We start from the raw sequence: 53867 nt of genomic DNA, 5'->3' as shown, positions 1-53867 counted from the left end.
AAAGAAAGAAGGAGGGGCAATAGCCCTTAGACTTATATTCCACTTCATAGTGCTTTTACAGCCCTCTCTAAGCAGTTTATAGAGTCAGCCTATTGCCCCCCCAACAATCTGGGTCCTCATTTTACCCATCATGGAAGGACGGAAGGCTGAGTCAACCTTCAGCTTGGTGAGATTTGAACTGCCAAATTGCAGGCAGCCTGCAGAAGTAGCAGAAGTAGCCTGCAGGACTGCATTCTAACCATTGCACCATGGAAGGAAGGAAGGAAGGAAGGAGGGAAGGAAGGAAAAAAAATTGGACAGAGGGAGGGAAGGCAATTCCAGTTGAAGTCCACCCATCTTAAGGTTGCGTAACCATGTTTTACACACAAACTTTTCACCCTGCGGCATTTTCAGCCCCAGCTCAAGAGCGACCGATTGAAAAGACCAGAGAAACCAAGAACGTTTAATTCATTTATTATCTCTTTTTTTTTTCTCAATGTGCAATTTTATCAAGATCTGGCAAAACACTTGGGGCCGGGGGGGGGGGGGGTATCTGAGTCCACTTCAGCTCAGGGTTAAAACAGGCCCCCGCTAGGAAAAGTGGACATTTAAATGGGCTACAGCTAAGAGGAAGACCAGGTCCCAGCCGGTCCCCATTGAGAAGGAAGCCTCTACAGAGTTGGGGTGCTTCCTACAGACACCCCGAAAGGGACATCCTACGAGTAGTTTTGAGCCCTTATGGCATATGGACTAGTTACGCTTAGCCGTAGTGTACGAAGCTTGTATCTTATAACTATGTTCAGGGATGAAATGTGGGTTTTCTCGCAGACGTTTCATGACCCAACTATATAACATCATCAGCGCTAGAAGGAAGGAAGGTTTGCAGAGAAGAGGACGACGACTGTAGGGTCTTTGGTGTTCTCTGAACTTGGGGAATTTCTTGCAGACGTTTCAAAACAATCCCCCTCTTCCTCCTCTCCACATATCCCTCCCTTCCAGCACTGATGATGTTACCTAGTTTGTTCATGAAATGTCTTAGAACAATACAACCAAGTTGAGAGAGCACCAAGGATTCCAGTCGTCCTCCTCCCCTCCTTTCTTCTCATGCAATTCCTTCTAGCCCTGATGATGTTACCTAGTTGGGTCGTGAAATGTCTGCAAGAAAACCACCCGAGCTCAGAGGACACCATGGGATCATTCCTAAAATGTACACTAAATTTTGTGCTGTCCTTTTTTTTTTTTAAAGGAAGGGACACCCTTCCTCCGAGCAACTGTTGTGGGTTAACACATGGAGATTTAGTCTGTTTGTTTGAAGGGCCGCCTCCTCCGATCTCCAAGTGGTCCTCTTTCCTTTCCCCACACTCATTAGCTTGAGCAGTCTCCATGTTCGCCCATCACATCTGATCAAGGAGGAAGAGAGAAGGTCGGGTCTCGGAGAAAAGTCCTTTGTTGCTCCAGATCAAGGCTTTTGTTCCTGGGGGTTGGACTAGAAGACCTCCAAGGTCCCTTGTTCTTTGTCCTCCTCGTCTCTTGAATTCACCAGGGGTGGTTCTGCTCCAGGCCTGGAGGCTGCTGAGGAAGATTTCAGGAAATCTCGGTTTAAGAAATTGAAGAAGGAAAAAAACCCCCCGACGACCCTGGCTGATTTCGAAAACGTCTCGAACTCAAAAGCAGAAAGGCAAGGCGAGAAGCAGCCCTTGAAGCTGAGAAAGCGAATATGGCTTAGTAAGAAAAAGTGGACGCTCTTCTCCATCCGTCCAGCTTGAGACAGCTAAGACACGCCACAACCTTCGTCCGATCCCTGAAAAGTTGATAATGCGACGCCTGAGCTGAAAATTCCTAATTGCTTTCTCGCGTTCACGCCACGCCAACCGAGGAGAAAAAAAAAAAAATGGCTTCAAGCAACAAATATGTGACTTTTTTTTTTTTTGCCCTTTCTTTTCTTCTCTGCGTGCTCCCACCTTAAGGCTCTTTTCCGCCGGCCCAAAGAATCAAACGAAGCAAAGGTGCTGGGAATATAAGCTTCTATAGATAGATATATATAGATTTATTCAGAATTAAGCTCGATTCGGCCAGATTTAAAATCAATAAGTAGCGGTAACTCAAGAGGTGCTGTAGTCCTGTTCTGCAGGAAGAGAGTTTTCGGGGAGCAAATGGATTATAACTCCCCCCCACCCTCGAATTTGACTCTTTGCTTTTCAGAGTCTTTGCTTAAGGGGGCTTTCCTACCCTCTCCCCCTTAAATTCTTTAGTTCACCTCCTAAATTCATCTACAACTAGCAGAGTACAGATAGTCCCTTGACTTACAATGGTTTATTTAGTGACCGTCCAAGTGGCTTATGACCGTTTTTCCACATATACGGCTGTTGCAGCATCATGATCAAAATTCAGACGCCTGGCAACTGACCCGTATTTATGACAGTCACAGTTTCCCAGGGTCACTTAATTCCCCTTTTGCGACCTTCGGATGAGCAAAATCAACGGGGAAGCCAGATTCGCTTAACGACCTGATTACTAACTACGAACAGCAGCAGCGAGAAAGGTCGTAAAATGGGCCAAAACTCACTTAACAAGCGTCTGTGGAAATGTTGGGCTCGGCTATGGTCGTAAGCCGAGGACTACCTGTAAAACTTACAAGGGACTCCTTTACTTTTTAGATTATCTAAAAGTCTACCTCTGCGTTGCCCGTTGATCTCCTCAAAATAATAATAATAATTTTTGTGCTGGCAACTTTTAGAAGGGGTGAAAAAAAGAAGAAGAAGATAATATTCACATGCAGCCATCTTGCAAAGGAAAGGCCGTTTGCAAATCAAAAAATGCTCGCCAGGGAGGCTTTCAGAGGAGGGCGGTGTCGATCGCGGCTTTCAGACGGTGCAGGAGAGCCTGCGGGGGAGGCGAGAGGGCCTCGGGTTTCAGCTTCTTGAATTCTTCGTTGGCATTCAAGGAGGCCAAGACTTTTGCGGTCCTTTTCAGGTCGAACACCGCGTGAAGCATCCCCAGGCTGGAGAGGGCGGCCCTGGACGAGCGCTTGGAGGCGTCGTCTTCGGAATGGTGGTGTTCCAGCACGAAAATGCGGTTTTCCGCAATGATCTTCAGAAAGTTGTAGAATTCTTTGTAGTCGATGCCGGTGTAGGACTTCATCAGCACCTGGGGAAGAAGAAGAGAGGCTGAGGCCCAACGCATCGTCCAGAAGGAAAAAAGGACGGTTGAGACATTAACTGTGTCGGATATAAGAAAATTCTCTCACCGGTCGGTACGCTCCCATAGAGAGGGGCTCCTCCGGGTGCCGTCGGCCAAACAATGTCGGCTGGCGGCCCCCAGGGGGAGAGTCTTCTCTGTAGGGGCACCTACGATCTGGAACGAGCTCCCCCCGGAGATACGGAGGATCCTGGATCTACGCACCTTCCGCCGTGCCCTCAAGACCTATTTATTTCAACAGGCTGGTCTGGCCTAACCACTCCCATTCTCTTTTTAATGTAAATTTTAATTTGTTCTTAACCTGGGGTTTTAAATTTGTCTTGGGCTAAATTGATTTAATTCGATTTTACTTCTGCTCTTAAATTTTTATATTCTATGTGTTTTATCTTGTGCCTGTTCACCGCCCTGAGTCCTTCGGGAGTAGGGCGGTATATAAATCAAATCAAATGAAAATGAAAATTCAAAAATAAAATAATAAGTAGGTATATAGGTTAGATATGCATGTAAGTGACGATTCAATTTTGCTCAGGCAGTGGATTGGACTGGATGACCTGCAGGGTCCCTTCCACTCTGTTACTCTGTTAAATTTGTTAAAACATTTTTCTGCTTTTAGTGGGAGAAAAGACATGCTGAAAGTATACCAATATGTAACAATGTTGTGTTAGAATAGATCTTCTTTTGTTTTGAGGCCCATTAGAAAGAGGCCCAGCTATGGGGACATTCCTTAATGCCAAGGCAATAGAGAGAAGAGCCATGCTTACAAAATACTGTATGGGTAGTTATGGGGAGGTATTGATAAAACATGTAATTAGAGAAAGAGATGATGCTGTCTCTGAAGCAGGGTGGATAAAAATCAATGATTTTTTTTTTAAATAAAAAAAAATCAGATTTTTTTTATTTAAATTGGATTTTTTTGATTTTTATTGAATTTATTTTAATAAAAAACTTTTGGGGTAAAAATCTATCGTAAGATAGTTTTCTATTTAAGATACATAAATAATTTAGTTTATTCAGCATGAAACGGAGCTTAGTTCTGTAGCAGGAGGCTGTATATTCTGCAACACTGGGACTATTGGTGAGTCAACAGTGGGTCAAAGGAGTAGCAGAGATGACAGTTGCTCTTTAAAAATTATGATTTAAATCGAGCTGATTTAAATCAAGCCTCTTTACTAGTGATTTAAATCATGATTTAAATCGACTCGATTTAAATCAAATCCACCCTGCTCTGAAGGCTTCCGGGATTAGCCGTGATCGGTCACTGGACGCGATGTAGGAGGGGTGGGGCGGGGTGGGGGGCATCGGGGTAGGGAACTATAAAACGTAATGCTTTTGAAACTTCTGGCTCAAACTCCTTGTTGCGGTCTCTGCTGGGATTGTCACTGCGTTTTTGTATTTACCAGATGAGCTCTTATTTTTGAACTTTCAGACTTACCGTAGCTTGCCAAGTTCTTATCAGTAGCTAACTGCGCATGTCCACATTCCTTCACTTTCTTCTTCTATCTTTTTTTGTTCTCCGGCCAAGAGAGGTGGCCGGGAAAGCTTTGCCAAGATGTAACTAATTAGATTAGTAAGATGTTTTTATTTTCTTTATAACAAATAAATGAGCTTTTCTTAGAAAATATATCTTCGGGTTTATTTTCTTAAGTATACTTCAAGGGAAAAGCCTCGATCCACTTCTCTAAATCAAAGTGCAATTACCCAAAAGCAGAATGGGATTAATTAGCACCCTGATAGGGATACCACCCTATTTTGCAAAATTGATTTTATTATTTTCTTTTGATAAAATCTGTTTTCATCGACCCAAGTGTTTTGTTGGCTGAATTCATTTCCAACAATGGGATGGTTTACAGACTCCGTCGTGTCTTTGCTCAGGCTAAAGCTGAGAGGTGTTCTATACTCATGTTTCACTCAGAAATATCTACCTGTATTTCAGGGACCAGATTCCTGGAGAAATGCGGAAGCTTCCCAGGTGTGGTTTTGTTTTTTGGTTTTTTTTTTATTGAAAAAGTTTTACAAATACATTTTCTCCCCAATTACCCCCCTAACCCTCCCTATCTCCCCCTACCCCTCCCTAACCCTATCAGTAATCTCGCTGCTGTAATCATATACAATATCAACTTTACTTCACCCAATGTGAAACCCTTAACTATGCCCAATAAAAACAATTGTGGAGAAAACTGAATTTTTTTCTTTAAAACATTCTGCATTGTTTTTTTTTTACCTGGCATTGCAGGTGCCAGTCTTCCATGCTCTCTTTCCATTCTTTGATCTCCCGCTGGACGGCGGCGAGTTCGTCCTGTAGGAAGCTCCACATAATGGCCACGTTGCACCCGTTCACCCAGTTGTGGTTGATGGAGATGGTGTCTTCCTGGGAGGAGGCAGGAACAGGAAACGTTTATCCCTCCGACCTCTGGGGGACGAGGGGGAGGGGTGGTGGTGTGGTACTGTTGGGTCTCCTCCTACCCTAAGGGACTGAATTCCTTGAGGGATTAAAATAGGCTCCAGGACGTCTATGGAGATTCTAAGTCATTCAGGTCATTGTTGTCCCAAAGGTGTTTTTTCCAAGAGGCAACTGGACATTCTGGTTTTTTCTTTTGAAGATGTTTCGCTTCTTGTCTAAGAAGCTTCTTCAGCTCTGACTGGATGGTGGGGAATGGAAGGATTTGTACTCCTTGCAGACAGCTGGTCATTTGCGTCCTTGATGGTTGTTGAGGCCACTTGGAGGTTTGTCTGTGTCCTCAGGGTCACCTGAGTGGTGCCTGGTGGTGCAGTGGACTAAACTACTGTTAAAGTAGCATTTAGCTGCCAGTTGCCTGCAATTAGTGCGAGTTCAAATCTCACCAGGCTCAAGGTTGACTCAGCCTTCCATCCTTCCGAGGTAGGTAAAATGAGGACCCGGATTGTGGGGGCAATAAGCTGACTTTGTATAAAAAAAAGAACACTGCTTGGGGGAGGGCGAAAGCCCTACTAAGCAGGTATATACAAAAGTATGAAGGCTATTGCTTAACGCATTGTAAGCCGCCCTGAGTCTCCGGAGAAGGGCGGCATATAAATTGAATTAATAAATAAATAATAAATGGGCATGGAGCCTTCTTGGAACTGCTGAAAGGACTTACGTTGTGGAGTTGTGCTTTCTGCAGGATGTTCAGCAGTTCCAAGAAGGTTCCACACCCATTTGTACCACTCAGGTGACCCTGAGGACACAGACAAACCCCCCAAGTGGCCTCAACAACCATCAAGGATGCAAATGACCAATTATACTCTGCGAGGAGTATAATTCCTTCCATTCCCCCACCATCCAGTCAGAGCTGAAGAAGCTTCTTAGACAAGAAGCGAAACATCCTGCAGAAAGCACAACTCCACAACGCAAGTCCTTTCAGCAGTTCCAAGGAGGCTCCATGCCCATTTGCACCACTCAGGTGAGCCAGAGGACACAGATAAATCTACAAGTGGTCTCAATGACTCTTTAAAAGAATGCAAATGTCCAACTGTCTGCAAGGAGTAGAAATCCTTCCATTCCTCACCATCCAGTCAGAAGCTTCTTGGATGAGAAGCGAAACATCTTCAAGGAAAAACCAGAAAGTCCAGTTGCCTCTTGGAAAAAAGCACCTCTGGGCTCCAGGATGAAAATTCTGTTCAACGGCCCATCAAAAGTCAAATATTTCATCACAGAAAAGGATTAGATAGTTGGTTTAAAAGAGAATTCAACTCACAGACTGTGGATCGGGTCTCTTAAGAAAATAGGGAGTTGGTGGTGGTGGGGGGAAATCAAGCTGGAAATTTAGAACTGAAACTTTGGCATCTAAGGGTGACTTTGGGCCAAATAACAGGAGACAATGAGTTCCAGTCCTGCCTTGGGAATCAGAAGTTGGCTGGATGACGTTGGACCAAGTCTCTCAGACAGTTTCTTGGTGACTCGCCATCTCCTGGTGATTGGAACAAAGTCACCCAGCCAGCTTTCATGCCCAAGGTAGAACTAGAACCAGGGTGGATAAAAATCAATGATTTTTTTAAAAAAATAAAAAAAATCAGATTTTTTTGATTTAAATTGGATTTTTTTTATTTTTATCGAATTTATTTTAATAAAAAACTTTTGGGGTAAAAATCTATCGTAAGATAGTTTTCTATTTAAGATACATAAATAATTTAGTTTATTGAGCATGAAATGGAGCTGAGTTATGTAGCACGAGGCTGTATATTCTGCAACACTGGGACTATCGGTGAGTCAACAGTGGGTCAAAGGAGTAGCAGAGATGTCAGCTGCTCTTTAAAAACTATGATTTAAATCGAGTTGATTTAAATCAAGCCTTTTTACTAGTGATTTAAATCATGATTTAAGTTGTGATTTAAATCAACTCGATTTAAATCAAATCCACTCTGAAACCAAGCCTTGTGAGCTCGGTGCTGACATCTTCCTCTCGGTGGCCCTAGAAGGAAAACGCACGCTACAAAATGTTGGCAGCAGCAGCAGAATCTACTGGGTGTGTGTGTGTGTGTGTGTGTGTTTTTTCCCAAAGCTTGTGGTTTTCGGAAGATTCTCACCAGATTGTAAACCTGATGATGCCAACCGCTCGGGATGAAGACTATCTCGCCGGCTTCCTGTATGATTTCGACCGGAGGGCTGCTCTGAGCGTAGCGGGGATACAGGGAGCCATTCTTCAAGTCGGGAGCGGTGATGTCGAATGGCAGGTGGCCATGGCGGTCTTTCAGAAACTCTTCTTGGCCTGGCGGGAAAACCAGCCATTTCTTTTTGCCGCAGATGTTGGCTGACCAGCTGTAAGAGCGGAAGACGTCGGCGTGGAAGGGCGTCCTGGCAGAAAAGGGAAGAGACAGGCAGGTGAGGAAGAAGGAGGACGACGGACTGAATAAGAGGGAGACTTAACTGTGGTGTCTCAGAAGGTGGACATTGAATTCCACCTTCTAAAGGCAGAGTTGTAGATCCTGCAAAGTAGAAATATCCTGGGCTACTTCGGGACCGCCAGGGCCTCAAGAGACCGGACACTCTTTGTTTTCTAGATGTTTCGGGACTAGTACAGTAGATAGTGTAGCTCAAGCTTGGCCACCTGAATATGAGTGGACTTCAACTCATCAAAATTCCCCAGCCAGCATACTGGGAATTGTTGAGGTTGGGAAATAGCGATCTAGTGCAATTTTCTGAGATCTGAATGGCGGGGCGGGGGGACAGGAGGAGGAGGGAGGGAGGAGAAGATAGAAAATGAGAAAGAGAAGAAAATGAAAAAGGTAATGAGAACATGAAGGAGGAGGAGAAGATGAAGGAAAAGATGGCGAAAGAGAAGACAGACAAAGAGAAGATGGAAAATGAGAAGATAGATAATGAGGACAAAAAGATGGGACAATGAGGAGGAGAAGATGGAGCTGGAGAAGACAGACAATGAGGAGAAGGTGGTGATGGAACAGGAGAAGATAGACAATGAGAAGGAGAACATGAAGGAGGAGAAGCAGTGAGAAGGAGAAGATAGACAACGAGGAAGAGAAGACAGAGATGGAGATAGAGGAGGAGGAGGAGGAGGGAAAGCTACTTCTATGGTAGGCAGGCTGGTTAATGAATTCTGGGATTTGAAGTCAAGTGGCCAAAGTTGAGAAACCTTGAACCAGTGTTTATCTTCAGGTAGATCAGTGACCTCTGATTCCTTTGAGTGGCCGCACACTTTTCACTCAGAGATGCTGTTGCTGAGTGGATGCAAGTCCTTTGGGGAGTTGTAAACTAGATCTACGTGATGATCAGTGGCGTGAATGAATGAGGATCTCCATGGACACTCAGTTACAGGGTTGATGGGGGCACCATTGGAAGAGGCCTTGAAGGACCAGGCTGGGTGAGAACATCCTGCAGAAAACCTATCTAGGTTCTCGCCAAGAGTCAACCACAACTTGATGGGACATCTCACAGCTATTACAAACAAACATTTCCTCCCCCGAAAAAACTGATTAGGAGTTGGTTCTACCATGAGCCTTTAGGTCCCATGTAGACAAACCGGTAGTCGTCCACAGCGATGGCTTCCCAATATTCATTCAACCAATCAGAGGAGAAATAGATGGGCATGGTGTAGACCTCCTGATCCGGAAATGTCCTTAAAGAGACAAGGATTATGACAGCATTTGAAATCTGCGACGAACCGGAGCGTAACGAAGGGCAGATGGTGGTTTAATAACTTAGGAGGACTATCCAGCCAAACAGATACAGGGAGTCCTCGACTTACGACCACAGTTGAGCCCAATATTTCTGTTGCTAAGCAAGGCAATCATTAAATGAGTTTCGCCACATTTTACAGCCTTTCCAACAACTGATACAGCTGTTAGGGGAAATCACTGCGGTTGTTAAGTTAGTAACACGGTTTTTAATTAAGAATCTGGCTTCCCCATTGACTTTGCTGGCCAGAAGGTCGCAAAAAGGGATCGTGCAACCCCAGGGATGCTGCAACCGTCATAAATACGAGTTGGTTGCCAAGGGTCCGAATTTTGATCACGTGACCTTGGGGATGTTGCCGGAAGCCGACTGGGAAGGACGTAAATGGCGATCATGCAATCCTGGGAGGCTGCAACTGCCTTAAATACCATGCCGTGCACCAAGCTGACGACCTGATGTTGAGAGGATGCTGCACGGGCCGTAAGTGCGAGGACAGGCTGTAAGTCTTTTTTTTTTTTTTTCCCCACGTAGCTTTGAACAGTCACTAAACGAATGGTTGCAAGTCGAGAACTGCCCATACAAGGGTGATACGACACGGAAGAAGGAAGCACGCCTGTGGCAGCACAACACGTGGTGGAACTCAAGAGGAGTGCAAATCGCAGGAGAAAACCAGAAAAATAATAATAATAATAATAATAATAATAAAAACAACGCATTCGACACACTCAGGAGGAGGAAAAACAACAGCACGTGAGTGAGTTCATGACGAGAGGTGCAAATTAAACCCGATTCCTGCAACTTCAGGAGGAAATTCATGCTGTGGGTTCCTGGAGAGAGAGGCGAATGAATTAAAGAGCGTTTCTTCCAGGCAGGTGGCGTCAGGAGCAGGACCACCCAAAAAAAACCCCCATCAACTGAGGGGACGTAGCGGCATGCCGGCAATCTCCGGGCGAGAGCTGTGGCTTACCTTTGCAGATGCCAATCCTTGAGGTAAAGGCAGCCGCGGGAGGAGTGATAGCTTTTTTTAATGTGTTCCTTCCAATAGCTTATGTACTCCTTGAGCTTAAGCTGTTCCTTTGGGTTACAATTGTATTCCTTGACATCGCAGTTGGCCACGGGGACTACAGCCTCGCCTGCAACATAAACTCTTTCAGCCCACTGGGGTCGGATTCTCTCTTTTTTTTTCCTGGCCTCACTCCGGGGATAGGGGGAATGGGGGGGGGGGGAAGGGTCACACTGTGGAGGGATTTGGTCTAGGGGGACCCCAGTGGGGCACGCCTGCGTGACTGCCACCTGGAAAGGCGTTCTCTCCTTTTATGAGTGCTGGGGAGGGGAGGGAGGGAAGGAAAGAGGGAGGGAGGGAAGGAGGAAGGGACAGGAGAGGTGAGAGTAAAGGAGAGAAGGAGAGGAAAGAATAGGGAGAGACAAGGAAATGAGAGGAGGAGAAAGGGAGAAAGGGGAGAGGGAGAAGGAGAGGAAGTCAGGAAAAGGGGAGGTGAGAAGAGAAGGAGAGGGAGAGGAGAAGAAAAGGAGAGGGGAGAGGGAGGAGTGGAGGATGAGAGAGGAAGGAGATAAGAGAGGGAGAATGAGAAGAGTAGAGACAGAGGAGAGGGGGAAGGAGAAAGGGAGGAAGAGAGGAGAGGGACGGAGAGAAGGAAGTGAGAGGGAGAATGAGAAGAGGAGAGACAGAGGAGAGGGGAAAGGAGGAAGAGAGGAGAGGGACGGAGAGAAGGAAGAGAGGAGGATAAGAGAGGAAGGAGATAGAGAGAGAATGAGAAGAAGAGAGACAGAGGAGAGGGGAAGGGAGGAAGAGAGGGATGGAGAGAAGGAAGTGAGAGGGAGAATGAGAAGAGGAGAGACAGAGGAGAGGGGAAAGGAGAAAGGGAGGAGAAAGAGAGGAGAGGGACGGAGAGAAGGAAGAGAGGAGGATGAGAGAGGAAGGAGAGAAGAGAGGGGGAATGAGAACAGTAAGAGACAGAGGAGAGGGGAAAGGAGAGAGGGAAGAGAGAGGGAGGAATAGGAGAGGGAGAGGGACTACCTCCCAGTATTCTCCTGCCAGGGATTCTGGGAGTTGAAGTCCCCACCCCCATCTTAAGGTGTCTAAGGCTTGTTGCTATATATACACTAACTATATCTTAGCTATTCACTCTCCTGGACAGAAGGAGGAGGCCTACTTCTAATTTTATCACTGCCCCTGAAATTGCTGGAGCATCTTCCAGTCGGCCCCAGATTTTCAACCAGGTGGGCAGGGCCTGCGGCCTGTGGCCAAATCAAGAACCGCACACCGCCGCAGCCACTTCCACCACCTCTCAACAAAAAAAAAATAAAAAAATAAAAACAAACCAAGGTTATGGCCGGTTTCAGTTTCAATGAAAAGTCGGCTTACCGAACGTTCGCAGGAGATAATCCAAGTTGGGTTTCCCGTCCGGCGTGACCCATTTCCTCCGGCTGGCCCAGCCCTCCGTGAACTTCGCGGAGAAGACGCAAGGATCGTTGGGGATCAAGTAATCCTTGAAAAAATCCGCGTAAGTGAACGTCTCCGGCTTTTCGATGTAGTCCACATGGTTGTGAGGCTGGCAGGCGGCGCCCCGAGTCAGGCCGCTGTAGTCCCGGAAAAACTTCGTGGCGCACGCAAAAGTCTCCCTGTCCATTCAGGCGGAGGACAGATGGAAGGAGACTAGTCCCTATGAAGTAACTGGACTGGGTTGGCCAGAAGTGTTTTTTTTTTCTTTAGAAAAAAAAAGGGTGTGTGTGTGTCAGGGAGGAGCGCAAATAAATAAATAAAATAAAATCAGGAACGGCGAAAAGGGTAGAAAACAGAGGTCCAATTCCAGACCTTGCTGGAAAATCGTCCCATTGGGCTCGTGCGAGGAAGGGCTCAAATGTTAGTTGCCGTTTGGGCTTTTTGAGGACTAGAACGCTTGAGAGGCGGATCGACAGCACACCAGCTATTTCCAGCTAAGGGGTTTCTTTTCAAAGCCGGAGCAAGGAGCGGGATAATTTGGTTGTCTTTCCTCTCTGGCATTTCATGGAGAGCGGCGGTTAAGGAGAGGGTCTTCCTAGGACCAAGCAACAAAACAGTCATTTTAACACCACCCTGTCAAAGGGTTGGCTTAGGCACACGGAGAGTTTCACAGTCTGGCGGCATGGGGAAGAAAAGGGAATTAAAATTTCTAGGCCAGCTAAATGAACCAACGTCATCCTAGAAATATAGGTAGCCCTCGACCACAATTGAGCCCCATATTTCTGTTGCTAGAGTGGGACATTTGTTAAGGGAATCTTGACCCATTTTTACGACCTTTCTGTCATTGCAGTTGTTAAATTAGTCACACAATTGTTAACTGAATCTGGCTTCCCCATGGATTTTGTTTGTCAGGAGGCCACAAAAGGGGATCAGGTGACCCCGGGACACTGCAACCGTCATAAATGCGAGTCAGCTGCCAAGTGTCAGAATTTTGATCATGTGACTCTGGAGATGTCGCAACAGTCAAGTGTCCTAAGCCACTTTTTTCAGTGCTGTGGTAACTTTGAACTGTTATTAAATGAACTGTTGTAAGTTGAATATATATATATATATTCAAGCACGAAGGAAGAGAACACCAGCCTGAAGATGAACACCAGCCTGGAAGCACGAAGCCGAGAACACCAGCCTGAAGATGACGAATGAGACTTCGTCGAAACGTCGCCAAGACACTTCCAATTTTACGTGGGAGAAGACCCGAATAACCAAAGACATATATATATATAATGTATATATGTATATATGTATGTATATGTGTTGTGTGTATATATATATGTGTGTGTATATATATGTGTGTGTATATGTGTACATGTGTGTATATGTGCACATATATATATATGTGTGTGTGTGTGTGTGTGTGTGTGTTTTTCCTCTAGCCAGGTTTTCCCTACGTAACCAAGGTTTTTCTGCAGCCCCAGCTCAGTAGAATCACATCCACTCGATTCTGGGCTTTTTCCCTTTCTAGCAGCCAGCAAGCTCTTCCTGCTAGGTGGGAGACCTATATAGATCTATTTCCAGCTCGTTTGCTTTCATCAGTAGGCCACACCCACATCTTATGTATCCTCCCTGTAAAGATAGATGTGGGTGTGGCCTACTGATGAAAGCAAATGAGCTGGAAACAGATTTATATAGGTCTCCCACCTAGCAGGAAGAGCTTGCTGGCTGCTAGAAAGGAAAAAAGTCCAGAATCATGTGTGTGTGTGTGTGCGCGTGTGTGTGCGCGTGTGTGTACAGTTAATATCTCGGGTTTCTTCCCATGTAATGGCAAACATATCCCTAGAAGGGTAGCAGCGACATTTCGACAAAATCACATTTGTTATCTTCTGGCTGAAGTTCTTGGTTTGGTTCTTATGGGCAAACTCTTATGGGCAAACACAGTTTGCCCATAAGAACCAAACCAAGAACTTCAGTCAGAAGATGACAAATGTGATTTTGTTGAAACGTCGCTGCTACCCTTCTAGGGATATGTTTGCCATTACACGGGAAGAAACCCGATATATTAACTGTACACACATATATACCCGTGAAAACTTACATAAACATAAACATATATATATATATATATTGTTCTTTTTATTCGTAGGTTTATATGTATAATACTTTTCTAGTCAGGGTTTTTTCCTACGTAGCTCAAGATGTTTGTATAGCCATAGTTGGGTGATTTGAGATATCACCCAACTATGGCTATACAAACATCTTGAGCTACGTAGGAAAAAACCCTGACTAGAAAAGTATTATATATATATATATATATATATATATATATATATATATATATATATATATATATATATATATATATAATGTTTTCTGAGGTTTTCGCGGGGGTTTATATGTAGGTCTTTGGTTATTCGGGTTTTTCCCACGTAAAATTGGAAGTGTCTTGGCGACGTTTCGACGAAGTCTCATTCGTCATCTTCAGGCTGGTGTTTTTGGCTTCATGCTTCTAGGAGCAATGTGTGATCACAGCTGTTTCTTCCTTTTAACTGCTAGTGGGGGTGTGAACTGATTGGGTGGGAGCTTGGCTGTGTTCTGATTGGGTGGAGGTGTGCTCTAATTGGATGGGGGGTTGGCTGTGCTCTGATTGGCTGGGGGTGTGTTCTGTTGGGGTGGGGGCTTGGTTGTGCTCAGGTTGCAGGGGGATTTGAGCTGGTGAGCTGCGTTGCTGTTGTTTGGCTTCGCGTTTGTGGTCGTGCCACATCTTCATGGTGGGTGTCAGTCTGCTTCATGTATGGATTGGAGGGGTTTAAAGTGGCTAATGATGCAGCTGCTGTCTGGCTTCTGGTCCGCGGTTGTGCCTCATCATCGGTGTAGGTTTGAGTCTGCTTTCCACGTGGATGTGTGGTGGTGACATCCTGTGTGGCCCTCTTGAGTGTGGGTCTGGTGTCATTCCTCGTGTTAGGGACTTGTTTGTTAATAAGGGTGGGTTTCCAAATGGCTGGTAGGCGGGAGTATCATCTCGTTTATTCATGCTGTGTGGGCGTTTTTCTATCTCGATGGCTTCTCCGATTATTCTGTCATTAAAGTGTTCAGTTTTGGCAATAGTTCTGGTCTTTTTAAAGTCAATTTCATGTCCTGTGGCTTTAAGGTGTTGGACCAGGGAAGAAGTTGGTTCCTCTTTTCTGACTGAGTTCTTGTGTTCTTCAATGTGTGCATTTATTCTTCTGTTGGTTTGTCCGATGTATGTGGTGGGGCAGGCGGTGCATGGGATTTCATATACTCCTTGATTTTCTAACTCAATTTTGTCTTTGGAGTTTCTTAGGATGGTGGATATTTTTCGGTTTGTGCAGAATGCTGTCTTGATGTTGTGTTTGTGGAGGATCTTGCTGATTCTGTCTGTAGTGCCTTTTATGTATGTGAGGAGGGATTTGCCGTTTTCTTATTCTATCTTGGATTTTAGTGGGGGTTTCTTTTTGGATTAGGTTGGTGATCTTATTTCTTTGGAATCCATTGGATGTTAGTGCGTTAGTGAGAGTGTGCAGTTCGGTTTTTAGGTGTTGTTCGTCAGCTAAGCGTTTTGTTCTGGAGATGAGTGTCTTGGCTACGGAGTTGATCTGTGCTGGGTGGTGGTGTGAGAGTGCGTGCAGATAGCGGTTTGTGTGTGTTTTCTTCTGGTAGATGGTGTGTCCTAGGGAGCCATTGGATTTCCTGTAGACTAAGACATCCAGGAAGGGAAGTTGGTTGTTAGCTTCTGTTTCCATGGTGAACTGCACTTTGGGGTGTAAGCTGTTGAGGTCTGTGAGGAAGTTGTCCAGTTTTTCTTTCCCGTGTGACCAGATTATGAAGGTGTCGTCTACGTATCTGAGCCAGAGTTTTGGTTTGTGATCAGATTTTTCTAGAGCTTGGGTGTCAAAGTGTTCCATGTAGAGGTTTGCAATGACAGGTGAGAGGGGTAATCCCATGGGTGCTCCTTCTATTTGTTTGTATTTTTGTCCGTTATAGATGAAGTATGTGTTGGATATGCAGTGGTTGGTCAGATCTAGGATGTGCTTGGGGGGGTTATAGGCTTCTTTGATTGGCACTTGGGTGAAGAGGGATATGACATCGAAGTTTACGAGTAGGTCGCTGGGCTGTAAGTTTTATTTCTTTATCATCTCTATGAACTGGAATGAGTTTTTTACGTGTGAGGTAATGGATTCTGCGTAGGGCTGTAGTTGTTTGGCGAGAAATTTGGCTAGGTTTTGTAGAGGTGAGCCTAATGGAGCTGACTATGGGTCTAAGTGGGGTTCCTTCTTTGTGTATCTTGGGGAGACCATAGAGCTTGGGGCATCTGGATGATTTCTCTTTGGGAATGATCCTTTGCTGGATCTCTTCGCTGATGGGGGAGGCTTTTATTTTGGATCTAGTGGTTTTTTCCAGGTAGGTGGTGGGGTCTGTGTTTAGGGGTTTGTATGTGGCCAAACAACAGCAACACAGTTCACCAGCTCAAATCCCCCTGCAACTCAGACTAACCCGAGCACAACCAAGCCCCCACCCCGACAGAACACACCCCTATCCAATCAGAGCACAGCCAACCCCCCATCCAATCAGAGCACAGACAAGCCCCCAACCAATCAGAACACACCTCCGCCCAATCAGAACACAGCCAAGCTCCCACCCAATCAGTTCACACCTCCACTAGCAGTTAAAAGGAAGAAACAGCTGTGATCACACATTGCTCCTAGAAGCATGAAGCCGAAAACACCAGCCTGAAGATGACGAATGAGACTTCGTCGAAATGTCGCCAAGACACTTCCAATTTTACGCGGGAGAAAACCCGAATAACCAAAGACTTACACATAAATATTATATATATACACATACACACATAGTATTGATTATTAGATGTAATTTTAAATTTTATTAATTATAAAATTTAGCTATTTATTAAATTATTTCCTGAATTTATTTATCACCCTGAATGTATTTACACCCTGAATTAAGGGTTTACAGGGTTGTAAAAACAGTATATTAAATGTGTATAATGCCCACCAGTGGTGGGATTCAAAATTTTTTACTAATGGTTCTGTGGGTGTGGTGTGGTGGGCATGGCTTGGTGGATGTGGCAGGGGAAGGATACTGCAAAATCCCCATTTCCTCACGATCAGCTGGGACTTGGGAGGCAGAGAATAGATGGGGGCGGGGCCAGCCAGAGATGATATTTACCGGTTCTCCAAACTACTCAAAATTTCCGCTACCGGTTCTCCAGAACTGGTCAGAACCTGTTGAAACCCACCTCTGATGCCCATCTTTCTACTAACTGACTCCATAAAAACTTTTATTATAAATAATTTTATTTTAAACATGATCCTTTTAATTAGATTTATCTGCCGTCCATCTCACCCCGATTAAAAATAAGAAGCAATTAATATGAGAAAAGGAAATGAAAAAAATAAGGGCAAAGACAAAAATGCAGAGGGGGGAAAAAAGGAAAATAATCTGTAAACTGTCCAGTCGCCTCACATGTAATCTTCATTTTATGACCATAATTTCAATGGTAAATCATGACAGTTATAAAGTGGGTCACTGTGTCACCACACCTCATTTTATGACCATAAAGCAAACACAGCAGTCATTAAGGAAAGCTGTTGTTTGCTATGGGGCATTTTTTCCAGGAAATTTCAAGTATAGGTAATCCTCGATTTATGACTACAACTGAGCCCAAAATTTATCTTGATAAGCGAGATATTTGTTCAGTGAGTTTTGTCCATTTTATGACCTTTCTTGCCATGGCTGAATCACTGCCGCTGTTAAGTTAGTAAAATGGTTGTTAAGTGAATCCAGCTTCACCATTGACTTTGTCAGAAGGTCACAAAAGGGGATTGTGTGACCCTGGGACACTGCGACTGTCATAGGTATGAGTCAGTTGCCAACTGTCTGAATTCTGATGAGGTGACCAGGGAGATGCTGCAATGGTCATAAGTGTGAAAAAGTATCCTAAGTCATTTTTTTCAGTGCCATTGTAACAAAAGTTACTAAATGGTCACTAAATGAACTGTTGTAAGTGGAGGATTACCTAAATGTCAGTTTCCGGCAAAAATGTCATAAATTACCATTACATAACTGCGGGATGCTGCAAATGGCTGCAATGAGTGCCAAATGCCCAAAATGTGATCATGTGACCAGGGAGTTTTCATGGGTCAACATGGGTCGTAAGTAGATTTTTTGGAGTCTGTCGTAACTTCAAATGGCTTCTAAGCACCTGGTCGTAAGTTGAGGACTACCTAAATAGGTCAAGATTGTACAGATCCCTCATTATATTTAGATGAAACAGATGGAAATGGGACGCCTGCAGGGATGAAGGCTTATCCTGAGCAAAGTGCCTGTCATTTTTTTCTTAAAAGCAACTCTTGAGAATCTCAAAAAGGAGAATTCAGATGTGTCACTCAATGCAAGATGCTTTCCTCAAAGGAGTAGAGAAAAATCATTCTGTTCCCTTACGTGCGGAAGAATTGCTGCAAACTGCAAATGCAGCAAAAGTAAGGTTTTACATTTAGGGAAGAAAAAACAAATGCATATACAGAACAGGTGGTACCTGGCTCAATAGCAGTAACTGCGAGAGGAATCCTGGAGTGCTAGTAGACAATCACTTAAAGATGAGCCAGAAGCGTGCGGCTTCAGCCACAAAGACCAACGCAATCCTAGGCTGCATTAACAGAGGGATAGAATCAAGATCACGTGAAGTGTTAGCACCACTTTATAAGGCCACACTTGGAATCCTGCATTCAGTTTTGGTTGCCACGATGGAGGAAAAAATGTTGAAGACATTGTGCAGAGTACAGAGAACTCTGCACCAGGGTGGATTTGATTTAAATCGAGTTGATTTAAATCACTAGTAAAAAAGCTTGATTTAAATCAACTCGATTTAAATCATAATTTTTAAAGAGCAACTGTCATCTCTGCTACTCCTTTGACCCACTGTTGACTCACCGATAGTCCCAGTGTTGCAGAATATACAGCCTCATGCTACATAACTAAGCTCCATTTCACGCTGAATAAACTAAATTATTTATGTATCTTAAATAGAAAACTATCTTACGATAGATTTTTACCCCAAAAGTTTTTATTAAAATAAACTCGATAAAAATAAAAAAAATCCAATTTAAATAAAAAAAATCTGATTTTTTTGATTTTTTTTTAAAAAAAATCATTTTTATCCACCCTGCTCTGCACTCAGAAAGAGTGCAGTGAACAGCAACAAAGATGATTAGGGGACTGGAGGTGGTTGCTGGAATTGGGTGTGTCTGGTTTAGTGAAGAGAAGGACTAGGTGTGATATGATAACAGTCTTCCAATATTTGAGGGGCTCCTACAAAGAAGAGAAACCTATTCTCCAATGCACCTGAGGGCAGGACAAGAAGCAAAGAATGGAAACTAATCAAGGAGAGAAGCAACCTGGAACTATGGAGAAATTTCCTAACATTGAGAACAATTAATCACTGGAAGAACTTGACTCCAGAAATTGTAAATACTCCAACACTGGAAGTTTTTAAGCAGAGATCGGAGAGCCGTTTGTCTAAAATGGTACATGGTCTCCTGCTTGAGCAGATCTTTAAATTTTTATTTCTGATGTACCATGTTCCTGGTTTGAGTGCTTCTCATTCCACAATGTGTAGATGTTTTGAAAAAAAAGAAGATAATAACTTGTCCCAGAGCCAAACAATGCCCGGTTTGTCTGCAAGATTAATTGAACTAACTATTGCTGGCACATTTGCTTTGCAAGCAGTGACCTCAAACTGTCAATCATAGGAACGCAAGTTCCATAAATCCAAAGTAGAGCGGATTTGTCCTGAAATGAACAGCCAACCTTACGCCTGAAAATGAACAGTGGGAATACACAAAAAATGACACACACACACACACACACACACACACAGCCACTGCCAATTTGCTGGCCTCATTGTAAGTGTCATTCCAGCAGGGTGGCATAACCATGAAAAATTAGAATTAATCACAGTAATTGCAAAATGACCCCAAGTCATCCCTTCTTCGGACAGATGCTGAGACTTTTAAATTCTTTTATAATGGCAGAATTATAATACGTCCATTTCCATCTGTTTCATCTAAATAAAATAAGGGATCTGTACAATCTTGAGGTCTTCATCAGCCTTCCCATTCAGATAGTCCTCAACTTACAACGGGGTTTTTGAAGTTACGACCCTGAAAAAAAAGTACTTATGACCCACATTTAAAGTTACAATGAACTCCCCCCAGTCACATGATCCCATTTTGGGCATCTGGCACTCATTACAGCCATTTGCAGCACCCATCAGTCACGTGATGCTAATTTATGACATTTTTGCCAGAAACTGACATTTACAACAGTTCATTTAGTGACCATTCAAAGTTACAATGGCACTGAAAAAAAGAGACTTACGACCATTGCAGCAGCCTCCATGGTCACATGATCAAAATTCGGACGGTTGGCAACTGGTTCATAGTTGTGACGGTCGGTGTCCCAGGATCAGTTGACCCCCTTTTGCGACTTTCTGACAAGCAAAGTCAATGGGGAAGCCAAATTCACTTAATCATTGTGTGATAACAACTTAACATTCATTTAACAACTGTGGCAAGAAAGGTTGTAAAATGGGGCAAAACTCATTTAACAAACGTTTCATTTAGCAACATAAATCTGGGGCTCAATTGTGATCGTAAGTGGAGAACTATCTGTATTGCATTAGAAAACCTATATACATATTTTTTAATCCTCCTTTTTTAATATACAACTCCAGGTGTGCAAACTTTATTAATACAGTACAGCTATTTCCTATTTTCCCCATCACAACAACCCTGTGAGGTGGATTGGGTTGAGAGAGAAAGGGAGTGGCCCAAATCCACCCATTTGAAACGTGAGCAATTATAATTACCTTCCCAATGTTTCAAATTTTTTTTGTATTTTAATTTTTAACTAAAGGCAAAACCTTTAAGAAGATTATATCAGGAAATAATTATTATTAAATCTTATGCAGAGTTTTTAAAATTTTTACCAGAAACAAGGAAACATCAATCTATAATACTACAGGGTGCAAATCTATAGGTATCTTGCAGGCAAAGGACTTTTGTAGCCTAATTGGCCACAGGGGGTGGAAGATGGGAACTGTAGTCAATTGCTTTCCAGATTTAAGACAGGAGAATTGGAAATCTACTGGCTGAGGGGAGATGGGAATTGTAGTCAATTACTTTCTGGAAGGAGAATTGGAAATCTAATGGCTGAGGGGAGATGGGAATTGTAGTCGATTACTTTCTGGACAGGAGAATTGGAAATCTACTGGCTGAGGGGAGATGGGAATTGTAGTCAATTACTTTCTGGACAGGAGAATTGGAAATCTACTGGCTGAGGGGAGATGGGAATTGTAGTCGATTACTTTCTGGACAGGAGAACTGGAAATCTACTGGCTGAGGGGAGATGGGAATTGTAGTCGATTACTTTCTGGACAGGAGAATTGGAAATCTACTGGCTGAGGGGAGATGGGAATTGTAGTCGATTACTTTCTGGACAGGAGAACTGGAAATCTACTGGCTGAGGGGAGATGGGAATTGTAGTCGATTACTTTCTGGACAGGAGAATTGGAAATCTAATGGCTGAGGGGAGATGGGAATTGTAGTCGATTACTTTCTGGACAGGAGAATTGGAAATCTACTGGCTGAGGGGAGATGGGAATTGTAGTCAATTACTTTCTGGACAGGAGAATTGGAAATCTACTGGCTGAGGGGAGATGGGAATTGTAGTCGATTACTTTCTGGACAGGAGAACTGGAAATCTACTGGCTGAGGGGAGATGGGAATTGTAGTCAATTACTTTCTGGACAGGAGAATTGGAAATCTACTGGCTGAGGGGAGATGGGAATTGTAGTCGATTACTTTCTGGACTGAGGCCATGGGGATTGCAATCTAATGGTTACCAGGAGTGGGAGATGGGAATTGTAGTCCAGTGGTTAGCTTGGGGATAGAGGTTAGCTAAGACGATGGTAGTTGGGAATGGCGGGATCTCTGATGCGAGGTGGGGATGATGGGATCTGTAGTCCAATCCTCCACCTCCAAACGCAGAACGCCTGAAAAGAGGCCCCGCAGCCCCCCCTCATGCCCTTCCTCAGTTTCCCTCCTCCCCATTTCCCCCCTCTTCGTTTTCCTTTCATCCCCCCCCCACCGCCGCCGACCCCTCAACACCCCACCCCAGCACGCGCATGCGCAAACTTCCCCCCCCCACGACTAACCCGGCCGCCGCTGCCGCCTCTTCTTCTTCGGACCCCTCAGAGGACGCGCCCAAACGGCTGCGCATGCGCCGTGAGCCGTCTCGCGGGCGTCCTCCCACCACCCTCCACCGCTCCTCAGGCAGCTCCGTCCCCCGCCCGCGCCTGTGTCTCGCGGCCCCAGCGCCGCGCCTGCGCACGACTTCGCTTGCCGGGGAGGTCGTGGTGGTGTGGGGTGTGGGGGAAGAGGACCCAATCAAACGGCGCGCCGGGCTTGCGCAGGCGCGTGGCGAGCGTCGTGAGGGAGTGAGAGAGAAAAAAGAAAGCGACTCGCGCAATGGCGGATTGACTGCGGCTCTTTCCCGCCGCCTTTCGCGAGCGACCGGTGAGGAGCCTCGATGGGCACGACGGCACTTTCCCGGGGATGTGGGGCGGGTCGGCGTTGCCCTACGGAAGCCCCCTCCCCAATATCTGGCCGTGAGGGCCTCGTCAGGCTCGCGCAAGGGCTGCCGGGAGTTGTAGTCTAAGGGCGGGGGAAGCCGAAGGAGGGAGGGGAGAGGACCAGGCCTTCCTCCCCTTCTCTGTGGGGGAGGGACGGGGGGAGGGGGCGGCAGCTGAGGGTCCTTGGTGGGAGGGGGAGCCCCTGGGAAGCCCAAGGGTTAAGGGGGGGCAGTGAGGTCCCCACCAGGCCCCCTCCCCCTTCCTCACCTGTCCCTTCCCCCTCCTGCCCTCACCCCTCTTGCCCCTCCTCACCTGTCCCCTCCCCAGTCCTGCCTTCTTCCCTCCCTCTTCCTGTCCCCTCCTGCCCCCTCCCCCTCTCCTGCCCCTTCCCTCCTGCCCTCTCCCCCCTCCAGACCCCTCCCCCTCCTGCCCCTCCCCTCTTGCCCCCTCCTCACCTGTCCCCCTCCCCCCCTCCCCCCTCCCCCCTCCTGTCTCCTTCCCTCCCCCCTCCTCTTTCTCTTTCTCTTTATTGAATTTATATACCGCACCTTCTCCCGAGGGACTCAGGGCGGTGTACAGCCAGATAAAAACATACAATACAAACATTAAAAACAATTAAAAGGATATATATTAATTTGGCCCCAATTTAAGATAACAAACCAATTAAAAATTAAAAATATGTTAAAAAATATGTTAAGCCAGCCCAACTTCCTGTCCCCTCCCCTCCTGCCCCCTCCCCCTCTCCTGCCCCTTCCCTCCTGCCCTCTCCCCCCCTCCAGACCCCTCCCCCTCCTGCCCCTCCTCACATTTCCCCTCCCCCTCCCCCCTCCTGCCCCTCCTCACATGTCCCCTCCCCTCCTCCTGCCTTCTCTCCTCCTGCCACCTCCCCCCCTCCAGGCCCCATTGCATAGGGAAGCCCCCCTCCCCCCCTTTACAGGAGCAGTTGATCCCAGATTAATTAGATAATCTTGAACGTCTATCTTGGACAATGGCAAACACCCATCTCGCTTTCTCCCCCATGGACATGTATTCACCCGAACTGGAGAGTCTGTTGCTTCTCTGTGTCTTGTAACATATGTGGGTATCTGCATAATTTTGTACTTACTTACTTACTTATTTATTCTGTCATGTTTATGTAGCATCTTGGAGGTGGTGACCTTTTGAGAGCTGCATGCAACGGAATTTCATTTTAATGCCTGCCAATTAGCGTACGTTCAAACTGACAAAGTTATTATATTATTCTGTTCTGTTCTGTTCTGTTCTGTTCTGTTCTGTTCTTCTATATTCTATGTTCTATTCTATACTATTGTAAGGTCCAATAATAATATGTTTAAGCTCATAAATGCCGAACAAGAAACTTAAACAGAGGCTTGAATAACATTAGCATTTAATCTTGATCAAGCTTAAATGGTTAGCTGTACAAAACACATATAAGATACATGCAGGGAAGAACTACAAACAAGAGAGGAAATGCGAATCCCTTTTATATTGTTCAGGAAGGTCATAAACCTCCCAATTCTGGCATCTTTGGTTTGTGTCCCCCCTGGAATTTAGTTTGTGTATCCCCTGGAACAGGGTAGAGCCTCTTAATGGGCATCATTAGCGTTATCTCTTCCTGATTATCTTCTTTGTGTTCACACTTGGCTATTTAGGCCCCCCTCCCTCCCGCACCCCCTCCCCGCCAGTGGAGGGAACTCAAAGATCAAAGATGAGATATTTTCTTAGGCAGGAGGGGGAAAGATAAGGCTCTGATAGTTTGACAAATGCCAGATACTTCACAACAGACCCCAATAACAGTCCAGGAAGTTAGTTAATGTGGCATGTTTGTGTTATAACTACAAAGAGCATAATATATATGTCTGTGTCACAGGAAACAAATATTTAAGAATCTTGAGGGGGGGGTCAATGATCCCCCTTTTGCAATCTTGTTACAAGCAAAGTCAACGGGGAAGCCAGATTCTCTTAACCATGTTGCTAATTTAACAGCTGCAGGGATTCGCTTAACAATGGTGGCAAGAAAATGGAGCAAAACTCACTTAACTCACTTAGCAACATAATAATAAATTTATTTACGGTCACAGACCAAAATGCAAGCATAGCTACAGAAAAACATAGGAAAAAGAACATCATGAACAGCCGGCCATTGGAAGCCCCCACACTTAGCAACATAAATTCTGGGCTCAGTTGTCATAAGTCAAGGACTACCTGTATTTGTGAGCTGCCTGGGATTGACTGTGATTGAAGCAATTTTTAAATTTGGTTAAATGAATATTTATAAAAATATCTGTGATATTTTTCTGTGTATGTGTGTATCTGTGTATATATCCATATATATCTGAATCAGAACTAGATTCTCTAATATTTTTTACAGATAGTCCTCAACTTAAGTTACTACTTAAGGTCGCCAAAGGGGATCACATGACCCTAGGACATTGCAACCGCCATAAATACAGGGAGTCTTTTTCTTACGACCACAACTGAACCCAAAATTTCTGTTGTTAACTGAAAAATTTGTGAAGTGAATTTTGCCCCATTTTATGACCTTTCTTGCCTCAGTTGTTAAATGAATCGAATCTGGCTTCCCCAATGACTTCTTGTAAAACGGTTGCAAAACGTGGTCACATGAACCCCAGGACACTGCGACCGTCATCAATATGAGTCAGCTGCCAAGCCTCTTGTATCATGTAAATCACATGATCATGGGGATGCTGCAATGGTCATAAGTGTGAAAATGGTCATAAGTCCCTTTCTTCAGTGATGTTGTAACTTTGAGCGAATGGCTGTACCTCGAGGACTGTCTGTAATTAATTTCCCACAGAGTGTGAAAAGGTAAATACTCTTGTCCAGTGGATTCAAAATACGAAATGATTAGGCATCTTTGCAAAAAATAATTTGTAGCTATTAGTGTAGTTGTGGTCAGGTTTTGTATTTTGTATGCAATTAACACCTCCATAGACATTTTACTCTCGTATCTATCTGTTTTATCAATCTTGTATGCCGCCCATCTTGCAGAGTACAGAATAAAAGAATTGAAAGGGACCTTGGAGGAATAGAATAGAATAGAATAGAATAGAATAGAATAGAATAGAATAGAATAGAATAGAATAGAATAGAATAGAATAGAATTCTTTATTGGCCAAGTGTGATTGGACACACAAGGAATTTGTCTTTGGTGCATAGGCTCTCGGCACATAAAAAGACAAGATACATTCGTCAAGAATCATAAGGTACAACACTTCATGATAGTCATAGGGTACAAATAAGCAATCAAATCATATTAGGAAACAGTCAATATAAATCTTAAGGATACCAGCAATAGGCATTGAATAAATAGCAATGTAAAATATTAAAACAATAAAAAAAAAATTTAATTGAAAAAAATCATTTAAAATAAAACTTTAATAAGATGAAGAGATAGGGAGCAAAATGCACAGAGAGAGGAGGTGGGGTGTTCTCTGTCCCATTGGCCACCATTTTCTCTATGGCTAGTCCTTGCCCTAACTCCACAACCATTCGTTTAATGACTGAAGTTACCCCAGCTCTGAAGGAAGGGACTTACGACCACTTTTCACACTTAGGACTATTGCAACGGTCACGTAATCTAAATTCAGACGCTTGGCAATTGACTCATACTTAACGACGGTCACAACATCCCGAGGTCACGTAATCCCCTTTTGTGAGCCTCCGACAATCGGAATCAACGGGGGAAGCCAGACTCTCTACTAATTTAACAAGTGCAATGATTCACTTAACCACTGCGGCAAGGAAGGTCGTAAAATGGGGCAAGGCTCACTTAACTTTCTCACTTAGCGACGGAAACATCGAGGACTACCTACCTGGTTAATGAGTGAAACGTTTTGCCCTTTTAACGGTCTTGTTTTGTCTGCACGGCATTTGAACACGTCTGCCGGTACAGCTTGTACTTAGGTTGCATTTCCTTGGCTGTCTTGCCATGAATAATTCAAAATTATGTTTTTTAAAAAAAATAAAACCCAACAACAACCAAGTGCTCTGCTTCGGAATAAACAAGGAAATACTACGATATTTTAATATTTTATTTCATGGACAGGCTTCCGGAAAAAGGACTCATAAAATGTGTTTGTTGGTCCAAAGAGTAATTTATTGATTTTGCTGGAAAGGTTGCATCATCTTTACAGCAAAGAAAACAGCTTTTTATAATTCCATAAAGGCCGGCGTTGTCCCAAGGGGAAATACTGGACTAGAATTGCAGAGATGAGTTCAAGTCCTGCTTTAGCCATGAAAGCCAGCTGGGTGACTTCAGGTCAGTCGCTCTCTGTCTCTCTCAGCCCAACCTATCTCGCAGGGTTGTTGTTTTGGGGAAAATAGGATGAGGAAGCTGTGTCAGATACGTTCGCTGCCTTGAGGCCTCACATATGAGGCAGGAGGCATCTAAATTAATTTTTTAAAAATAACCAGAAGGACAGGTAGTCCTGGATTTACAACAGTTCATTTAGTTACAATGGTGATTTCTGAGCATTGCGGGCATTCTCATGGTCAAAATTCAGACGCTTGGCAACTGGCTCGTATTTATGACGGTCGCAGTGTCCCGGGATCACGTGATCCCTTTTTGCGACCTTCTGACAAGCAAAGTCAGCGAGGAAGCCCAGATTCACTTAATAACCGTGTGACTCACTTGTAACAACTGCAGTGATTCACTTGTGGCAAGAAAGGTAGCAAAACTCACTTAACGAATGTCTCACTTAGCAACATAAATTTTGGGCTCAGTTGTGGTCGTAAGCCGAGGACTACCTGTGTCAATATAAGACCAGGTTTCCTGATGTGATGTTGACTGTCGTCAGCATGTGATACCTGAGCAATAGTAATTTCCTCCATTTCGTCATGTGAGAACATGTCTAGCCAGAAGGTAAACAGGTGACTTGGACAGTGAATCATGAGATCAAAACAATATGTATATATATACATATAATATCTAGCATCCTCCTTTAATGTTCGTTTTCTTGTGCTGTGGGCAGTCAAATGCCTGCTTTGGATTATAATTTTCCCCCCACCCCAAATATCTATTTTTTAAGTTTTAGATGTGTAGCGAATTTTATGTAGTGTGATAGGGGTTTTTTTCCCTCTTTTTTTGTGTGTGTGTGTTCGTTTTTGATCTGTACAATTTTGGGCAATTTTTGTTGGACTCCGAAACCAAGAAGCCTCAAAATTGATAAGAATTTTTAAGCTATCGAAAACTTCTGAATCCACCAACAGCCCAGGTAAATGGGGGAAATGCTGTGTTTAATTAAGACAAAGGTATTTAGTGGGTTGTGTAGAGGAGATGGAAAAGGGCAAACGAAGAGGGGGACCCCAAATGTCTTTAATTGCTTTTATTCCGATAGATGATCATGTCTAGAATGCTTAAATATTATTCCAACGTCTGTTATTGCTGATGAAGGGTTGAGTGTGTGTGAACTGGCTTTATTTAAAAAAAACAACAACCTGTCTTTTAGATGAGTTGTACAGGCAGTCCTCAGTCCTTGCGTTGATGACTTTCACAGGTCTGTATAGCAAAGCAGGATACATAAGAGGAGTTTTCCAGTTTCACTTAGCAACCACTGTTTCACTTAGCGACTGCTTCACTTAATGACCAGTTGCCTGTGCCAACTGGCAACTGCCCGTAGAGGCTTAGAATTTGTTTCTTCTGTGCGACCAGCTGATTTGCAGTTGTCAAGTAACGAATATACATATATGAATCCATCTCTTTTTTGCATATGTTGATATATCTGAAGTTATAGTTAGTCCTCAACTAATGATCATAGTCGAGACCAGATTTCTGTCACAAAGCGATGCGGTCATTGAGTGAGTCATGTGTCTCGACTTGATTTTATGACTATTTTACTGCAGACATTAAGTGAACCACATGGCCGTTGAATGAATCACACAGTGATTAAGTGAACGTGCTTCTTTAATTGACTTTTTTTGTCAAAAGCTGGCTGGCTGGGGAATTCTGGGAGTTGAAGTCCGCACAACTTAAAATGAGCAAGGCTGAAGAATCTGTGTTCGTTTTTGTTGCTTTTAAGTTGACATGGTGTATCTTTCGTGCGTGGCAGTGACAAAGTAGAACTGGTGTATTTTAAACGAAATTGCATGTTCTTTTTAAAAAATTTTTTGAAGGGTGGCAATTGAGGAGGGGAATAATTGATTGTGCCTGGGGTTTAGTTTCATTTAACTAACAGAATTTGCGTTTGCTTGCCAGAAGCTGCTGAGGAAGGTTGCAGATGACAATTGCCCAACCCCAGGATGCTTTGTCAAGCATCCGAAGTTTGACCACCTGAGTGTGTGGATGTTGCAACAGTCATAGGTGCGAGAACTGGACACAAGCCACTTAAAAAAAAAAAAATTGGAACAATTGTTAAACAAATGGTTGTAAGTTGAGGACTACAAGTTGAGGACTAGTAAACCCAACAATTAATTCAGAAGAACGCAGCTCCAGATATTCAAAAGTCAAGATTTGGGGTCCAGAACGAGTGAGTTCACATTTCAATATTTTAAAGCAGTAGCGTCCGTTCCTTGGCCAATTTCAGAGCTGTGGGCTTCAGTTCCCAGATTTCCTCAGCCAGCCATGCATGGAGATTCTGAGAATTGAAGTCCACAGATCTGAAAGCTGCCAAGGATGGGCAGCCCCGAGTTAGATTCTCGCCATGCCTTCTTCAGTGTTTTGAACACAAGTATTTGTCATAAGGCTCGTGAAAGGTGAATTAAACCGTGCGTTTGTCACTAATTAACTGATTGCACAATGTATTTGATCTTTGGAAGGTGTGAATTGTTTGTTGGAGGAAGCGGAGCTAAGAAATAAGATCATGGAGGACAACATTCACATCCATGCTTGGTCCTGCTCCTATTATCTCAACTCAGAGAAACAATGGATTCCCGGCAAACTCCTGCTGACCCCAGTTTCGGTCAAATTTACGGCGGACAAATCCGGAGAAATCTTGGCCAGTTTCCCTCTTTCCTCCATCAGCGAGATCAAGAAAGAATCGTCCACTTTAATCTTCAGTTCCCTCACCCTTTTGGAGAGCAACACCAAGCATTGGTTCAGCTCCCTTCAACCCAACCGTAACGTGATCTTCAACGTGCTGGAACATTTTTGGAGAGAGCAACTCCTCTCGCCCGGCGGAGCCAGGCTGCAGACGGCGTGCGCCCAGACGTCCAAGGGCAAGGAATTGACCGGCTTGATGATGGGATCTGAGAAGCGCCTGGAAGATACCGCGAAGGTCCTGGAGCACCAGGGTGAACAGTTCGATAACATCATGAAAGGCCTGGACAAGATCGAGTCGGAGATGGATGTGGCAGACAGGTATGAAGACACGCCACGGGTTCTCATCGAGGTGGGTGTGGGATCCGGTCATCCCCAAGATGGGGCATAGAGTTGGCGGGGCATAGGAGAACATCTGGAGGTCTGCTTTGCATGGAGTCTCTGAGCAGGGGTCTCTAACCTTGGCCACTTTAAAACTTGTGGACTTCAACTCCCAGAGTTCCTCAGCCAGCTTTGCTTTGCCAAACTATTTAATTTGATTTTATCTCTGCTTTTTAAATTTTGTATGTAGGTATTTTATTGCTGGCTGTTCACCGCCCTGAGTCCTTCGGGAGTAGGGCAGTATATAAATCAAATAAAAGTAAAAGTAAAGTAACTGGGAGTTGAAGTCCACAAGTCTTAAAGTGGCCAAGATTGAAGATTCCTGTCTTACAGGACCCTCATTGGCAGAGAGAACTTGTCCTCAAGAACAAGTGGAGAGCTGCATCTTAAAAGAGAGATAGAGAATGACTTAAATTCAAGAATACTTTCTCCTGAAATAACAACAAACAGCTGCATCGGGAAAGGATCCTACACTGGCTTAATGTAGGAAGGCCTAATGAGTGCAATTGGGTTGGACCGGAAGAGAGCCAGTTTGGGGTAGGAGTTGAGGAGCTGGCTTAGAAACTGAGTTTCATGCCTGAGGCATGAAAGCTGGCTGGGTGACTTTGGGACAATCACGAGGAGATGGTGAGTTCCAGTTCCATCCTAGGAATCACCGGCTGGGTGATTTTTGGCCAATCATCAGGTGACAGTGAGTTCTAGTCCTGCCTTAGGCATGACAGCCGGTTGGTTGACTTTGAGCCAATCAGATGGTGAGTTCTAGTCCCGCTTTAAGCGTGAAAACTGGCTGAGTGACCTTGAGCCAATCACCAGGAGACCGTGAGTTCTAGTCCCACCTTAGGCACGTAAATCTGTCCGTGTGACGTCAGGCCAGTCCCTCCCTCTCAGCCCAACCCACCTCACAGGGTTGTTGTGGGTAAAACGGAGGATGAAGGACTATTTGGACACTTCCCTGCCTTGAACAACTTACGAAATGAATGACAGTGTGATAAAAATCTTAATTAAGAATCCAGTTGTTAAAGCGTAGCGCTCCTGTGACCGGAAACAATTTCATTACCTTTTTTTTTTTTTGGTGGTGTTCGTTAAGAGAACGCCCCGGTCGTAAGTGCGGATCCATTCATTCGAATGGCTATTTTTATTTTTGCCAGAAAGGGACACACACACACACACACACACAAATAAAATATCATGAATAGCGATTGTGACCCTGCATAACGCCGTAAGCAGGCATAAAGATTACTGGTTGCGAAATGCCCAACATCCAGGTACGTGACCACGTGAGCGGGTTCTGTGTTATGACCGTTTATGACACTTTGGGGTAGGGGTGGGGTGGGGTATGTGCCTTCCAATCCTAATGAGCTACACTTCCCAGCAGCTCCAGTCAGCTCTCCCAGTCAGGAGGGATAACAGGTGTTTTTCTCCACATCTGGGAGACACATGTTCTTTTCCTGGGATTTATGCTGGTTTTCATCAACTGGCCAGACATACAGGTACTCCTCGACTTACAACTATTCGTTTAGTGACCGTTTGAGGTTACAATGGCGATGAAAAAGTGACTGATGATCGCTTTTCACGCTTACGACCGTTGCAGAATCCCTGCGGTTTCGTGATCAAAATTCGGACACTCGGCAACCGACTCGTATTTATGACGGTTGCAGTGTCCCGGGAGTCACACGATCCCCTTTTGCGACCTCCTGCAAAAGCAAAGTCAATGGGGAAACCCAGGTTCACTTAACGACCGTGTGACTCACTTAGCAACCGCAGTGTTTCACTTAACAACTGCGGCAAGGAAGGTTGTAAAATGCGGCAAAACTCACTTGACAAATGTCTCACTTAGCAACATAAATGTTGGGCTCAAATGTGGCCGAAAGTCGAGGCTTACCTATACAGGAAGTCCTCGACTTAGAACCACGGTTGAGGTCAAAATTTCCGTTGCTAAGCGAGACGTCTTTCAAGTCAGTTTTGCCCCGTTTTTACAACTTTTCATGTCTCAATTGTTCAAGCCAATTAAATTAGTTAATGTTTTCGTTAAGCGAATCTGGATTCTCCCATGGACTTTGCTTATCAGGAGGTCGCAAAAGGGGACACTACGACCGTCATAAATACGAGTCAATTGCCAGTGTCTGAATTTTGATCACATGACCACGGGGGTACTGCAACGGTCATTAAGTGTGAAAAACGGTCACAAGTCACTTTTTTCAGCGCCACTGTTAAGTCCGAACACTAAAAGAAGGTTCACGAGTCGAGGACTGCCTGTATTTCTTGATCGTTCTTTTCTTTCTTTCTTTCTTTCTTTCTTTCTTTCTTTCTTTCTTTCTTTCTTTCTTTCTTTCTTTCTTTCTTTCTTTCTTTCTTTCTTTCTTTCTTTAATTTGACTTATATGCCACCCTTCTCCGGAGACTCAGGGCGGCTTACAATGCGTTAAGCAATAGCCTTCATACTTTTGTATATTTTTATACAAAGTCAGCTTATTGCCCCCACAACTGGGTTCTCAATTTACCTACCTTTGAAAGGATGGAAGGCTGAGTCAACCTTGAGCCTTGGCGAGATTCGAACCTGCAGTAATTGCAGGCAGCTGTGTTAATAACAGGGTGCTTAGACCACTGTACTATCAAGGCTCTCCCCTTCCTCTTAGGTTATTGTCCGAACTCGAGTCTCCGTCTTGGTGGCCCTTCGGTGGGAAACTCCCCAAGGCCGCGTCCGAAGCGGGGAAGGCGAAGGAGAACCCCGCAGCTTCTCCCTCCAAAAACAAAGATGGCGTCATCCTGCACATCCCCGTCGTCATCACCGAACGGAACGATGCTCAGGTCAAACCGGGCAGCCTCACCCTCTCAGTGTCCGGCCTGAGGATCTGCGACGCCAAGTCCCAGCTGCTGCACCGGTTCGACAAGAGGGACGTCGACGACATCAGGGTCCACACCCCTTACGAAATCTGCGTCCGACAGAGGTTTATCGGCAAACCAGATATCTGCTACCGGCTGCTGTCGGCAAAGATGCCCGAAGCCATCCCGTTCCTGGAGATGCAGTTCAACAAGAAGATTCAGTTCTCGGAGGATGCTTTGGGGCTCGCGCAGGCTAAGAGGGTGTCTCCGGAGGAGGTGGGGGTCTCTATTTGGCAAGCAGGTAAGACAGATGGGAGGATAGTTCGAATTTCAGAAATAATAATGAAAAGAAGAACACATATGAGCCAGCCGTGTGCAGCAGTTGCCAAAAAAGCCAACACAGTTCTAGGCTGCATAAACAGAGGGATAGAATCAAGATCACGTGAAGTGTTAATACCACTTTATAATGCCTTGAAGGTAAGGCCACACTTGGAATCCTGCATTCAGTTTTGGTCGCCACAATGTAAAAAAGATGTGGAGACTCTGGAAAGAGTGCAGAGAAGAGCAACAAAGATGATTAAGGGACTGGAGGCTAAAACATATGAAGAACAGTTGCAGGAACTGGGTATGTCTAGTTGAATGAAAAAGAAGGACTAGGGGAGACATGATAGCAGTCTTCCAATATCTCAGGGGCTGCCCCAAAGAAGAGGGAGTCAAGCTATTCTCCAAAGCAACTGAGGGCAGGGCAAGAAGCAACAGATGGAAACTAATAAAGGAGAGAAGCAACCTAGAACTAAGGAGAAATTTCCCGACAGAACAATTAACCAGTGGAACAACTTGCCTGCAGAAGTTGTGAATTCTCCAACACTGGAGGTTTTTAAGAAGATGTTGGACAGCCATTTGTCTGAAGTGGTGTAGGGTTTCCTGCCTAAGCAGGGGGTTGGACTAGAAGACCTCTAAGGTCCCTTCCAACTCTGTTATTCTATTCTATTTTAATATCCAGATCACAAGAAATGTTAGGTAGTCCTTGATTTACATCCATTCGTTTGGTGACCGTTTGAGGTTACAACAGCACTGAAAAAAGTGACTTAAGACCATTTTCCACACTTATGACCATTGCAGCAGCCCAGCAGTCACGTGATCAAAATTCAGACACTTGGCAACAGACTCATATTTATGACAGTGGTCACGTGATCCCCTTTTGCGACCTTCTGACAAGCGAAGTCAATGGGGGGGAGGGGGGAAGCCAGATTCACTTAACAACCGTGTGAATAACTTAACAGCTGCAGGGATTTGCTTAACCACTCCATCAGGCAAGGTCGTAAAATGGGGCAAAACTCACTTAACGCCTGTTTCGATTGGCAACAGAAATTTGGGGCTCAATTGTATTCATATGCGGAGGACTGCCTGTGCAGGTAGTCCTCGATTTAAAGCCACAGTTGAGGAAAAGAATTAACTTGCTTAACTCACAAAACAACTCGCTTAACAACTGTCTCACTTAGCAACTTTGGAAATTTGGGGCTCATATAAGTGGTTGACTGGTTTATCCAGTGTGGTCGTTGATCGCCCCCTAGTGGCCATTCTGAGTTGAATTTAAGAAATGACAAGGCTAAATTTTGGAGAAACACAACAATCCGCCTCTAGCTCCTTAATGGGTGGCATGTAGAGCCCACTCTGGGCACGCGCGGTGTCACCAGCAGCTCTTTCCAGGTTCTGTTGTGTACATTTATTTATTTATTTATTTATTACATGTATTTATATGCCGCCATTCTCCCGAAGGACTCAGGGCGGCGAACACAAGTTAAGAAACAAGTACAATAAAATCCCATTTTAAACCAAATAACTAACTAATAGTAAATAATAAAACCACATGCGTGCTTCAGTTTTGGCCCTTGGTGCCGAAAAGGTTTAACCATCACTGCTCTAGTCTTTCTGCTAGATTGCTGTTACTAACTTAACAACCACAGCAAGTTACTTAACAACAACTGTGGCAGGAAAGGTGGCAAAATGGGGCGAGCCTCACTTAACAGTTGTCCCACTTAGCAATAGAAATTTTGAGCTCCATTTTGGTCAAAAGTCAAGGGCTACCTGTAGCTGCTTTATATTCCTCCTGGAATCCTGCATCCAGTTGTGGTCACCACAATACAAAAAAGATGTGGAGACTCTAGAAAGAGTGCAGAGAAGAGCAACCAAGAGGATGAGGGGACTGGAGGCTAAAACAGATGAAGATTGGTTGCAGGAACTGGGTATGTCTGGTTTAATGAATAGAAGGATTGGGGAGACAGGATAGCAGTCTTCCAGTATTTGAGGAGGGTCGAAATATTCTCCAAAGCACCTGAAGGCAGAACAAGAAGCAACGGATGGAAAATAACCAAGGAGAAAAACTTCCTGGAACTAAACAGTGAGGACAATTAACCAGCGAAAACAGCTTGCCACCAGAACTTGTGTGTGCTCCAAAACTGGAAGTTTTTAAGAAGATGTTGGATAACCCTCTGTCTGAAGGTGGTGTAGGGTTTCCTGCCTAAGCAGGGGGTTGGACTACAGGACCTCCAAGGTCCCTTCCAACTCTTTTATTCTGTTTTCAGAGGGAGGAAGGGAGGAAAGAAGGAAGGGAGGGGGAAGGGAGGAAGGAAGGAAAGAAAGACAGGATGGAAAGATAGGAAGGGAGGAAGGAAGAAAGGAAGAGAAAATGAAAGAAAGGAATGGAAAGGGAAAGGAAGGATGAGAAAATGAAAGAAAGGAAGAGAAAGGAAAGGAAAGGAAAGGAAAGGACTTCAACTCCCAGAATTCCCCAGCCAGAATTGCTAACCAACAAGGCTGAGAAGTCAAAAGGTTAGGGTTAGGGTGAGGGAGGGAGGGAAGGAAGGACAGGATGGTGAGACAGGAAGGAGGGAGGCAGGAAGGAAGGAAGAGAAAATGAAAGAAAGGAAGGGAAAGGGGAAGGAAGGGAACGAAAGGAAGGGGAAGGAAAGAAAGGGAAGGGACGGAAAGGGAAGGGAAAGGAAGGGAAGGAAAGGAAGGGAAGAGAAGGAAGACAAAATGAAAGGAAAGGAAAGGAAAGAAAGGAAAGGAAAAGAAAAGAAAGGGAAGGGAAGGGAAGGGAAGGGAAGGAAAGGGAAGGAAGAGAAAGGAAAGGAAAGGAAAGAGGGAGGGAAAGGAAAGGAAGGGAAGGGAAGAGAAGGAAAGGAAAGGAAAGAGGTGTAGACTCCCAGAATTCCCCAGCCACCAGTCCATGCATCTTCGAGCCTCTGAGGTTGAGAAACCCCTCTTTAACCCTTGAGCTTCCACCCTCTTCCTTGCTCTCCTCTGCACCTGTTGAATACGAAGCCTCCAGAAGTTGTGGGGGCTCCATCACTGGAGGTTTTTAAGAAGAGGCTGGACAGCCATTTCTCGAGAATAGTATGGGTTTCCTCCTGCCTGAGGAGCGGGTTGGACTAGAAGACCTCTGAGATCCCTTCCAACTCTGTCGTTCTGTATTCAAATATCTTTAGCCCAAAGTTGTAAGAGTCTTGCACAGCTGAAAGAATCCTGACTGGGGTTATCTCCGTAGGAGCATCTAGGATGCTTTGAGTATTCTTTTGACAATCTCTGGATATTGATTTACCTTGTGGTTGTCAGGGGTGAGGGGTGGGGTGGGGGGGTCGGCGGTGGGCATCTGCATTTGGAGCAGCTAAAAAGTGTACTTTTCTCCTGCTGAAAGGCTACTGGTAGCCCTCAACGTAACGGCCTTAATGGAGCATGCTCATTATGGTTATAAATCACGGCAGTCATAAAGCAGGTCACTACGTGACCAAAGCATATTTTAATGACTTTTTTTTTTTTTTGCGGTGGTTGTTAAGCGAACGGGGCGGTCATTAAGGCCACCCCGTTGTTCGCTATGGGGGCGTAATTGGCCCAAATTTCATGCCATAAATTGCAGTATTCAAAAACTTATTCCAATCCATCTTTCTTATCTACCTTCTAGTGTATTTTCCAAATTCTTTTTTTATTATTGAAAAGTTTTACAAAAATTTTTTCCCCCCAATATTCCCCCCACCCTTTTTCCCTCCCTCCCCCCCACCCCTTCCCCCCATCCCACCCTCCCCCCCCCCAGACTTCCCAGAGCAAAATACAGGGTATTTCAATTAACAGTCATAAGCTAAATTAACCTATCTATCCTCAGACTACCAAATCCCCCCCTGAAACCTTAACTCCACTATGGATAACATAATATTTCTAAAGTTTAACATTCATTCATAAGCTATTTGATATTTTCTTGTCTGATACTTATTTTGAATATAATCAATACATCTTCTCCATTCTGCTACGTATCTTTCTTGTGTATAGTCCTTCAAGTACGCTGAAGCGTACTTGTATTTTCCAAATTCTAAAAAATGTACATTCTAAAAAAATGTAGGAAGAAAGAATTTCTGGTCTGTTATGCTTTTTTTAAAAAAAGAGTTTCAGGCCCTTAAAACAAGCTGGCCATTAACAAGCCGTGTCCTGCTGCACCCTCTACTAAAATTAAATTAAATTTAAAGATTAGAATGCCCTTTGGTTGGTCAGTTGCTGAAATTCGGTGCTCGGAATAGCTAAGGTTCATTTTTAAAGGAAGGACTCCTGGGCATCAGATGTTAAAATGCCAGTTTAGCTCCTGAAAGGCGTAACAACTGGCTGGTTTTGTCCATCCTTGTTTAATTCACGATGGGACAGTACCAGTTATTAAAAATAATTTTTTTGGTGAGTCTTTTTTCAGCTCTTCCTTGTTGTGCATAAAATGGTTTGCATTCACAACTGATAGGACTCCGGTGTCCTTTCTTTCTGCTTTAAGTCGCAAACATCAGTAACCTCAATCGATTAAGAATGCCTGGATGTTTGTTGGCTTCTGTTTTTTCCAAAACTTATTAGGCTGTTCAACTGAGAATGGCCACTAGGTGGCGATCAAGCACTGCACCTGATCCTTCAGTAGACAGGTAGTCCTCGACTTACAACCACATACAAAGCCCAAAACTTCTATTGCTAGGCAATACGGTTGTTAAGTGGGTTTTGCAACATTTTACCACCTTTTTTTGCCACAGTTGTCAAGTGAATCACTGCAATTGTTAAGTTAATCACACGGTCATTAAGTGAATTTGGATTCTCCATTGACTTTGCTCATCAGAAGGTTGCAAAAGGGGAATCATGTAACCCTGGGACATTGCGACCGTCATAACTAGGAGTCAGTTGCCAAGTCTCTGGACTTTGTTCACGTGACCATGGGGACGCCATGATGGTCATAAGTGTGGAAAACGGTCATAGGTCCTTCTTTTCAGTGCTGTAGTAATTTTGAATGGTCACTAAACAAATAGTTGTTAAGTTGAGGACTACGGTATGTATGTATGTATGTATGTATGTATGCATGGAGATAGAGATTATACGTGTGTATGTGTATACAGAGAGAGAGAGGTGATAGATAGATAGATATAGAGAGAAAGATATTTTTTTATGTGTGTGTGGAGAGATTTGGATGGATACAGAAAGATATAGAGGAGAGAGAGGAGATAGATAGACAGACAGACAGACAGACAATGATGGGTAGAGAGAGAGGAGATAGATAGATAGATAGATAGATAGATAGATAGATAGATAGATAGATAGATAGATAGATATAGAGAGAAAGAGATTTTTTTTGTGTGTGGAGAGATTTGGATGGATAGAGAAAGATACAGAGAGAGGAGAGAGAGATAAATAGATAGATACAGTAGATAGATAACTAGATAGACAGACAGACAGATAGATAATGATGGGTAGAGAGAGAGAGGAGAGAGATAGATAGATAGATAGATAGATAGAATAGATAGATAGATAGATAGATAGATAGATAGATAGATAAAGATAGTTTATATGTGTGTGTGTGTCTGTTGGCAGACGAATAGACAGGCAGTCAGTCAGTATCTCTTCAGGTTTTTCACTAGTGAGCTTGTTTTTCTAAAAAAAAAGTTTAGAGCAGGGTTCAAGCTGGCAAATTTGATTTGATTCCTCTTTGATTCTCCCCCCCCCCATTTACGAACCCTCTCCCAAAGCCGGCTCTAGTAGAGGCCTTTAAACGGGATCTTGCAGGAAGGAAGACACAGGCGTAAAGAGAGCCTGAGATTTAATTCGGAGCCGTTTGCAGCCAGAGGAGAGAACAGCGTGACTTGGTGAAAAAGAGGCCCCCAATTTAAACTGGGAAACGCAGTCATTTAATCTCCTGAAACGAGGAGGCTTAAACCAGGTTCTTCGTTGGCCAGGCGCCCTGCTGGTGGAGGGATCCGATTTATGTTCTACTACCTTTTCCTCAAGAACTTAATCTTAAAGGTAATTTACAGGAAGATTATAAGAGCCTTGGTGGCCCAGCAGACTAAAAAAGCACTGTTATTAACATCAAGCTGCCTGCAATTACTGTAAGTTAAAATCTCCCCAGGCTCAAGGATGACTCAGCCTTCCATCCTTTCTAAGGTAGGTGAAATGAGGACCCAGTTTGTGGGGGCCATAAGCTGACTTTGCATAAAATATACAAAAGGATGAAGGCTATTGCTTAACGCATTGTAAGCCGCCCTGAGTCTCCGGAGAAGGGCGGCATATAAATCGAACCAATAAATAAATGAATAAATCCCCATCCCGTCAGCGCTGAGGGTGCATAGACTGACTGACCCAGTTTTACAGCGGATTTTTCCCACCGGTTGTTAAGTGAATCGCCATGTTCGTTCATTGAATCTGCAGTCATGAAATTCGCTATGGGGTGCCTTTGCGAAAAGCCAGAAATATGTCCGTCATGACTTTGAATGCTCGGTAAGCGACTGGTCGTAAGTATGAAGGTAGTCCTCGGCTTACGACCACAATCGAGCACACCAAATTTCCATTTTGCTAAGTCCATGCCAGTTGCCAAGCCTCTGAATTTTGAACACGCGGGGAATGAAGCGACGGCCGTAGGTGTAAAAATACGGTCATAAGTCCGTCCCCATCCTGGTTTTTTTTTGTAACTTCGGACGGTCCCTAAACCGACAGTTGTAAGTCGAGGACTACCTGTTAAGGCGTCATCGGCGGAAAGCTTTTGCACCTGTACCGCTCGGCCTGGCAGGATCGTGAACCGTGTTAAATTTAGGCCGTCATCGACGTCTCCCTTGTAGCCAACCGATGTCCCCGAGTTCCCGGATTGCTGTGAGAAGCGAATTAATTCCACGGGGCGGGTGGGGGGGAGAGTGGATTAAGAGTCTGCGGTAATTAACTCCCAGGCGGGTGGGGGGGGGCTGGGGAGGATTTGATATGGGGGGTGGGGGTTTGTTGTATTTTTAGCTGCAGCTTTTGTGTCTGCCTTTTCCATTAAGTAACACAATCCCGAGCTGACACCGGGCCAGCCTTTCTGGCACGGGGGCCTCCAAAATCCGAGCGAGCGTCGGCCTTTCAGCCTGGTTTCTGGCCTGGAGCCCGGCAGCTGTCGCGGTGGAGCAGGGGGAATGGGGGGTGGCTGCTTTGGGGCAGGGGCAGCTTCCTCTAAAGGAGGCTCTTTCCCCCCCCCACACACACACCCTCGCCCCCCCCTCCCACCGCCAGCCCAGCGTATCCTGTTCCAGCAGAGACCCCAGCCACAGAGAGGAGGAGGGGGCTGCCTTAGCGTCTCTCCTGCAAAAAACCTACTTTTTGCAGCTCTACGCTGCAAAATCGGGTAGTCCTTGAACTTGCGACTGCTCGTTTAGTGACCGTTTGAATTTACGGGCGGTCCTCGAGTTACGGCAGTTCTTTTAACGACTGTTCGATGAGAGTGCCGTCCAACGTATGAAACGGGCTACTAAATTTTGATCTGCTTACTGTAGATCTCATTTTTATTTCTTGAGCAAAAAAAGAAGCTGCATGCACGAAGAATAAAAATACATACAACTTAACAACAGTCCGTTTAGTGACTGAAGATACAACAGCGGTATAAAAAGTGACTTATGACCGTATTCTCACACTTAACGATGGTTGCAGCATCCCGATGGTCACATGATCGAAATTCAGACGCTTGGTAACCACTTCATATTTACGACGGTCGCAGAGTCCCGGGAGTCACCTGATTCCCTTTTTTCGACCTTCTGACAAGCAACGTGAAGGGGGAAGTCAGGTTCACTTAACAACCGTGTGACTCACTTAGCAACCACAGTGTTTCGCTTAGCAACTGTAGCAAGAAAGGTGGTAAAATGGGGCGAAACTCACTTGGCAGCTGTCTTGCTCAGTGATGGAAATTCTGGGCTCAATTGTGGTTGTAAGTCGAGGAGTAACCGCAATGTAAAAACTGCATTGATTCCCTTAACCAGTGGCAAGAAATCTCGTAAAATGGGGCCAAACTCACTTAACAACTGTCTCACTTAGTAACGGAAATTGTGGGAGTAAGTGGGGAACTCAGCTGAAGCTTCCAGTTGCATCTTTGTGGCATGGAGGCATTGCACATTGTGTGATTGTGTTTTTTGTCAGGTTCAGGAATTAAAATCTTTGCTACCTGTTACAACTTTTGTCACCTGTGACCATTGCATGACCAATAGTCCTCGATTTACGACCGTAATGGGAGCCTGCCCATCACAGTCGTAACTCATGAAGGTCATAGCTCGGGTCAGTCACGTGAAGGACCCAGTTTTATGGTTTGTTTTTGCATCGGTCATTAAGCGAAACAGTGGTTTTGCCCAAAACTGGAAAGAAATGGTCTGTTTTCAGAAAAAAAATCTGATTGTGGGATGTGGGGAAAAAAAAAAGGGGGGGGGGGTCGTATGATCCATGGGCGCAGTGACCGTCGGAACTTCAAATCCCGGTCTGTCATAACTTCTAATGGTCATTAAGCAACCGGTCATAAATTGAGGATTATCTATAAATGCAGCGTTTCCTTGCCTTGGCCCCAGGGTCACGTGGTCAAACTTTGTCTGCTTTGTAACCGGCACGTATTTACAAGCCAGATCTGATTAACGATCATGTGATTCAATTAACAACTGCAGTGATTCACTTAACAACACCCCACCCCACTCCCTTTCTTCTTCTTGCAGCCACTGGGTTTGTGGGAAGCCTAGTTCATACCGGAGCGACACCCTCCTCCTCTCGAGGGAGCGGAGACCCCCAGCAGCAGCAACAGCAGACTCAGGTGCAGAAGGAGAAACAGGTCGTCTCCCAGAGTGAAACGCAGGAAATCCGCCAGGTATGCCCTGCGACTGAGATGATTAAATAAAATTCCTTTTCTATTCTATCCAGCCTTCCTCCCTCCCTTCCTTCCTTCCTTCCTTCCTTCCTTCCTTCCTTCCTTCCTTCCTTCCTTCCTTCCATCCATCCATCCATCCATCCATTCATCCATCAGCTGTCTCTGTCTATCATCCGTCTATCAGCTCTATTTATCAGCTCTCCGTCATCTGTCTGTCTGTCTACCTACCCAACCAATCCACCCATCCCTTCTTTTTCCTTCCTTCCTTCCTTCCTTCCTTCCTTCCTTCCTTCCTTCCTTCCTTCCTGCCTTCCTGCCTTCCTGCCTTCCTGCCTTCCTGCCTTCTTCCTTTCTCTCTCTTTCTCTTTCCCTTCCTTCCTTCCTTCCATCCATCCATCCATCAGCTGTCTCTTATCATCCATCCATCAGCTCTATTTATCAGCTCTCCATCATCTGTCTGTCTGTCTACCTACCCAACCAATCCACCCATCCCTTCTTTTTCCTTCCTTCCTTCCTTCCTTCCTTCCTTCCTTCCTTCCTTCCTTCCTTCCTTCCTTCCTTCTTTCCTTCCTTCCTTTTTTCTCTCTCTTTCCCTTCCTTCCTTCTTTTCTTCCTTTCTTCCCTCCCTCCCTCCAGATATTTCATGGCCCAAATAGGTATTATAGTAAGTGCTAGAAGAGTTAAACCCACCCCTTTCTAACACTGATGATGTTACCTAGTTGGGTCACGAGACGTCTGCAAGAAAACCACCAGGCTCAGAGAGCACCAAGGACCCCCACAAAGCTACACTATATCCAACTCCAGCAGAAATAGTGATAGGTTGTGGGGTATCCCTGGGGCTGGGGCTGGGCCAAGATCCTGACCACAAAATAATTGTGCGCCATGTGAACTCAGGAGCTACTGGAGAGGGATCCGTGTCAGTCAGAAAACGTTGGCTTCACGCTACAAAGCAACCTGGGGAAGGGGAAACATAGTCTTCCCCACTTCCTCTGACGCTCGTTGTGGGGCCGCGATAACAGCACAGAAGCCCAGGAGGCGTCGCAGTCGGTTCTATGAAAAGCATCTTTTAAGACTTTCTCGAGAGATCTGGAAATTCCTCCTTCGTAGGATCTGGGATCCATCCAGAGCTCCATAATCTGCTCTGGGGGGGGGGGGGGAGCAACGTGGGCCCGTCCGCTCGTCCTTCGCTTTAGAGAAAACGTTTTTTTTTTTCTTTTCACGATGGTTCCTCCCGTCTACCAACTCCCCGAAGTTGACATCATGTCAGCGAAGATGGGAGGAGACAGGATAATATTAGTTTAAAGTCTGTGGTTGGAGAAAGCGGGGAGAGGTCTCGGTGGGTTTTGGCAGCAGAGTCCTGCCAGGGGCTCCGGTTTCTCCTCTTCGGCTCTTGGTCCCCATCTGCAGGATTGGAAAACCGGCAGGCGGTGGCGAACCTCAAGATATTAGGTTGTTTTGGGGTTTCCCCCCCCCTCCTCTCAATTCGGCACTGATGGGTCAGTTTTTTCTGATCCACCCAGTTCTCTAAAAGTTCTCCAGGCTTGTGAAGGGCAGTTGCTGTAAGCCATCCATCCATCCCCCCCTCTGTCTTTCTCTCTCTCACACACACACAGAATCCTCCTTTTTCTCCTCCTCTTCCTCCATGTTTAACTTTCCACCTCCTCCTCCCTTCCCTTCATTCTCCACCTCCTTTTCTCTGTACCTCCATCTTCTTTCCTTCCTCCCTTCTCTTTCTTTTCTATCTCCTCCTCCTCCTCCTCTTTCTCCATGTCTATCTCCTCCTCCCTTCTCTTCGTTCGCCCCCTTTTCTCTGTACTTCATTCCTCATTCCTTCTCATTTCCCCTCTTTCTTACCTATTTCCTCCTCCTCTTTCTCCAGGTCTATCTTCTCCCTTGCCTCCTTCTCCTTTCTTCTCTCCCTCTCCCTTCCTTCTTCTCCTTCTCCTTTCCTGTCTCATATTCCTCCTCTTTCTCCAGGTCTATCTTCTTATTCCCCCTTTCCTTCATCCCCTTCTTTTCTTAAAAAAAGAATATTTATGATCAGGATTGAAATGAGGGGTTCTTGGTGCTTTCTGAGCTTGGCTATTAGTTTCTCCTCCTCTTCTTCCTCCTCCTCCTCCTCCTCCTCCTCTCTCTTCTAGCCCTGATGATGTTATCTAGTTTGGTAATAAAACATCTGCAAGAAAACAACCAAGCTCAGAGGGCACCAAGGACCTCACGGTCCCCTCCTCCTCCTCCTCCTCCTCCTCCTTCTTCCTCTTCCTCTTCTTCTTCCTCTTCTTCTCCTCCTCCTCCTCCTCCTCCTCCTCCTCCTCCTCCTCCTCCTCCTCCTCTTCTTCTTCTTCTTCTCCTCCTCCTCCTCTTCCTCTTCTTCTTTCTCCTCCTCCCCTTCTTCTTCTTCTTCTTTTCCTCCTCCTCCTTCTCTTCCTCCTCCTCCTCCTCCTCTTCCTCTTTCTCTTCCTTCTCCTCCCCCCTTCTTCTTCTTCTCCTCTTCCTCCTTCTCTTCCTCCTCCTTCTCCTCTTCCTCCTCCTCCTCCTTCTTCCTCTTCCTCTTCTTCTTCCTCTTCTTCTCCTCCTCCTCCTCCTCCTCCTCCTCCTCCTCCTCCTCCTCCTCTTCTTCTTCTTCTTCTCCTCCTCCTCCTCCTCTTCCTCTTCTTCTTTCTCCTCCTCCCCTTCTTCTTCTTCTTCTTTTCCTCCTCCTCCTTCTCTTCCTCCTCCTCCTCCTCCTCTTCCTCTTTCTCTTCCTTCTCCTCCCCCCTTCTTCTTCTTCTCCTCTTCCTCCTTCTCTTCCTCCTCCTTCTCCTCTTCCTCCTCCTCCTCCTCCTCCTCCTCCTTCTCCTCCCATGCCACCCTCAGTCTTGCCCTTCCTTCCTGTCAGACAGTTTAGTATGAACTCAGAGTCCCAGCTACGTTCTCAAACATCTCCCAGCTCACCAGGGCCGAGCTGAAATTGGGGAAGTCAATTTGATTTTCTCTTTCTCTTCTCTTATGCTCCTGAGTCCACTTACATGGCTGCCTCAATTCAACGGCCAAACCTATGTCCCCGATACAGGTCATAAGTTGAGGACCGCCGGTACCATACAAGATTCTTCAAGGCGGTATCCCCGATAGCGAGCGAGACGGGGGCCGTCGTTTCCTCCCTTGACTCCCGTTTCAACAGCCTCTCTTCTCCCTTCACCAGATTCTTCGGAGGCTCAAATGCCTGGCCTTGGAAACGGAGACGGAGCTTGAGCGGCAGGACGAAAGCCTGGATGCCATCACCTCCTCCGTGGATCGGGCCACCATGAATATCGACCGGCAGAACCGCAGAATCCGGAAACTCACCTAAGGAAACAACCACCCCTTCCCCACCCCCCTCTCCCCCCCAAAACAAGAGGATTTGGGCAGCTGGGGAGCAGAGGGCTTCGTTCGTCCTGTGGGCCACCTCCTTTAGGTGTCGAATTGGTTGACAAAACCCCCACCCCCCCAAAAAAACCCCGAATTCACAAAAGAGGAAGGTCTTCCCGATTGGGGTATTATTATTATTGTTATTATTATTGCAAAGGAACCCAAGTTCTCAAAAGGACTTTTTGAGTTGCAAAAAAAAAAAAGGAAGGACGTAAAAGTTGCGAACCGAAACAACCTTTGTTTTTTGGTTATTCTGCAGCCGTTCTGAGGACACCATGTCATTTTTTGGGGGGGGTCCTCCCCCAACCTCCCCCTGCCTTTTGGTGAGACCCTGAAATTATCCACGCCGGTAGAGAGAAAATCTCGAACAGCGCGTGGGAAAGGCGGCCATGTGATTTGCAAAATTTTAAGTTGAAATCGTCCTCCGAACTGGCGGTCTTCATCGTCCCTTCGATAGCCACCTCGGGCACTGGGCCAGACTTTGGGTCTTCAGGAAGTCTTCGTATCGTCCCTCCTGGGCTTGTGGGTGCTTCGTTTCTGGAGGTTTTCAAAAAAAAACAGACTGGAGAACCATTTGACCAGGATGGTATAAGATCTCCTTTGAGCAGGGGGTTGGACTAGAAGACCTCCGAGGTCCCTTCCGGACTTAGGACTCTATGCTTTATGTTCTATTTTTTTTTAAATGGCCTTCCCCCTACCTTTTTCGAGAAAGCCATCGTGCCGAAGTGAATATACAGACAAGCAGGCATTTTAGAAAGACACCCATAAGTGAGCCGATGAATCTGGGTTGAGCCCAGTTTCCATCTATTCATCCGCTGGGACTTCTTCAAGATTGTGGTTTGTTCACAACCTCTTATATGGGCTTACCTGGCCCCTAAACACAGAGGAAGGAGAACCATTTAGCAATCTGAATCGGCGGCCATGGCTACGTTGCCTGCATCCCACTTACTTATCAGCATGAATATTTTGGGTTTTTTTTTTTTTAAAAAAAGAAATATCTAAACCAGTGACAAAACTGCCTGTTGACTTAATGGACCTGACTTGCTTGGAACCTGGGGGGTGGGGGGTGGGGGGAATGGTCTTATTCCTCCTATTTCCCTCCCCCCCCCACAGAGGGGGAAAAATGAGGACTCTCACCGTTTAGGAGCAGCCCTTAGATTGCTCTGTGCACTTTAACTGTTGAATATAACACAAAAGGGAGTGACTGTTAATGCAGCGTTGACCTCCGTCTAATCGAATGCCATTTTGCAGGGAGAAAAAGATAAAATAAAAATATCGTACGTAGCCATTCCGGAAGGCGATGTTAACCCAGAACAGGGAGAGAGAAATTTGGGGAATGGAGATTTCCAGTGGTATTTTAACACCATGGATTTTTAAAACGCTGCGATTTTTGGGGGGGGGGGGGCGGCCATCGTAGCGCCTGTCAGAAACGAAATGAATTGATTTGGCGGATTTGGGGATGATTAACGACGGAAATCTCTGGGATCGGAAACCAGAAGCAACATTTTTGGGAATAAAAGAGATTTCTTTTGAGTAGGAGGATTTGAATTCGGGTAGAATAGAAAAGGGAAGTTGGCTTTACTTTCGGCCTGTGAGATGTGTTGGGTTTTAACGCAGACAGAAATTGAGCTTTATTTTAATAGGAACCTGTTACTCCCAGAATCCCCAGCCAGCATGAATGAACTTCAACTCCCAGAATCCCCCAGCCGGCGTGCTTTAAGAGGGGAGGACTCCAACTCCCATAATCCACCAGCCAGCCATGTTGCCCTTGGAATTCCGGGAATTGAAATCCACCTGTCTGAAAGTCGCTGAGTTGGAGATAGCAAATAGTTTTCCACGTACAACGATTTGTTTAGCGGCTGTTTGAAGTTACAACACCAGTGGAAAAAAGCGACATAACTAGTCCTCGCAGTTACGACCATTGTAGCAGCCCCGTACTCCTGTGATCTCAATTCAACCAGTGTGAATTTACGAAGGTTGCAGCGTCTCTGGAGTCAAATGGTCGCCATTTGCAACCTTCCCAGCTGGCTTCCGATGAACGAAGTCAATGGGGGAAGCCGGATTCGCTTAACGACCACTGAACGGTCGTTAAGTGAACAGCAGGGCTTCCCTTAAAACAACCGTGGCAAAAAGGTGGTGAAATCACTTAGTAGCCGCCTTGGTTAGCAACAAAAACACTGGTGGTCATAATTCAAGGACTAGCCTACCACATCTGGCCTGCAGAAAATCCGGATGATGATTAAAAGGCAGGTAATGGTTGGTTGTCACTACGCATGGCTGAGCCCAGCCTTTCCTAACTGTGTTGTGTTATGCGTGGCGTTCCTTCAGGTAGTCCTTGCTTAACGGCCACAATCTAGTCTGGCAGCTTGGTCGCTAAGCAGAAAGTCACACGACCGTGACTGGGCCGACCACCTCCCTTCCTTTTCAGTCGTTAAAACATCGCAAGATCACAACAATCTCCCTTCCACCTTCTCTGTTAGGGCCGCTTGTGCGAATTTGCACACTTGACAATCCTGTAATTGCAGGGGGGTGATGGTCATAAGTGCGAGGATTGGTCAAACCTTTGAACGGTCGTTAAGAGAGGACTACCTGTGCAAACTCTGCCTTTTCTGAAGCTCCGCTTTTCTTTTTATCAGTCGAGAGAAAAGAAATAGTTGGTGATTAGGGTGAATTTGTTTACTAAACGTCATCATGTTCCAATTTTTATTTATTTATTTTTGCTAATTGTGAGCCGTGAAATTGGAGATTTAAGTTGGGCTAAAACTGCCACCAATTGCAGACAGTTTCTCTCAGCCAGCGACAGTAAGTTCCAATCAAAACTATAATGTGATTTTTTTTTTTTCTTAAATGTGTAAATTACGTTTCTCAAACTCTTGATTGATTAGATCTTTACGTACATACAAAATCTCTTGGTGTGTATTTCACAGCTGTTTTGGTTTGTGTTAAGAGCCACAAATTGTGTTGCAACCAGATTTATCCTGGGAGGGTTGCAAATTCCTTTTCATGCGAATTAGCAGATTCAAACTTAGTTGTGCTCAGAGCTACTTGCAGGAATCACTGGGGAAGATTGCAGGCAGTCCTCGATTTACAACCATTCCACTTAGTGACCATTCAAAGTTACAACAGTGCTGAAAAAAGTAACTTATGACCGTTTTTTCACACTTAACGACCGTTGTGGCATCTCCGCGGTCATGTGATTAAAATTCAGATGCTTGGCAGCTGACTCACATATATGACGATCCGGGGGTCACGTGATCCCCTTTTGTGACCTCCTGACGAGCAAAGTCAACGGGGGAAGCCAGATTCACTTAACAGCCACATTGCTAACTAAACAACCACGGGGATTCACTTAACAACGGTGGCAAGAAAGATCATAAAGCGAGGCGAAACTCGCTCAATAACTCTCCTGCTTAGCCACAGAAATTTTGGGCTCAGTTGTGGTCGTAAACCGAGGAATACCTGCAGTTCCGATTAGCTTAACTGCCGCCAATTCAATCTGTTCTTCCTTAATCGCCCTTTGCCAATTCACTTCTGTTTTACCACATCCTGTTCCAGAGACTTTTAAGTTTACAAAGGATTTGCACGCAATGGGAAATTAACCCTATGCAGCATTTTGCACTTTCTGTTGTTGCTTTAAAAAAAAAATAAAAAAAAAAATACTGATTATACTTTCTGCCTTTTTACGTTGCCAATTTTGTTTTTTTAACCACAATTGTGTCTGGATTTATTTATTTTTTCTTAAACCAGGTGTTTTAATTTATTGGACATTTATTTATGCAGATTTGGGACGTGCAAGGGAATAAAAACTGAACCAGTTCCGGGGGGAAAAAACTGGAATTAGTTCACCCATCACAATATTTGATCCTTTCCCTCTCCCCCACATCGTTCCCCCCCCCCCGGGGGCCTGGAAATTTAGGTGGGGGGGAAGCTGGGTGACATCCTGTGTTTCCCAAATCTGACTGTGGATATTCTTGTTAATTGATTTGGCTGTAACCTGTTTTTTCTTTTCCCCTGATAATAAAATCGAATGACTAACTTAACAATCGCAGGTGCCGTCTTTTCACACAACCTCTTCCTGCCACAGGCTGGTCAGAAAGAAATCCTTGATGCTCGTACGGAAGGATCCGCCATCCTCACCCGTGTCTCGTGTAATTTATTTGCCTGTTTCCAAGTAGTCCTTGACTTGCAGCCATTCACTTAGTGACCGTTCGAACTTAACAACGAAGTTGCTGAAAAAAATGCAACTTTTTTCACACGGCCGTTAGAGCATCCCTATGGGTCACGTGATCAAAATTGGGACGCTTGGAAACTGGCATGTACTTGTGACGGTTGCAGGGTCCCCCAGGAGTCACGTGATCCACTTTTGCTGATCTCCTGACAAGCAAAATCAGTGGGGAAGCCAAGATTCACTTAACAACCGGGTTGCTAATTTATCAACTGCAGTGATTCACTTAATAACTCTGGCAAGAAATGTTGTAACATGGGGAGGGGGGGGGAAACTTGCTTAGCAATGGAAATTTTGGGCTCAAATCATGGACATATGTATTCCATATTCTTTTCCAAAGAGCGAGAGAAATCTCCAACGTGGATCGCCTAACTCAAGTTTATTCTAAGTTAAATGGTCTGTTTCGCCAATCCCAGCTGATTTGCATCCTTCTACATAATTTTTGTGCTCAGCCGTGTGCCAAAAAAGCTGGATTATGTCAATTCCTTGCAAGACCGACTTCCCCATCCAATTTTTGACACAACCTCTTGAGTAGCAAAATGCCAGAGCCATATAACTTGACGTAACTCTTTTATTTTTCTTTTTTGTTTACTACAACTGTTGTTTTCTCTTCCCCAGAGACAAATCTAAAAATATAAAGCTGCTTGCAGTAAGAATCTGCTGAATTTCATAAGTGGCCATGCATAGACTTGACAGAACAGAAATAACACGGGTTTTGTAGAGATAAATAAGCTATAAATCATTTATTTCTCAATTTTTGGCGACGATGTGTGGATTTCAACTCCCAGAATCCCCCAGCCAGCGATTCTGGGATTTGTAATCTACACAACTTCAAGTTTCCAAAGTAGAGAAACTATTTAGAGCTTATTTATCTCTATAAAAAATAGACATTTTCTAGATATTTCCTCTTCCACTGCTCTTGATACAGTTACTTCTCAGCTAATGACCACAATTGAGCCCAAAATTCCTTGGCTAAGCGAAACATTTATTCAGTGAAATTTGCCCTCTTTTACGATATATTATATTTGCACAAATATAATTGCTAAACAGAATACCGAGTGTCTGAAAGAATGGATAAGGGAGAATCCAGGGGGACTTATATTATTTTTCATATTTCTGAAATAACTTAAATCTCAAATGCACCAAATCGGATTTGAGCCTCTCCCTTCCCTAAAAACTTGGAAATTGGATGAAAACAATCCAGGGTGCAAATGTCTGGCACGAAGCAAATCATAAAATCGTTTGCAAACTCTTTAAATAGCAAAATTATATTAAAAGGCATCGGCCGTGCGTGCCAGGTGAGTTTTGAGCAGCTGGACAGACAAGATCTTTGATTGCGTGATTCCTGAAAAATCCCAGTTATGTCAGACATTCGAACTGTGGCAGGTTGCAGAGTTCCTTTTCTCCTTTCCTCTCTTGGGCCTGTTTTCAAGCATCTAGTCCTCATGGTGAGTGACCCAGCCTCACCTCAGCGACCCGGAGCACCAAACATCTGAAGGGGAAAAAAACCATCCTCATTCTTTTTCCAGTCCTCCACTGCATCTGGAGGAAATCCACGGAGCAGACGGAGTGGGAAAGCAGGAGAGTCAAAGGTGGCTCCTGTGAGCGTGCGAAGTGCAAATTCAGGGCCTCTGCAAGGCTGGGATGTCCTGGATACGCAGATGGAGGCCGCACGCAAGGGAACGGATGCGATAGAGCAGGGTTTCTCAGGCTTGGCCACTTGAAGAGAGATGGACTTAAAGTCCCAGAATTCCCCAGCCAGCATTGCATTGAATTTAATTGCCAGTTATTCCCCAGCGGTGGGATGTGGTGGCTCAGTGGCTAAGACGCTGAGCTTGTCGATCAGAAAAGTCGGCAGTTCAGCGGTTCGAATCCCCAGTGCCGCGTAACGGGGTGAGCTCCCGTGACTTGTCCCAGCTTCTGCCAACCTAGCAGTTCGAAAGCAGGTAAAAAAATGCAGGTAGAAAAAATAGGGACCACCTTTGGTGGGAAGGTAACAGCGTTCCGTGCGCCTTTGGCGTTGAGTCATGCTGGCCACATGACCACGGAGACGTCTTCGGACAGCGCTGGCTCTTCGGCTTTGGAGCGGAGATGAGTACCGCCCCCTAGAGTCGGGAACGACTAGCACAGATGTGCAAGGGGAACTTTTATACCCCAGCAGGCAACGTATGGACTAATAACCGTGTGATTAACTTAACAGCTGCACTGGTTCATCTTCACAGTTGTGGCAGGAAAGTTTGCAAAATGGCCCAAAACTCGCTTAAGAACTGTCTCACTTAGCAACAGAATTTTTGTGCTCAATTGTGGGGTAAATGAGTTTTATTAGAGAACTTTTCTTTGCGTTTCCTTTCAGAATATTGCAACAAGGAATAAGCCTCGATCCATCCTCTAAACCAGGGTGATTTTTCCCAGAGCCAAACATGGGATTAATCAATGCCCTGACATAAATTGAGGATTACGTGCAGGGGTGAAATGCTCCCGGTTCAGACCGGATCAGTTGATCCGGTAGCGATGGCGGCGGGTGGTTCAGAGAATCGGTAGCAAAAATCCCTGCCTTCCCCCTCCCCATTCCCACCACCCAAGACCTCGGTGCCTTCCGCCATGCCCTTAAAACCTTCCTTTTCCAGCAAGCCGGGCTGGCCTAACACTTTTTAAAAATGTTTTTAATTGTTTGTTATTGTTTTTAATCATGGGGCCAAATTTATATATATCTTTTTAATTGTATTTTAATGTTTGTAGTTTATGCTTTTACTTGGCTGTTCACCGCCCTGAGTCCTCGGGGAGAAGGGCGGTATACAAATTTAACAATAAAATAAATAAATAAATAAATAAATAAATAAATAAATAAATCACCTGGTTGCCTGCTTATACTGCTTCTTTCTGGTTCGCTCGCTTTTCCTGCCCCAATGGTAGGAATAGGTTGTAAAAAAATGCTTTTAAAAGTAAAAAAAAAGATTGCACGCCACAGCTGATCACACCCCCTTCCCCACACACTGTTTTACTTACCCCATGCCTCATTTTGGCATGCACTGTGCGCATTTGATTGTGTGCATTTGATGCGTGGTGCGCACTGTGCATGCACACTGCAGTGCACATATGCAGCCAGTGAACCAGTAGTAAACCGGTTCAGATTTCACCACTGATTACGTGTAAACACCATAAATCGTCTGGTTGCTCAACAAGAGAACAGAGAGAAATATTCACAGATTCACACCTGAATTGCAAGTCTCTCTTGGTTTTGTAATATTAAGAGATAGCCAGTAGAGGGCAGTGTAGCCCCAAATTTGACATATTTGCTTTTTTTTTATAAATAGAAAATGTCTCTATACATATGTTTATATGTTCTATTAAGTATTTTAGACATACCTACAGTATATTTTTCTTTATATATTCTTGTATATCATGTATGTATACACATGCATATGCATTCCGTATATACATATACCTGTATATATACATACAAACACACACACACACACACACACACACACACACACACACACACACATATATAGCCCAAAATTTCTGTTGTTACCTAAGAGAGTTGGAAAGTGAACTTTACCTGCTTTTGTGATCATTCTTGCCACAGTTAAGTTAATCCCTGCGGTTGTTAAATTAATCACAGGGTCGTTAAGCGAATCTGGCTTCCTCAATGACTTGGCTCGTCCAATGGTCGCAAATGGGAATCGCACGGCCTTTAGGTCATTGCAAACGTTGTAAATATGAACCAGTTGCCAAGCGGCTGAATTTTGATCATGTGACCAAAGGGGAGGCTGCAACGGTTGTAAGTAATTTTTTCCAGTGTCCTTGTAACTGAATGGTCACTAAACAAACAATTGTGAATTGAGGACGAGAGGTAGGGGGAGGGGCGGGCAGGCAGGCAGGCAGACAGACAGCTAGGGAGAGAGAGAGAAATAGGTAGACAGAGACAGATGAAGAGAGAAAGAAAGAGGATAGATGGTAGGTAGGTAGGTAGGTAGATAGAGAGATGATAGATGGATGTTGGATGGAAGATAGCTAGATAGCTAGATAGATAGCTAGATAGACAGACAGAGAGAGAGAGATGTTGGATGGAAGATAGATAGATGGATAGATAGATAGATAGATAGATAGATAGATAGATAGATAGATAGATAGACAGACAGACAGATAGACGATAGATAGATGCTGGATGGAAGATAGATAGATAGATGATAGATAGATGTTGGATGGAAGATAGATAGACAGACAGACAGACAGACAGACAGACAGACAGACAGATAGATGATAGATAGATGATAGATAGATGTTGGATGGAAGATAGATAGATAGATAGATAGATAGATAGATAGATAGACAGACAGACAGACAGACAGATAGATGATAGATAGATGATAGATAGATGTTGGATGGAAGATAGATAGATAGATAGATAGATAGATAGATAGATAGATAGATAGACAGACA

The 53867-nt window shown here is 44.8% G+C and overlaps 2 protein-coding genes across 13 annotated transcripts; one reads left to right on the top strand and one right to left on the bottom strand.

Annotated features, from left to right (window-relative positions):
* Positions 1 to 437: 437 nt before the first annotated feature.
* Positions 438 to 22162, bottom strand: JMJD4 (jumonji domain containing 4). 4 transcript variants are annotated; one of them, XM_087893154.1, is made up of 8 exons: positions 22036 to 22110; positions 20199 to 20310; positions 11709 to 12381; positions 10290 to 10455; positions 9141 to 9266; positions 7720 to 7987; positions 5399 to 5545; positions 438 to 3126 (listed from the first exon to the last, which is right to left on the bottom strand). In XM_087893154.1, exons 3-8 carry the CDS (start codon positions 11971 to 11973, stop codon positions 2815 to 2817), a joined length of 1284 nt encoding a protein of 427 aa, XP_087749280.1. In that variant the 5' UTR covers positions 11974 to 12381; positions 20199 to 20310; positions 22036 to 22110; the 3' UTR covers positions 438 to 2814. The 4 variants fall into 4 exon arrangements, with proteins under 4 accessions (XP_087749280.1, XP_087749279.1, XP_087749278.1 ...); XM_087893153.1 differs by lacking the exon at positions 20199 to 20310 and having other exon boundaries at positions 11709 to 12377; positions 22036 to 22162; XM_087893152.1 differs by lacking the exon at positions 20199 to 20310 and having other exon boundaries at positions 22036 to 22155.
* SNAP47 (synaptosome associated protein 47) lies at positions 22106 to 49239 on the top strand. 9 transcript variants are annotated; one of them, XM_087893146.1, is made up of 8 exons: positions 22106 to 22396; positions 23592 to 23660; positions 26522 to 26734; positions 28670 to 28774; positions 29230 to 29770; positions 32466 to 32953; positions 41661 to 41809; positions 44991 to 46469. In XM_087893146.1, exons 5-8 carry the CDS (start codon positions 29274 to 29276, stop codon positions 45135 to 45137), a joined length of 1281 nt encoding a protein of 426 aa, XP_087749272.1. In that variant the 5' UTR covers positions 22106 to 22396; positions 23592 to 23660; positions 26522 to 26734; positions 28670 to 28774; positions 29230 to 29273; the 3' UTR covers positions 45138 to 46469. The 9 variants fall into 9 exon arrangements, with proteins under 9 accessions (XP_087749272.1, XP_060541248.1, XP_034264059.1 ...); XM_087893147.1 differs by having other exon boundaries at positions 22310 to 22396; positions 28670 to 28940; XM_087893148.1 differs by lacking the exon at positions 26522 to 26734 and having other exon boundaries at positions 22307 to 22396.
* The last annotated feature ends 4628 nt before the right edge of the window (positions 49240 to 53867 follow it).

This window comes from Pantherophis guttatus, chromosome 4 (genome assembly GCF_059756535.1).
Source record: "Pantherophis guttatus breed Tessera chromosome 4, ASM5975653v1, whole genome shotgun sequence".
In the NCBI taxonomy this organism is placed as follows: domain Eukaryota; kingdom Metazoa; phylum Chordata; class Lepidosauria; order Squamata; family Colubridae; genus Pantherophis; species Pantherophis guttatus.
Note: the sequence above shows the minus strand (reverse complement) of the source record. Positions and strands in the feature narration are given on the sequence as shown.

Excerpts from the sequence above, each read along its gene's own strand:
- JMJD4 (XM_087893153.1), bottom strand. The coding sequence starts at position 11,973 with ATGGACAGGGAGACTTTTGCGTGCGCCACGAAGTTTTTCCGGGACTAC. Across the intron at positions 9,267-10,289 it reads AAGGATTGGCATCTGCAAAG|GACATTTCCGGATCAGGAGG; the intron begins GTAAGCCACAGC and ends TGTCTCTTTAAG. Across the intron at positions 5,546-7,719 it reads ATCATCAGGTTTACAATCTG|GAAGACACCATCTCCATCAA; the intron begins GTGAGAATCTTC and ends GCCTCCTCCCAG.
- SNAP47 (XM_060685261.2), top strand. The coding sequence starts at position 26,686 with ATGAGTTCAAGTCCTGCTTTAGCCATGAAAGCCAGCTGGGTGACTTCA. Across the intron at positions 29,771-32,465 it reads GAGATGGATGTGGCAGACAG|GTTATTGTCCGAACTCGAGT; the intron begins GTATGAAGACAC and ends CCTTCCTCTTAG. Across the intron at positions 32,954-41,660 it reads GGTCTCTATTTGGCAAGCAG|CCACTGGGTTTGTGGGAAGC; the intron begins GTAAGACAGATG and ends TTCTTCTTGCAG.